At 44.5% G+C, this 72,089-nt stretch overlaps 1 pseudogene; it reads right to left on the reverse strand.

The window, feature by feature from the left end:
* Window positions 1–24,222: 24,222 nt before the first annotated feature.
* On the reverse strand, window positions 24,223–59,779 carry LOC141042877 (inactive LRR receptor-like serine/threonine-protein kinase BIR2; annotated as a pseudogene).
* Between the last annotated feature and the right edge of the window lie 12,310 nt (window positions 59,780–72,089).

The following is a 72,089-nucleotide window of genomic DNA, read 5'->3' on the forward strand; positions in this document are numbered from 1 at the left end:
TTTCATCTTATATTCGCAATATCCAGATTGCAATCTCAGTTTCTTGCTTGTTCTTCGTTTGCTCGCAGGAAACAGACCCTCGTGGTCAGGTTGATCGTGCTCCGGCGTGGTCGATAACCTCTCGGAGTTGGTTTAGCGATTGCTAAAGCGCGACGTCCTCGCACGTTCGTAGTCGGATCGTCAAAGTCGACTTCCACCAAAGCGATATCCATCATCTCATCGAAAGACGGGACACCTTTGCCTCTATCAAAGATTAGAGGTCATATCAAAATGATTAAACATTGGTTTTTTTGCATCAATAGTTAATTCAATGGGTGCTGATGCAGAGCATCCTATGGACATCACCATGTCAAGAGTCCGTTTGGCGAGTGACACGTGCGACATGTGAATCATCACCAAGATTAGAGGTCATATCAAAATGATTAAACATTGGTTTTTTTGCATCAATAGTTAATTCAATGGGTGCTGATGCAGAGCATCCTATGGACATCACCATGTCAAGAGTCCGTTTGGCGAGTGACACGTGCGACATCTACTTCACATACTCAAAGGTGAATCATCTCCTTTACACGTGCTCACTTGACCCGTTCGAGGATGGTATACTACTTGACACTTCTCCCGTGTGCATGCATAGGTATTGTCGGAGCTTCACAGATGTTGAGGAGGAGTGCAAGCGCCAAGGAACAATTACACCATCCGCGAGGGAAGCCTGGAAGCGACGACGAAAGAAGACGGAGCTGCTGACGCTACAGCGGCCAGACATCCGGGCAGAGGGCCGGACATCCGGTGCCTGTGCAGCCGCCCAGGAGTTGCACCAACAGAAGGCCAAGAGCTTCAACGGCCGGACATCCGGCGCCTGTGCAGCCGCCCAGGAGTTGCACCAACAGAAGGCCAAGAGCTTCAGCGGCCGGACATCCGGCGCCCCAGCAACGCCCCGACATCCGGCGACCAACCCCGGAAATTCGGTGACGACTATCGAGAGAAGACTGGAATGGCCTATTCCAGGCCGGACATCCGGCCTCCCGCGAACGGTCGGACATCCAGCCCCCAGCCCGGACATCCGGCGCCTGCCTGCGCGCAGAGTCGGGCCAGAGGCCCATGTATCCCTCTTTCCCACTTACCCCTTCGTGGCTTAGTGATACGGGGCTAACCCGGTGTAGGCCGATCTTTCACGATTGGAGTGGGTTCCCTCGAAGAACACGATGAACACGGGGAAGAACGGAGAGAAATCACAAGGGGAAACACTCAAGAACAAGCCCAATCACACATCCACTAGACAATCAAACACACAAGATCCACAAGGTACATGAACAACAAAGGGAAAGATACAAGGTAAAGTTCATCTCCATGAGGAGGTCTTGAATCCACGAGGGATCTTCCCGTGAGGGGTCTTAAATCCAAGGTGGATCTTCTCCGTAGAGGGGCCACGGTCTCTCTCGTGGAGTAGATCCGATATGGATGAGCAAAGCTCTATCTCTAATGAGCTAATCCTTTGCTAACCCTAACTAGGAGGAGGGGGAGTAGTATATATAGTCTAAGCCACGAAGGGGTAAGTGGGAAAGGGATACATGGGCCTCTGCCCCGACTCTGCGCGCAGGCAGGCGCCGGATGTCCGGGCTGGGGGCCGGATGTCCGGGCACTCGTGAGACGCCGGATGTCCGGGGCGGTTGGCCGGATGTCCGGCCCGAGCGGGGTGGCCTTCTGTTGTGTTCTGTCGCCGATGCCGGATTTCCGGGGGAGGCGCCGGATGTCCGGGCTTTGGCGAGGCGCCGGATGTCCGGGGCCTGTAGCACTTCGGGTGCTGGGCTTTGCTGTCATGGTCATATCCAGGGGCCGGATGTTTGGGTCCTGGGAGCTGTCTCCGTCTTCTTCCGTCGTCGCTTCCAGGCTTCCCTCGCAGATGGTGTAGTTGTTCCTTGGCGTTTGCACTCTCCTCAACATCCGTGAATCTCCGACAATACCTATGCATGCACACGGGAAAAGTGTCAAGTAGTATACCATCCTCGAAGGGGTCAAGTGAGCACGTGTAAAGGAGATGATTCACTGATGCGGAGCATCCTACGATCATCCCCATGGACCTACCATCGTCTCATCAAGAGCCAAGAGGACCCATGACACGAGCACGAGCTAGAGCTCTCGAGAACGAGGTGACTTCCTTCCTTAGTGATATCACATATGATCCACTCGAGACATGGCTACTACCTAAGTCCGATATGCTATGCATAATCAGGTGTCAAGAGGACCCTCACGAAGATGCACGTGAAGACGGACAAGCCGCCAAGTCCATGAATGAAGAGAACCAACGGAAACGGGCAAGTTCACCCTCCAGGCCCCGGACATCCGGCCCCTGAAGATGCCAACAGCAGCAGCAGCCCAGTCGTCGAAGTGCTACAGGGCCCGGACATCCGGCCCCATGCGCCGGACATCCGGCTCCTCCCGAAGCCCGGAAATCCGGCCCCTTCGCCGGACATCCGACCCCGCCTATCCAGAGACTACAGAAGTTTTGCACCGCTAGCCCGGACATCCGGCCCCTCCTGAAGCCCCGGACATCCGGCCCGACGCCCGGACATCCGGCTCCGCCTGTCTGCGCATAGTAAAGGGCCGAAGCCCATGAACCTCTTCGCCCCCCTAGACTATATATACTCCATCCCCTTCCTCTTTCTAGAGTTAGCAAAGGATTAGCTCCTTTAGAGATAGAGCTTTGCTCATCCATTACGGATCTACTCCACGAGAGAGACCGCGGCCCCTCTACGGAGAAGATCCCCTTGGATTCAAGACCTCCTCACGGAGAAGACCCCCATCAAGACCTCCTCATGGAGAAGAACCGGTTACCTCTTGTATCATCCTTTGTTGGATTTGGATCTTGTATCTTACCTTTGTGTTCATCGATCTAGCGCATGTGTGATCTATTCTTGTTGGTTGAGTGATTCTCTCGTGTTTTCCCTCGTGTTTCCCTCGTGTGTCCCCTCGTGTTCATCACGTTCTTCGTAGGGATCCGCTCCTTTCATGAAGGATCGACCATCTAGGGTTCCGCCCTACATCATCTTGGTATCATGAGCCACGTTGATCACGATTTTGGAGCCCCCTCTCTTTGTTTTCTAGCTTGATTTTGTTGTTTTTCGTCCTAATCCGAAATTGCCCCACGAAAATAGTCCCAATTTTTTTTGTGATTTGTTGGTGTGATGAAGTTTTGTTGAATTTGATCCACGGATTTCGTGTGTTGCAGGTAGATCTAGCTTTTCCCCCATCTTTTTCCCAAATTCCATCCACAAAATCTTCCGAATTTTGCCCCGGATTTGACCTCTACACGCGGTGTTCTTCGAGTTCGTCCATGGATCCCGAGCCCGGACATCCGGCCCGACAGCCCGGATATCCGGCCCGCCCCGGACATCCGGCCATCAGGCCGGACATCCGGCCCCTGACAGCAAAATTTCCATCCTCCACTTCGTTTACCGCCTAACCCTCGCCAAATTTTGTCCCGGTGCCCACATACACTTCCGCATACCACCACCACTTTCGCATACCACCACCATAGCCTTTCCCGCTACCAACTCAGACAATTTTGACCCGTTTTGCTTTGAGAATTTGAGTTGTGGTTTCCATGTCCTATTGTGTTTCGGCTATCTAGGTACGGTTCGGCATCAACATCACCACTGCTCATCTTCGCCAAGGACTACTACGAACGGCTACATCACTTTGGTATCACTTTCACTTGCTATCATCTTGGTATTGTGATGTCATCATACTCTCTTGCATTTGCATTGATAACCCCATGGCCTTACTTTTGCGTAGCTTACCCATCGAGACTAGCCTTTGAGTATTGCCGGCAACGTGACTTGTGCACATTAGTGATCATATTTCCCATAGCTTACATACCATCATCATGTTGCATATCTTGGTATCATCTCTTGTGTCACAAAGTTGTCTTCGCATACACAATTGCTATCTTGGTTCGTCAAGCATTGCATGAGAAAAGAGCTCAAACAACAAAGAGCCAAACAAGCTTTTAAGCAAAAGAAGGAAGATAAGCAAAGAGCTTATAAGCAAGAACCATAGCATCATACAACATTTAGATTGTCATACTCGATCATCTTGGATCAAAAGCATAGAAACATCATACATATAGCATACTTGGGATAGAAGTCGTTGCATTTTTGCTTAGTAGGTTGTGCACAAGTTCGTATCCGCCTATTGTGCAATCGTGCTAGCGTCTCTCTAGTGTTGTGCAACAAGAGCATCTTGGTGGATTCCACATTTTGGCTCATCCTTGGTTGCCCAACCCCACTTATCTATTTGCGTGTGTGTTTCCGTGTACCATATCTAGCTATTGGTCTACTTGTTGCATTTACAAGTCGCGAATCTTTTCCAACATTATTGAGTCTCACTTACAATTGCATCAAATTTTTGTGCCACCATCCTAACTGATGTAGGGTGGAACCCTAGATGGCCGATCTTTCACGAAAGGAGCGGATCCCAACTAAGAACACGAAGAACACGACGGGGAACACGAGGGGAAACACAAGAGGATCACTCAAACCAACAAGATTCGACTACACATGCGCTAGATCCAAGAACACAAAGGGAGATACACGATCCACGATCAACAAAGGACGATACAAAGGGTAACCGGTTCTTCTCCGTGAGGAGGTCTTGATGGGGGTCTTCTCCGTGAGGAGGTCTTGAATCCAAGGGGATCTTCTCCGTAGAGGGGCCGCGATCTCTCTCATGGAGTAGATCCGTAATGGATGAGCAATGCTCTATCTCACAAATGAGCTAAACCAATGCTAACCCTAACTAGGAGGAGGTGGGGGAGTATATATAGTCTAAGGGACGAAGGGGTACATGGGCCTCGGCCCAGACGCGCTGCACGCAGGCAGATGGGGCCGGATGTCCGGGCGACGGGCCAATTGTCCGGGCCTTCCCGAGACGCCGGATATCCGGGCGCTGGGGCCGGATGTCCGGGCTGGCAGGGTCCAGCTTCTGTGATGGGGCGCCGGATTTCCGGGAGCTGGGCCGGATGTCCGGCGGCTCGCGACGGGCCGGATGTCCGGGCTGACTTGGTTCAGCTTCGGGTGTCTTCTGTGATGGGCGCCGGATTTCCGGGGGTCAGGCCGGATGTCCGGGCTGGTCCGAATGTCCGGGCTGGGTCCGGATGTCCGGGCTGGGGCGGGATGTCCGGGGCCTGTAGCAGCTGTCTCTTCTTCCTTCTCCTTCCTTTGCTTCCGCGCACGCTTGGCCTTGGTCCTTGGGTTCTCCATGGTCTCCTTGGGTGTACTTGAGTATGAACAAGGTCCGCGCTTGAAGTAGCATCCATGTCTTGCATGCGGAAAGGGAAGATTCGGAAAGGAGCGAGTTCACCTTAGGTCCAATGGCGTAGGCTCGAGTGTACATGGGGATGATCGTCGGATGCTCCGCATCATCTCCCCTCCCTTGGGAAAGATCCGACCTCGGATCGAAATCCTCATCACCATGGAAACGGTTGTCGTGGACGGACTTGTAGTTGGACGAAGTGGAAGACATGGCGCAATCCAAGTACTCCAAGGTGTGTCCGGAGTGGTACACATGCAAAAGAGCAAACACAAACAACACTTGGAAATACAATGGTTAGCGCACACAAAGTGTCCATCATGTAAGAATGAGTCCTTGAGGCAAGATTGTTCGTGGCAAAGCGCATGAAGCTTATCAAGATGATATAGAATGATATGCAAAGCGTTCATGGGAGAAAAATCATACATTGTGCACACAAATGTGTTGTGAATATGATGAATGCAACCACGGTGCAAAATGATGTCATAGTGAGACGGTTTATCAATAGCATGAATATGGCAATGGATGCTCAATATGATTATGTTATCATACAATTGATGGTAGGCAATGTGATCATTATGTATGAATATGCAATCAAGAAAGATCACAACAAATTTGCTAAGGAAATGCACAAGCTCATATATCATGGATGACATGGGAATAGGTGCAACAAGACAAGCATAATGTGTGTCAATCCATGCATAAGATGCATATTTGTCATGGGTGGTGTTGTACCATAGCTCGATGTTGTGGTAGAAGTGTTGGTCCGGTGGTGCATCCACTAAGTCCGAGCACTCCTCAACTTGAAGGTCCATAGGGTCCATCTCCAATGTCGGTCCTCCGTTCACGAGATGTATCATGCAAAAAACAAGAAGGAAACAACAATGAAAGAATGACCCATCCAACATGCGTATTTGAGAATGGCTCAAAGGGAAGGAGTTCACCTTTAGTAGTTTCTCAAGGGTGATGGAGTTGCGCATCATGTATGCCTTCTCATAACCAAAATGTTTCGTGATCGTACCGCCTTGTGAATCCTTCAAAACAAAAGAACATGACAAACACTCGAAAAACAAATGAGGTTAGTGGAAATGCAAAACCTAGCATTCGTGTGGTAAGATACCCAACAAGTGTATGCATTATGCTCATCATAAGAAAGTACAACAGTGTAGTTCATGGTATGGAGGCGTATGATGCGGGAACAACCAAATACAATAGGCTCAATCAACCAAGCATGCATCACAAGTGAAGTATCCAAGTCTCCAAGATCATTAAGCATAGAAGCAACTATTGGAGGCAAGCGACAATAAACAAGATATATCATGTGAGAGGCATGAGCATATATGTCATCAACCCAAGAAAGCGAGTAATGGAACATGGGTGATGCAACCAAGCAAGTAATCATAGTGATCAAGTCAAGCAAGCTAGTAGTGCGAAGATGCAACGTACTAGAAGGAATAATGGCAAACATGTCATGTGTGCAAATAGTTGGCATATATAATGCACATGACATTTCACAAGCATAAAGACAAGATATGAGCAAAATAGCATCAATAGCATGGGGCACATGATAAACATGGCAATAGCAACAAGGTCTCCACCAAGCATGCAAATACACATAGGAGGATCATAATGGTGAATCATGGGTAAGTGCAAGCAAGGGTCACAATTGCATGGCAAAGTCATGAAAAGAGGTGTAACATGCAAAGTGAACACGGGAAAATGAGCATAAGGTGATAAGTGGTAAATAGCCCATAGCCGTGTGAGAGACAAGTAAAAGGAATGCCCGAAGTCGTTGCGCGAAGGGAATGGTGGGAAGGACAATCCACGGGATCCCAAGTCATCTTTGCTCTCAAGAGCTCGTTTCGTCAACTCATGGGATTGTGAGGTTGACGAGTGTTCATAAGCACCTACACAAAACAAAGACAAAGGGAAAATTGTGTGTGCGTTGTAGATGTACACATCATCCATCATGAGGCATACGTGCTTGTGTCGGTTAGCACAAAATATCCAATGCTCAAATAAATGAGATGCGTGATATAGAAACATGTCATCCATCATGAGAGGTTTGTTATTATGTATAGCATAATGGAGACTCAAATTTTGTAATGCATCACTAGTGATATCTAGAGCATTGTTATGAATGGAATGCATATGGTGCAAACAATTATGGGAATCATGCAAAGTATGGAATGCATCAAGATCTCGTAATATGTATGAGGAAACTATGGGGGTCTCCTCATGAGCATTTGTAGAAACATCACATGGAGAATATTGATAACATCCCAAACAATTCATATCCGAAGCTAGGTGGTCATGGCATGGCATATGAGATAAATGATGCAAAGGGAGCATGTCAATATCATCACAAGAAAAACAAATGCCAATAACCATGGGCTTGTCATCTATGCCATATGTGCAAATTGGGTTAATTTTAATGGCATATGCATAGTCACTACGAAGAGATTGCAAATATGACATATGATTGATCTCATGCATAGCATATGACAAGTCAAGCGGATTGTCAAACATGATGTGACCTAAAGAATTGTCACAAGAAATCCTATGTAACATGGCATCACAACTAATAGACTCCACATGGCAATCAGCATACTCACCATAAATGGGTAAATCATCCCATGGGGAAATCTCACTAGCATGAAGCAAGGTAATAGGTGGATCAACATCATGCAAGCAATCAATGTCAAGAATGTCCACTAGTGGGACTAGAGCATCACCGTCACCTATGTTACCTTTGTCATTCCAATCAAGTGGTGTAGGTGAGGTGGGAAAGACCAAATGGTGGTCATCTTCATCTTGATGGAACCATGTGGGGGTGCATCATATTCCACCATGGCCATCGTCATGTCCATAGGAAGGACGAAGTCGTCGTGAATCGGCGCGTCATCATAAATGAGACCTAGCACCAAATGAGAAGACACAATAGAGGTAGAGGTTAAGTCGTTAGAAATCGAAGTGGCCTCACTCTCTCTATGTGGCGATTCACTCACTCCCTCAAAGTAGGTGCACTCAATCGCACGTATGGTGGAGTCACTCATCTCACTCAAGTGGTGGGGGTTGTGGCTCTCCTCACATGGGAATTGGGGCAACACATCGGATATGGGGCTAGTGGTGAAGTCACTCTCACTCTCAATATGGTGGCACAAGTCACTCAAGTCATCATACGTTGCCGTGGTCGAAGTGAAATACTCAACCATCTCATCGTCGTCGCCGTGGATGAAGGACGAAGATGGCACATCATCACTCTCGCCTCCTAAGATGGAAGCATCATCCTTGCTCGTCACCCTGTCGCTTGCCTCAAAAGCTTGGTCCTTGAAGGTCTCCGTAGTCGTACTCGTCGCCGCACCATCTTGAAAAAGAGTTGTGGAGGACTCGGCATCATCAATGCCACAAAGAGGGACCGCGGTGAAGTCGAACTTGGGAGCATCGTCTTGGAGCTCGTCGGGCTTGGACATCTTGGTGGTACTAGCCTCATGCTTGTCGTCTTTGAGCTTGGTCTTCGAGAAGTGTGCTTGGGGTGGAGAAGCCTTGGCCTTCATGAGTTCTTGTTCCGCCTTGAGAGCACCAATGTAGTTGTCGTCGAGGGACTTGTAGTACTCGGGGAAGATAGTCTTGGAGATGGCATTGTTCAATCCCATCATGATGTGGAACTTCATTGACATGGGGTCGTCCACGCCGGCTCGTCGCAAGGCAATCTTCATCTCCTTGAAGTACGCGTCGATGGACTTGGATCCTTGGTTGGTGTTCTCCAATTGGCGTAGAAGTTGTTCCGTGTAGGTTGGAGGCACAAACTCTCGCCGCAAAGCTTTGTTCGTCTTGGGCCAACTCATGTCGTAGCTCTCCGAAGGTGTGTGAAACCACCATGTCGAGGCGTAGTCGTGGAAGTTTCTTGTGGCGCACTTCACTTGATCTTCGGGAGGAACTTGATGTAGCTTGAGGTAGTCGTCCATTAGGTGCTCCCACTCGAGATACTCCTCGGGTTCTTGAGTCCCATAGAAAGGAATCGCATGGTCGGTGTCGAGGTCGTAGTAGCTCGTGGAAGTCTTGGGGTGCTTGTTGGCGAAGATGCCGTATATCCGAAGGCGAAGATGCCTTGAAGTCGCTTGGTGAAGATGCCAAGGGAGATGGTGAAGTCGTTGAGCGGTTGTTGGTGTAGAGCTCTTGACCTTCACGTTTGTGGTGGTGATGGTGTCGATGCCGATGTGACCTTGCCGGAGATGGTAGCTCGGAGGCATGTGCTCTTGAGCGTCTTCTCGAAGATGAGGAAGATGGCTTGTAGGATTTGATGAGGGATTTGATCTCCTCCATTTGAGCTTGCATCTTGGCGTCGTTGGAGTTGTTTGTGGCATCGAACTTGTCGTTGTTGTTGTAGACCGAAGGTGAAATACCTTGCCTATCCATCACAAGACTCGAGGAAATATTAGTGGGAGAAAGAGAAGAACGATACCAAATGTACCTTGACCGATGTTGAAGATGGATCAATGATCACTCAATGTGTAACAAGGAAATAGCACAATTGGTACCAATTCATGTCGGTTTCTCACACCTACACAAGTAAGGCTTATAGTGGAGCTCGGTGAGGATAGTGGCACAAGAAAAATTTGATGCAAAATGTTAGCAAGAGTCAATAATGTTGAAAAAGATTCACAAATTCGCAAGTGAAACAAGTAGACCAATAGCAAAGAATGGCACACGGAAACACACACACGGATAGATAAATGGGGTCGTGCAACCAAGGAATGAGCACAAAATGTGGAGTCCACGGAAAACGCTCGTGTTGCACAACTCAAGAGAGACGCTAGCACGATTGCTCAATAGGCGGATATGACACTTGTGCACAACCTATGATATGCAAAATGGATACACTTCTATCCCAAGTATGCTATGTATGTATGTTTCCCGGTGTTTCTCACAAGTTGATCCAAGATGATCGGAGATGACAATCTTATATGCAATGTTGTATGATGCTATGGCACTTGCTTACAAGCTTGTTTGCTCTTCTCTTTTGCTTAAAAGCTTATTCTTTTTTTTGTACGGCCACTTTGCAAAATGCACAAACCAAGATAGCAATTGTGTATATGCGGGAACAAACTTGAGGCACACGGGATGATATGATACCAAGATGATATGGTATGTATGCAATGTATATTGTGTGGATCACTAATGTGCACAAGTAACGTTGCCGGCAATACTCAAATGGCTAGTCTCGATAGGCAAGTGACGCAAAATGGGCTAGGGGTTAACAATGCAATTGCAAGGGGAATATATAATGGTGTCGTCGAGGTTACCGTCCTTGGCGATGATGAGTGGCGGTGTTCTTGATGTAGATACCAAGATGAAGGAGACTCGTCCCTAAGTAGCCGAAACACCTTAGGAAACGAAAAAACCACAACTCAAAATCTCAAGGACAAAAGTCAAACGGTGGTAGTGTAAGCGATGGTGGTTTTGCGGAAGCTCAATGGGATTGTGGAAATGCAATGATGGGTTTTGAGACGCAATGCGGAAGTCGAGGGTAAGGTGGTGGTATACTATACACGGTGTCGGAGGTGGAAGCACGTCCCTAAGTAGCCGAAACACCTTAGGAGACACAACTCACAACACAAATAAAATTGGGTTATATGGAGTGGTGGAAGTGTATGGTGGGTAACCCTATACGAAAGTTATAGTGGTGGTGGTGGTTGATGAAGAAGCAACCGTCCCTAAGTAGCCAAACACCTTAGGAGACACAACTCACAACACAAACAACCACAAATGCAAAGGGGAACAAAATTGGTTAGGTTGCGGAAGTCGGTGGTGGTTATGCGGGAAAAGCTATGGTGGTGCTATGCGGAAATGGTGGTGTATGTGGGCTCCGGAACAAAATTGGACGAAAGTTAGGCGGTAAACGGAGTGGAGGATGGAGTTGATGCTGTCAGGGGCCGGATGTCCGGGCTGATGGCCGGATGTCTGAGCCGGGCCGGATGTCCGGGCTGGTCGGGCCGGATGTCCGGGCTCGGGATCCGTGGATGAACACCGCGTGGAGAGGTCAAATCCGGGGCAAAATTTGGAAGATTTTGTGGATGGAAATTGGGGAAAAGATGGGGAAAAGCTAGATCTACCTGCAACACACGAAATCCGCGGATCAAATCCAACAAAACTTCATCACACCAACAAATCACAAAAAAAAATTGGGGCTATTTTTGTGGGGATTTTCGAAATTGGGGAAGAAATCAACAAAACTAGGTTAGAAAACACAACGGGGAGGCTCCGAAATCGTGATCAACGTGGCTCATGATACCAAGATGATGTAGGGTGGAACCCTAGATGGCCGATCTTTCACGAAAGGAGCGGATCCCAACTAAGAACACGAAGAACACGAGGGGAAACACGAGGGGAAACACAAGAGAATCACTCAAACCAACAAGATTCGATTACACATGCGCTAGATCCAAGAACACAAAGGGAAATACACGATCCACGATCAACAAAGGACGATACAAAGGGTAACCGGTTCTTCTCCGTGAGGAGGTCTTGATGGGGGTCTTCTCCGTGAGGAGGTCTTGAATCCAAGGGGATCTTCTCCGTAGAGGGGCCGCGGTCTCTCTCGTGGAGTAGATCCGTAATGGATGAGCAATGCTCTATCTCACAAATGAGCTAAACCAATGCTAACCCTAACTAGGAGGAGGTGGGGGAGTATATATAGTCTAAGGGACGAAGGGGTACATGGGCCTCGGCCCAGATGCGCTGCACGCAGGCAAAGGGGGCCGGATGTCCGGGCGACGGGCCAGATGTCCGGGCCTTCCCGAGACGCCGGATGTCCGGGCGCTGGGGCCGGATGCCCGGGCTGGCAGGGTCCAGCTTCTGTGATGGGGCGCCGGATTTCCGGGAGCTGGGCCGGATGTCCGGCGGCTCGCGACGGGCCGGATGTCCGGGCCTGGGGGCCGGATGTCCGGGCTGACTTGGTTCAGCTTCGGGTGTCTTCTGTGATGGGCGCCGGATTTTCGGGGGTCGGGCCGGATGTCTGGGCTGGTCCGGATGTCCGGGGCCTGTAGCAGCTGTCTCTTCTTCCTTCTCCTTCCTTTGCTTCCGCGCACGCTTGGCCTTGGTCCTTGGGTTCTCCATGGTCTCCTCGGGTGTACCTGAGTATGAACAAGGTCCGCGCTTGAAGTAGCATCCATGTCTTGCATGCGGAAAGGGAAGATTCGGAAAGGAGCGAGTTCACCTTAGGTCCAATGGCGTAGGCTCGAGTGTACATGGGGATAATCGTCGGATGCTCCGCATCACTAACCAAGCCCCACCATAAGCTTTTACTTGTGTAGGTGTGAGAACCGACAAGAATTGGTACCAATTGTGCTATTTCTTTGCTACACATTGGAGTGATCTTGGATCCATTTTCAACATCGGTCAAGGTACATTTGGTATTGGTTCTTCTCTTTCTCCCACTCACATATCTTTGTTGGAATGATGGATAGGCCAAGTACTTCTACCAACCCACTCTTCTTGGAGCAAGACGACGACATGTCATCCTACGTCACCAAGACTCAACTATTTGGTGCACATCGGGCTTTGCATCAAGAACAACTTGCTTTGGGCGACCGCATCGACAATCTCGCCACCGACCTACGACAATCCGGGCAACGTACAAGAGACTACTTCGACACATCCATGAGTTCCCTCAAAGAAGATATCCGAACCATGATGGTCCGCTCTTCTATAACTTCGCCCCTTCAAGACGGAGCTGCTCAAGTCGACACTCCGACGACACCCTCTCCGGTTCAAGTACACCGACATCGAACACTCTTCGTCGTGCCGCGCGTCAAGACCGTCAAGCTAACAGCAATCCTCTACACGACACCGACTCTCAAGAACATCGACATCGTCAAAACCAAGCAGCTTTTGCACAAGCACAAGAACGGCAACGCCAACGACAACAAGAACAAGAGGAGCGAGCGCGACAACATCAAGATGCACAAGGCGCCGAGGCGCAACGTCAAGAACAACAACTACGTGAAGCTCAAGCACTTGAGGCGCAACGTGCCCTTCAAGATTCAAGTCGTGCCGTAGCCAATCGAGGCCGACAAGCTCGACTACATCAAGAAGCACTTCGCGACAAAGCTCAAGAAAGGATTTACCAAGCACGTATGCATCGACAAGCTCCTCGTCAAGATCGACAAGCTCCTCATCAAGATAGACAAGCTCCTACTCAATCGAGACAAGGACGTCAAGTCCATCGAGAGCAGCAAGACAATGGACCCCCTCCTCGCCAAGAGCAACATGAGGAAGACAACCCTCCTCGCCAAGAGCAACATGAGATTGTCAATCCTCACCGACATGGGCGTCATCATCCCCGACCCCAACACAATGAAGAGCAACGATATGGCAAGCTAAAGTTCACCATGCCCAAGTTTACCGGAAGCAATGACCCCGAAGAATACATATCATGGGCATTGAAGGTTGACAAAATATTCCGCTTGCACAACTACGAAGAAGAGAAGAAGATCGCAATGGCATCCCTCGAATTCCAAGACTACGTCCTCATTTGGTGGGAACAAGTCATTGAGCGCCAAGCAGCAAGAGGTGGACCACCCATCACCACTTGGGCACAAATGAAGGATGTCATGAGAGCATGATTCGTGCCAAACTACTACAATCGCGACCTCTTCAAGAAACTCCAACAACTCAAGCAAGGAACCAAGAGCGTTGAAGAATACTACAAGGAAATGGAGATTGCCATGATACGAGCCAATGCCAAAGAAGATGATGAGCCAATGTCCAAGTCCTATGGCCTCTCCAACAACCAAGTTTCGACGACTCCCACTACAAGCAACGGCGACAAGTCAAGTTACAAGAAAGCTTCGACAAGCTCAAGTCGTCCTCCTACTACAAGCAACTTCAAGCCGAAAGCTTCATCATCATCTACTCCAACCGATGAGACCATAAAGACAAGTTCCATCAAATGTTTCACATGCGGAGGCCGAGGCCACAAGTCCTTCGAGTGCACAAACAAGCGCACCATGATCCTCAACGACGACGGAACCTATGACTCCATGAGTGAAGGAGAAATGGAAGCCCTTGAGCAAGTGGCCATGCACCGACAAGTGAACAATGAAGAAGAAGATGATCACATCTTTTGTGACGAAGACTCAAGTCCCGCTCTTGTTGTCTCCAAGGTCTTGACTCTTCAACATCAACAAGATGAAGATCAAAGATGCCATATCTTCCACACAAAGGCCGGCATCAATGGACGGTCCGTCAAGGTCATCAGCGATGGAGGGAGTTGCCATAACTTAGCAAGTGAAGAACTATGCTCCAAACTCCAATTGGTCAAGATGAAGCACCCTCACCCCTACAAGGTTCAATGGCTAAGCGACACCGGCACCATCCAAGTCGAGCATAGAGTGCAAGTCTCTTTCAAGATCGGCGCCTATGAAGACACTTTGGAGTGTGATGTCCTTCCGATGACCGTGTGCCACCTCCTTCTTGGACGGCCATGGTGATAGAGGCAAAGGTGTCCCGTCTTTGGATGAGATGATGGATATCGCTTTGGTGGAAGTCGACTTTGACGATCCGACTACGAACGTGCGATGACGTCGCGCCTTAGCAATCGCTAAACCAACTCCGAGAGGTTATTGACCACGCCGGAGCACGATCAACCTGACCACGAGGGTCTGTTTCCTGCGAGCAAACGAAGAACAAGCAAGAAACTGAGATTGCAATCTGGATATTGCGAATATAAGATGAAAGCTTTATTGATCAAGGTGGGGTTCTGTGACGCCTTTGTCTGGTCGTTGAACACAAACGAAGTACGCGAAGTTGCAGCTATGGCAAACTTTTAATCTAAACAAAACCCAAAGTCTAAACGACACCCTAAGGGCTGTATATATGGAGGAAGAGGGGGGAATTTCGTGGCCCTTGGGGAAGGGGTCCGAAACCAACCCTATCTCTTGTTTCCCCACAAATACGGACTCTAAAAACAGCCTATACTCAAGTATTTCGAAATTACATGGGCCTGGCCCAATAATAAGGTGACGCAGCACCTAGAATAGCCTCTGGACGGAAGTTATGAAGTAGCATCTTGTATATTTCGTCCAAGGCTTCATGCACGCATTATGGTGGCTTCAACGTCCTGAAATCACCACTTGTAACTCCGTTCTTGTTCCCCATGCGCATGCCATCATCTCCATGCTTGTTCTTGCTCCAATGTTCATCCTTCTCAAAGCTAGGCCCTTCATTTGTAAGCAAAACAAATGTATCCAATTTAGGCAGCATCATATTCTCATGAACATTACAATCATTACCAAGAAACGAAAGTACCTGGTAATTTAATTGGCGTGCGCGAGCTCTAGTAATTGGTCCAGTATGTATAGCAGCAGGGGCTGTGGGTATAACAATGGTATTGATGTTTCAAAGATTCATGATCAGAATGTATAACAAATTCTTTGGGCCATAAATAATGTTGCCATGTTTCTAAAGTCCGAACAAGAGCATATAGTTCTTTATCATAAGTAGAATAATTCAGACTAGGCCCACTCAATTTTTCAGAAAAGTAGGCAACAGGTTTGCCATCTTGTAATAACACACCTCCTAATCCAATTCCACTGGCATCACATTCAAGCTCAAAAGTCTTATTAAAATCAGGAAGTTGGAGTAAAGGAGCATGTGTCAACTTATCTTTCAATACCGTGAAGGCTTCTTCCTGTGCGGTACCCCAAACAAAAGGCACATCCTTCTTTGTAAGCTCGTTGAGAGGTGCAGCAATGGTGCTAAAATCTCTCACAAAACGCCTATAGAAACCAGCGAGTCCAAGAAAACTCCGCACTTGTGTGACTGTTTTGGGCTGCGGCCAACTCTCAATAGCTTCAATCTTGGCTTTATCAACTTCAATTCCCTGTGGAGTAACAACATAGCCAAGAAAAGATACTCGGTCGGTGCAAAAGGTGCACTTCCCAAGGTTACCAAACAAACGTGCATCACGTAGAGCAATAAAAACAGCACGCAAATGTTCCAAATGTTCTTCCAAAGATTTGCTATAAATCAGTATATCATCAAAATAGACTACCACAAATCGTCCAATGAAAGCACGTAAAACTTCGTTCATTAGTCTCATGAAAGTACTAGGTGCATTAGTTAACCCAAAAGGCATGACTAACCACTCATATAAACCAAACTTAGTTTTAAATGCAGTTTTCCATTCATCTCCCAATTTCATACGAATTTGATGGTATCCACTACGTAAATCAACTTTGGAGAATATTGTAGAGCCACTCAATTCATCAAGCATATCATCTAGCCTAGGAATAGGATGACGATAATGAATAGTAATATTATTAATGCCTCTACAATCAACACACATACGCGACGTACCATCCATTTTAGGCACTAGTATAATAGGAACAGCACAAGGACTAAGAGATTCGCGTATATAACCTTTGTCGAGCAGCTCCTGTACTTGACGCATAATCTCCTTCGTCTCCTATGGATTGGTACGGTATGGTGCACGGTTGGGTAGCGATGCACCGGGAATTAAGTCAATTTGATGCTCAATCCCTCGAATAGGTGGTAATCCCGGTGGCACGTCTTGTGGAAAGACGTCAGCGAACTCCCGCAAAATGTTAGTGACAGCAGGGGGCAAAGAGGAAGGTACGTCCTCGAATGAAAATAATGCCTCTTTGCACACAAAAGCATAGCAAACAGATTTGCTGAAATCTAGCTCATCAATATCAGATTTTGTGGCAAGTAAACATGCACTTTTCAATTTAATTTCAGAAACAACACTAGATGGTTTATTATTAGGTTTCATTTGTTGCTCAAATTCCTTTGCCACAATCTGATTTTCACTCTAATTTTTCTCCTGTTTTGCTTTATTAGCTCTATTAATGTCATCTTTCAAAATGGAATCAGGAGTCATAGGAAGCAAAGTAATATTTTTATCCTTATGAACAAGAGTATACTGATTGTTTCTACCATGGTGTACAGAATTTTTATCAAATTGCCATGGTCTACCTAGTAATAAGGAACATGCTTGCATGGGTACCACATCACAATCAACATAATCAGCATATGTAGAGATACTAAAATGCACACGAACAGTACGTGTTACCTTAACCTTGCCGCTGTTGTTGAACCATTGGATGTAGTAAGGATGTGGATGTGGTCTTGTGGTGAGAGATAGCTTCTCCACCATCTCCATGCTAGCCAAGTTGTTACAGCTCCCTCCATCTATGATGACGCGAACAGAACGTTCCTTCACAACTCCCTTTGTATGGAACAAATTATGCCTCTGATTTTGCTCTGCTTGTGTGACCTGCACACTCAAAACACGTTGAGCAACTAAACATTCATACCTGTCAGCGTCTTCAGGAGCCATGTATTGCGTCTCATTTTCAGAATCATCTCCACCATGTTCTTCACGGGTAATAATGGCCAAAGTCTCCTCATCATAGTCACTAGCGGACTCATACCCACCATCCTCAGTAGCAATCATCACACGTTGAGATTTGCATTCTCTCGCAAAATGTCCTCTTCCCTTACAACGACGACAAATAATATCACTTGTGTGCCCTGTTGACGCCATGGAAGAAGAAGAGCTCTGCGCAGGCCCGGCAGGTGCGCTCTTGGCAGAGAGTGGTGGTTGTGCCTGCTTTCTTGTATCACGGCTGGAGGTGGCACCTGATGGAGGTGATGGTGAAGTGGAAGTAGAGGATGCACGTGGTGTCCATGATGAAGGTCGACCTGCAGAAAAGTTAGTTCGCGCCAATGCCTGTCGATCCTGCACTTCACGTTCAGCTTTACAAGCAAGATGGAATAAACGAGTGATATTATTATAATCCTTATACTCTAGAATGGTCTGAATCTCTTTATCTAATCCACCCATAAAACGTGCAAGCATAGCTTCATTCTCCTCAACAATACCACGTCTAATCATGCCAGTTTGTAATTCCTGATAATATTCTTCTACAGAATTTTTCCCTTGTCTTAAGAGCTGCAATTTTTGAAGTAATTCACGTTGATAATATGGTGGAACCCAACGAGTACGCATAGCAGTTTTCAAAGCAGCCCAAGTAGCTGGAACAGGATATAATCTACAATGTTCAGACCACCAAACACATGCAAAGCTAGTGAAAGCACAAACAGCAGCAGGAACACGTCTCTCCTCAGGATATTGTAAACATGTAAATCGTTGTTCAGTTTCTAACTCCCAAGTAAGATATATATCAGGAATGTATCTACCCTCAAATGGTGGAATATTCAATTTCAGTTTAGGGAGATGGTCATGATCTCGTACCTGAGGTGGTGGTGCTGGCCTACCGTTGCGAATATATACCTGAGGTCGACCTGCTGGTGGTGGTGCTGGTGGCTGCACGTAGTTCTGATTTTGATCAACCTCATCCTCATAATCGCCCGCATAATCGTCATCCTCCTCAGCCGCCGCAGGAGCAGGAGCCAAAGAAGCATCAACAGTAGGTGCAGCGGCACCCGAATTTTGACCAGTCTCAATTGGAATGCGCTGTGCTCGTCCTACTTGATTTGGAAGGCGGCGTTGGAGATGTGGTTGTTGTTGTTGTAGAGGTGCGACATATGCAGCCGGTGGTGGTTGGGGAAGACGCTTAAGTAATTCAGTAAACTTGTTATCCAGCTTTGTCTCGAACGACTTCTCCACGGCATCTATCTTCTCCATAGCCTCTTCAAATCTGTTTAGCACACTCCCACCTGGCCACTCATCATTTGCTGAAATTTATCATGCAACTCCTTGTTCGTCATGTTCTCCCAATCAGTCTTAGCGGCTTGTGGTCCTGGCATGGTTAGCAGCAATAGAAACACAAAAGAATATGATCCTACAGACTACTAGGAAGTGGTGGTGATGGTGGTGTGTCACAAATCCTTCAAGCGAATCTCAAATTCTTACCAGTTCTTACCCAGCAGCAGGTGGTGATCGGTAACCGTTGTAGTCAAAACTCTCAAAGCTTGGATAGAGCGATTACCAGGGAGAGTCAAACGCACGATGTAGATGTATGTGGAGCTGGGAAGGCTTATAATATGGTAGCAAAAATGGTCAACAATAATCAATTCAGAGATGCAAAGTTGAATAAACGCTTAACGACGGTACTGTGCTGGTCCTAGGCTAGACCGTGCTAGAGACGCGAGCCTAGAACACTAACAAAATCACGGCGCTGCACGTAAACAAGGGAAAAGCACACTCCGGAATTTTTTTTGCTCTTTTTTTTCGCGCTCTTTTTTTTGCGCTCCTCTTTTTTTTCGGAAAAACACTATAATGACGAGTGTCTCAAAACTCTTCCCAGGTCAAACTGACAGGATAGGCACAAAAAAAAAATTGACTATTTTTTTCGGAAATCAGGGCAGCGACGACGAAAAAGTGCGACAAAAAATCACTATGATGGCATGTGACTCAAAACACTCCCCGGGACCTAAAAATAGGATAGGGAAAAAATATTTTTGGTCGCCGAAATTTTGGCCTAAAAACTGCCCGGGGGTCTCTAGATTTTTTTTTCCGAGACCTACTCAGGCAAGGAAACACGAAACGGAAAATAGATGGATCTCTAAAACAAACCGAATATGAAAAGAACTCGGATTGGTGGTGGATATATGGTGGTAGGATATGGCAGCGGTGGTGGTATATGGTAGCGGTGGTGGTATATGGATACGGATCGGTGGTGGTATTTGGATACGGATTGGTGGTGGTATATGGATACGGATTCAGAGCGGTGGCGGATAAGCAATGGTGGTAGATGGCAAGGCGATGATGATGGGGCGGCGGCGGCGTGACAACTTATGACCAGAACTCGAAACTCTAAAAGACTAGACTCTAAGACCAGCAACTTGACACGACGATGCAACCGCAAATTCAACAAAGCAAAAACCCTAAAAAGATTATGCAAAGGCTCAGATTGGTTCGGATATGATGAACTAACCCTAATTTTTTTTTGTGGCTTTTTCGTGGACTGTAGGTATGAAGAACAGACTCGATCTAAACTACGAAAAATTGTAAAATCTCACCGAGCAACCTGGAAATCTGATACCACTTGATAGAGGCAAAGGTGTCCCGTCTTTCGATAAGATGATGGATATCGCTTTGGTGGAAGTCGACTTTAACGATCCGACTACGAACGTGCGATGATGTCGCGCCTTAGCAATCGCTAAACCAACTCCGAGAGGTTATTGACCACGCCGGAGCACGATCAACCTGACCACGAGGGTCTGTTTCCTGCGAGCAAACGAAGAACAAGCAAGAAACTGAGATTGCAATCTGGATATTGGGAATATAAGATGAAAGCTTTATTGATCAAGGTGGGGTTCTGTGACGCCTTTGTCTGGTCGTTGAACACAAACGAAGTACGCGAAGTTGCAGCTATGGCGAACTTTTAATCTAAACAAAACCCAAAGACTAAACGACGCCCTAAGGGCTGTATATATGGAGGAAGAGGGGGGAATTTCGTGGCCCTTGGGGAAGGGGTCCGAAACCAACCCTATCTCTTGTTTCCCCACACATACGGACTCTAAAAACAGCCTATACTCAAGTATTTCGAAATTACATGGGCTGGCCCAATAATAAGGTGACGCAGCACATAGAATAGCCTCTGGACGAAAGTTATGAAGTAGCATCTTGTATATTTCGTCCAAGGCTTCATGCACGCATTATGGTGGCTTCAACGTCCTGAAATCATCACTTGTAACTCTGTTCTTGTTCCCCATGCGCATGCCATCATCCCCGTGCTTGTTCTTGCTCCAATGTTCATCCTTCTCAAAGCTAGGCCCTTCATTTGTAAGCAAAACAAATGTATCCAATTTAGGCAGCATCATATTCTCATGAACATTAGAATCATTACCAAGAAACGAAAGTACCTGGTAATTTAATTGGCGTGCACGAGCTCTAGTAATTGGTCCAGTATGTATAGCAGCAGGGGCTGTGGGTGTAACAATGGTATTGATGTCCTCATCAAATATCCTGAGGAGAGACGTGTTCCTGCTGCTGTTTGTGCTTTCACTAGTTTTGCATGTGTTTGGTAGCCTGAACATTGTAGATTGTATCCTATTCCAGCTAGTTGGGCTGCTTTGAAAACTGCTATGCGTACTTGTTGGGTTCCACCATATTATCCATATTGTAGACAAGGAAAAAATTCTGTAGAAGAATATTATCAGGAATTGCAAACTGGCATGATTAGATGTGGTATTGTTGAGGAGAATGAAGCTATGCTTGCACGTTTTATGGGTGGATTAAATAGAGAGATTCAGACCATTCTAGAGTATAAGGAGTATAATAACATCACTCCTTTATTCCATCTTGCTTGTAAAGCTGAACGTGAAGTGCAGGATCGATAGGTATTGGCGCAGACTAACTTTTCTGCAGGTCGACCTTCATCATGGACACTGTGTGCATCCTCTACTTCCACACATTCTACTGCACTGACACCTCCATCAGCTGTTACCTCCAGCCGTGATACAAGGAAGCAGGCACAACCACCATTATCTGTCCAGGCAGGATCGACAGGCATTGGCGCGAACTAACTTTTCTGCAGGTCGACCTTCATCATGGACACCACGTGCATCATCTACTTCCACTGCACCATCACCTCCTTCAGGTGCCACCTCCAACCGTGATACAAGAAAGCAGGCACAACCACCACTATCTGCCAAGAGCACACCTGCCGGGCGTGCACCGAGCTCTTCTTCTTCCATGGCGTCAATAGGGCACACAAGTGATATTATTTGTCGTCGTTGTAAGGGAAGAGGACATTTTGCGAGAGAATGCAAATCTCAGCGTGTGATGATTGCTACTGAGTATGAGTCCGCTAGTGACTATGATGAGGAGACTTTGGCTCTTATTACACATGAAGAACACGGTGGAGATGATTCTGATCATGTGACGCAATACATGGCTGCTGAAGATGCTGACAGGTATGAATGGTTAGTTGCTCAACGTGTTTTGAGTGTGCAGGTTATACAAGCTGAGCAAAATCAGAGGCATAATTTGTTCCATACAAAGGGAGTTGTGAAGAAACGTTCTATTCGCGTCATCATAGATGGAGGGAGCTGCAACAACTTGGCTAGCATGGAGATGGTGGAGAAGCTATCTCTCACCACAAGACTACATCCACATCCTTACTACATCCAATGGTTCAACAACAGCGGCAAGGTTAAGGTAACACGTACTTTTCGTGTGCATTTCAGTATCTCTACATATGCTGATTATGTTGATTGTGATGTGGTACCCATGCAAGCATGTTCCTTATTACTTGGTAAACCATGGCAATTTAATAAAAATTCTGTACACCATGGTAGAAATAATAAGTACATCTTGTTCATAAGGATAGCCATATTACTTTGCTTCCTATATCTCCTGAATCCATTTTGAAAGATGATATTAATAGAGCTAATAAAGCAAAACAGGAGAAAAATAAGAGTGAATCAGATTGTGGCAAAAGAATTTGAGCAACAAATGAAACCTAATAATAAACCATCTAGTGTTGCTTCTGAAATTAAATTGAAAAGTGCATGTTTACTTGCCACAAAATCTGATATAGATGAGCTAGATTTCAGCAAATCTGTATGCTATGCTTTTTTGTGCAAAGAGGCATTAGTTTCATTCGAGGACGTGCCTTCCTCTTTGCCCCCTGCTGTCACTAACATTTTGCAGGAGTTCGCTGACGTCTTCCCACAAGACGTGCTACCGGGATTACCACCTATTCGAGGGATTGAGCATCAAATTGACTTAATTCCCGGTGCATTGCTACCCAACCGTGCACCATACCGTACCAATCCAGAGGAGACGAAAGAGATTATGCGTCAAGTACAGGAGCTGCTCGACAAAGGTTACATACGCGAATCTCTTAGTCCTTGTGCAGTTCCTATTATAGTAGTGCCTAAAAAGGATGGTACGTCACGTATGTGTGTTGATTGCAGAGGCATTAATAATATTACTATTCGTTATCGTCATCCTGTTCCTAGGCTAGATGATATGCTTGATGAATTGAGTGGCTCTACAATTTTCTCCAAAGTTGATTTGCGTAGTGGATACCATCAAATTCGTATGAAATTGGGAGATGAATGGAAAACGGCATTTAAAACTAAGTTTGCTTTATATGAGTGGTTAGTCATGCCTTTTGGGTTAACTAATGCACCTAGTACTTTCATGAGACTAATGAACAAAGTTTTACGTGCTTTCATTGGACGATTTGTGGTAGTCTATTTTGATGATATACTGATTTATAGCAGATCTTTGGAGGAACATTTGGAACATTTACATGCTGTTTTTATTGCTCTACGTGATGCATGTTTGTTTGGTCACCTTGGGAAGTGCACCTTCTGCATCGTCCGAGTATCTTTTCTTGGCTATGTTGTTACTCCACAGGGAATTGAAGTTGGTAAAGCCAAGATTGAAGCTATTGAGAGTTGGCCGCAGCCCAAAACGGTCACACAAGTGAGGAGTTTTCTTGGCCTCGCTGGATTCTATAGGCGTTTTGTGAGAGATTTCAGCACCATTGCTGCACCTCTCAATGAGGTTACAAAGAAGGATGTGCCTTTTGTTTGGGGTACCGCACAGGAAGAAGCCTTCACGGTATTGAAAGATAAGTTGACACATGCTCCTTTACTCCAACTTCCTGATTTTAATAAGACTTTTGAGCTTGAATGTGATGCTAGTGGAATTGGATAGGGAGGTGTGTTATTACAAGATGGCAAACCTGTTGCATACTTTTCTGAAAAATTGAGTGGGCCTAGTCTGAATTATTCTAGTTATGATAAAGAATTATATGCTCTTGTTCGGACTTACGAAACATGGCAACATTATTTATGGCCCAAAGAATTTGTTGAGTAAATTGCACAGAAGTACCACAATTGGGGCATTGGAAGCAGATTGGTACCAAGTTTGGTAATTTTTACATGTCAGTACCAAGTCTGGGGCTAGACGTTACAAAAAGGTCTAAATCGTGTATAAACGCGTATTGACAGTGTATCTGACCGGCAGGGCCCGCCTGTCAGCTGCTGACGTGGCATTTTTTTTGCAGAAACCCCCCGCACCTCCTTCGTCCTCACGCGCGGTGGCGCCCGATCTGGATAAGTCGCAGTGACCTCCGACTCGGTTCCTCCGCGGCCCTGGCGGCGGCGGCCAGCCTTGCCCTTCCCGGTGCATCGCCAGAAGAAGAAGGCGAGGAGCAGCGAAGCGGCGGCGCCGAAGACCCCGGCAGCAATAACGATGCCGAGGCGGATGCCCCCAAGGCCGCTGCCGCAGCGCGAGGACACGGGGTGGCCGCAGAGGCCCGAGTTCCCGGAGAAGGAGTCCTTGGAGAAGGCAGAACCGAGCTGGGACGGGATCTGGCCCTCGAGGCGGTTCCCGGAGAGGTCGAGCGCCTTGAGGCGGTCGAGGCGCGCGAGGGAGGCGGGGATCTGGCCGGAGAAGGCGTTGTCGCTGAGCTTGAGCGAGTTGAGGAAGCGGCAGTTGGCGAGCTCGGAGGGGAGCGGACCGGTGAGGCGGTTGCCGGAGAGGTCGAGGTTGACGACGAAGGGGATCTAGTCGCAGAGCGCGGGGGGTATCTGGCCCTCGAGCGCGTTGGAGGAGAGGTCGAGCGTGTTGGCGGAGCGGCAGTACTGGAGCGCGGGGGGGATTTTGCCCTGGAGGCCGAAGCCGGAGAGGGAGACGGCGAGGATGCGCGACTCCTGCGGGTTCTAGCAGGAGATGCCGGAGAAGTCGCAGACGGCGCCCGCCGAGGTGTTGCTGGTCCAGGAGGTGAGGCGGCCCTCGGGGTCCCTGAGGTCGGCCTTGACGCCCTTGAGGCACCGCGCGTCGTCCTCCTGCGGCTCCGCCGCCGACCCCGGCGCCGGCTGCGGCGCGGCGGGCGGGAGGGTGAGGGCTAGGGCCAGGGCTAGCAGAAGGAGGTGCGGGGGGTTTCTGCAAAAAAAAAATGCCACGTCAGCAGCTGACAGGCGTGCCCTGCCGGTCAGATACACTGTCAATACGCGTTTATACGCGATTTAGACCTTTTTGTAACGTCTAGGCCCAGACTTGGTACTGACATGTAAAAATTACCAAACTTGGTACCAATCTGCTTCCAATGCCCCAATTGTGGTACTTCTGTGCAATTTACTCGAATTTGTTATACATTCTGATCATGAATCTTTGAAACATATTAAAAGTCAAGCTAAACTGAATCGTAGACATGCTAAATCGGTTGAATTCATTGAGACTTTCTCTTATGTCATTAAACACAAGAAGGGTAAAGAAAATGTTATTGCTGATGCATTGTCTCGTCGCTATACTATGCTTTCACAACTTGACTTCAAAATATTTGGTTTGGAGACCATCAATGATCAATATGTGCATGATGCTGATTTTAAAGATGTAATGCAGAATTGTAAAGAAGGAAGAACGTGGAAGAAGTTCGTCATTAATGATGGATTTGTGTTTCGTGCTAACAAGCTATGCATTCCAGCTAGCTCTGTTCGTCTTTTGTTTTTGCAGGAGGCGCATGGAGGAGGATTAATGGGACACTTTGGCGTGAAGAAGACGGAGGATATACTTGCTACACATTTCTTTTGGCCAGAGATAAGACGTGATGTTGAGCGTTTTGTTGCTCGCTGTACTACATGTCAAAAAGCTAAGTCACGACTAAATCCTCATGGTTTATATATGCCTTTGCCTGTACCTAGTGTTCCTTGGGAGGATATATCTATGGACTTTGTTTTAGGTTTACCTCGAACAAAGAAGGGGAGGGATAGCATATTTGTTGTCGTGAAAAGGTTCTCGAAAATGTTCTAGGCTCGCGTCTCTAGCACGGTCTAGCCTAGGACCAGCACAGTACCGTCGTTGAACGTTTATTCAACTTTGCATCTCTGAATTGATTATTGCTGACCCTTTTTGCTACCATATTATAAGCCTTCCCAGCTCCACATACATCTACATTGTGCGTTTGACTCTCCCTGGTAATCGCTTTATCCAAGCTTTGAGAGTTTTGACTACAACGGTTGCCGATCACCACCTGCTGCTGGGTAAGAACTGGCAAGAATTTGAGATTCGCTTGAAGGTTTTGTGACACACCACCGTCACCACCACTTCCTAGTAGTCTGCAGGCTCATCTTCTTTTGTGTTTCTATTGCTGCTAACTATGGCAGGATCACAAGCCGATGAGACTGATTGGGAGAACATGACGAACAAGGAGTTGCATGATAAATTTCAGCAAATGATGAGTGGCCAGGTGGGAGATGTGCTAAACAGATTTGAAGAGGCTATGGAGAAGATAGATGCCGTGGAGAAGTCGTTTGAGACAAAGCTGGATAACAGGTTTAATGAATTGCTCAAGCGTCTTCCCCAACCACCACCGGCTGCACCTGTCGCACCTCTACAACAACAACAACCACATCTCCAACGCCGCCTTCCAAATCAAGTGGGACGAGCACAGCGCGTTCCAATTGAGACTGGTCAAAATTCGGGTGCCGCTGCACATACTGTTGATGCTTCTTTGGCTCCTGCTACTGCGGCGGCTGAGGAGGATAACGATTATGCGGGCGATTATGAGGATGAGTTTGATCAAAATCAGAACTACGTGCAGCCACCAGCACCACCACCAGCAGGTCGACCTCAGGTATATATTCGCAACGGTAGGCCGGCACCACCACCTCAGGTACGAGATCATGACCATCTCCCTAAACTGAAATTGAATATTCCACCATTTGAGGGTAGATATGTTCCTGATATATATCTTACTTGGGAGTTAGAAACTGAACAACGATTTACATGTTTACAATATCCTGAGGAGAGACGTGTTCCTGCTGCTGTTTGTGCTTTCACTAGCTTTGCATGTGTTTGGTGGTCTGAACATTGTAGATTATATCCTGTTCCAGCTACTTGGGCTGCTTTGAAAACTGCTATGCGTACTCGTTGGGTTCCACCATATTATCAACGTGAATTACTTCAAAAATTGCAGCGCTTAAGACAAGGGAAAAATTCTGTAGAGGAATATTATCAGGAATTACAAGCTGGCATGATTAGATGTGGTATTGTTGAGGAGAATGAAGATATGCTTGCACATTTTATGGGTGGATTAAATAAAGAGATTCAGACCATTCTAGAGTATAAGGATTATAATAATATCACTCCTTTATTCCATCTTGCTTGTTAAGCTGAACGTGAAGTGCAGGATCGACAGCCATTGGCGCGAACTAACTTTTCTGCAGGTCGACCTTCATCATGGACACCGCGTGCATCTTCTACTTCCACTGCACCAGCACCTCCATCAGGTTCCACCTCCAGCCGTGATGCAAGAAAGCAGGCACAACCACCACTATCTGCCAAGAGTGCACCTGCCGGGCCTGCACAGAGCTCTTCTTCTTCCATGGCATCGACAGGGCACACAAGTGATATTATTTATCGTCGTTGTAAGGGAAGAGGACATTATGCGAGAGAATGCAAATCCCAGCGTGTAATGATTGCTACTGAGGATCGTGGGTATGAGTCCGCTAGTGACTATGATGAGGAGACTTTGGCTCTTATTACACGTGAAGAACATGGTGGAGATGATTCTGAAAATGAGACGCAATACATGGCTCCTGAAGACGCTGACAGGTATGAATGTTTATTTGCTCAACGTGTTTTGAGTGTGCAGGTCAAACAAGCAGAGCAAAATCAGAGGCATAATTTGTTCAATACAAAGGGAGTTGTGAAGGAACATTCTGTTCGCGTCATCATAGATGGAGGGAGCTGTAACAACTTGGCTAGCATGGAGATGGTGGAGAAACTATCTCTCACCACAAGACCACATCCACATCCTTACTACATCCAATGGTTCAACAACAGCGGCAAGGTTAAGGTAAGACGTACTGTTCGTGTGCATTTTAGTATCTCTACATATGCTGATTATGTTGATTGTGATGTGGTACCCATGCAAGCATGTTCCTTATTACTTGGTAGACCATGGCAATTTGATAAAAACTCTATACACCATGGTAGAAACAATCAGTATACTCTTGTTCATAAGGATAAAAATATTACTTTGCTTCCTATGACTCCTGATTCCATTTTGAAAGATGACACTAATAGAGCTAATAAAGCAAAACAGGAGAAAAATAAGAGTGAAAATCATATTGTGGCAAAAGAATTTGAGCAACAAATGAAACCTAATAATAAACCATCTAGTGTTGTTGCTGAAATTAAATTGAAAAGTGCATGTTTACTTGCCACAAAATCTGATATTGATGAGCTAGATTTCAAAAAATCTGTTTGCTATGCTTTTGTGTGCAAAGAGGCATTATTTTCATTCGAGGACGTGCCTTCCTCTTTGCCCCCTGCTGTCACTAACATTTTGCAGGAGTTCGCTGACGTCTTTCCACAAGACGTGCCACCGAGATTACCACCTATTCGAGGGATTGAGCATCAAATTGACTTAATTCCCGGTGCATCGCTACCCAACCGTGCACCATACCGTACCAATCCAGAGGAGACGAAGGAGATTATGCGTCAAGTACAGGAGCTGCTCGACAAAGGTTATATACGCGAATCTCTTAGTCCTTGTGCTGTTCCTATTATACTTGTGCCTAAAAAGGATGGTACATCGCGTATGTGTGTTGATTGTAGAGGCATTAATAACATTACTATTCGTTATCGTCATCCTATTCCTAGGCTAGATGATATGCTTGATGAATTGAGTGGCTCTAAAATATTTTCCAAAGTTGATTTGCGTAGTGGATACCATCAAATTCGTATGAAACTGGGAGATGAATGGAAAACAACATTTAAAACTAAGTTTGGTTTATATGAGTGGTTAGTCATGCCTTTTGGGTTAACTAATGCACCTAGTACTTTCATGAGACTAATGAATGAAGTTTTACGTGCTTTTATTGGACGATTTGTGGTAGTCTATTTTGATGATATACTGATTTATAGCAAATCTTTGGAAGAACATTTGGAACATTTACGTGATGTTTTTATTGCTCTACGTGATGCATGTTTGTTTGGTAACCTTGGGAAGTGCACCTTTTGCACCGACCGAGTATCTTTTCTTGGCTATGTTGTTACTACACAGGGAATTGAAGTTGATATAGCCAAGATTGAAGCTATTGAGAGTTGGCCGCAGACCAAAACGGTCACACAAGTGAGGAGTTTCCTTGGACTCGCTGGTTTCTATAGGCATTTTGTGAGAGATTTCAGCACCATTGCTGCACCTCTCAACGAGCTTACAAAGAAGGATGTGCCTTTTGTTTGGGGTACCGCACAGGAAGAAGCCTTCACGGTATTGAAAGATAAGTTGACACATGCTCCTTTACTCCAACTTCCTGATTTTAATAAGACTTTTGAGCTTGAATGTGATGCTAGTGGAATTGGATTAGGAGGTGTGTTATTACAAGATGGTAAACCTGTTGCATACTTTTCTGAAAAATTGAGTTGGCCTAGTCTGAATTATTCTACTTATGATAAAGAACTATATGCTCTTGTTCGGACTTTAGAAACATGGCAACGTTATTTATGGCCCAAAGAATTTGTTATACATTCTGATCATGAATCTTTGAAACATATTAAAAGTCAAGCTAAACTGAATCGTAGACATGCTAAATGGGTTGAATTCATTGAAACTTTCCCTGATGTCATTAAACACAAGAAGGATAAAGAAAATGTTATTGCTGATGCATTGTCTCGTCGCTATACTATGCTGTCACAACTTGACTTCAAAATATTTGGTTTGGAGACCATCAAAGATCAATATGTGCATGATGCATATTTTAAAGATGTTTTGCAAAATTGTAAAGAAGGAAGAACCTAGAACAAGTTTCTCGTTAATGATGGATTTGTGTTCCGTGCTAACAAGCTATGCATTCCAGCTAGCTCTCTTCGTCTTTTGTTGTTGCAGGAGGCGCATGGAGGAGGATTAATGGGACACTTTGGCGTGAAGAAGACGGAGGACGTACTTGCTACACATTTCTTTTGGCCAAAGATGAGACGGGATGTTGAGCGTTTTGTTGCTCGCTGCACTACATGTCAAAAAGCTAAGTCACGACTCAATCCTCATGGTTTCTATATGCCTTTGCCTGTACCTAGTGTTCCTTGGGAGGATATATCTATGGACTTTGTTTTAGGTTTACCTCGAACAAAGAAGGGGAGGGCTAGCATATTTGTTGTCGTGAATAGATTCTCAAAAATGGCACACTTTATACCATGTCATAAAAGCGCTGATGCTGTTAATGTTGCTGATTTGTTCTTCCGTGAAATTATTCGTTTGCATGGTGTGCCAAATACTATTGTTTCAGATCGTGATACTAAATTTCTTAGCCACTTTTGGAGATGTTTATGGGCTAAGTTGGGGACTAAACTGCTTTTTAGTACTACTTGTCACCCCCAAACTGATGGACAAACTGAAGTAGTCAATAGAACATTGTCTACTATGCTTAGGGCTGTTTTGAAGAATAATAAGAAAATGTGGGAAGAATACTTGCCTCATATTGAGTTTGCTTATAATCGTTCATTGCATTCTACTACTAAGATGTGCCCTTTTGAAATTGTGTATGGTTTCCTACCTCGTGCACCTATTGATTTGTTGCCTCTTCCATCTTCGGAGAAGGTTAATTTTGATGCTAAACAACGTGCTGAATTGATCTTAAAAATTCATGAGTTAACTAAGGAAAACATTGAGCGTATGAATGCTAAATATAAACTTGCTGGAGATTAGGGTAGAAAACATGTTGTGTTTGCACCTGGAGTTCTTCTTTGGTTACATTTGCGTAAGGATAGATTTCCTGATTTGCGCAAATCAAAGCTAATGCCACGTGCTGATGGTCTTTTTAAGGTGTTAGAGAAAATAAATGATAATGCATATAAACTTGAGCTGCCTGCAGATTTTGGGGTTAGTCCCACTTTTAACATTGCAGATTTGAAGCCTTATTTGGGTGAGGGAGATGAGCTTCCGTCGAGGACGACTTCATTTCAAGAAGGGGAGGATGATGAGGACATCAATACCATTGTTACACCCACAGCCCCTGCTGCTATACATACTGGACCAATTACTAGAGCTCGTGCACGCCAATTAAATTACCAGGTACTTTCGTTTCTTGGTAACGATTCTAATGTTCATGAGAATATGATGCTGCCTAAATTGGATACATTTGTTTTGCTTACAAATGAAGGGCCTAGCTTTGAGAAGGATGAACATTGGAGCAAGAACAAGCATGGAGATGATGGCATGCGCATGGGGGACAAGAACGGAGTTACAAGTGATGATTTCAGGACGTTGAAGCCACCATAATGCGTGCATGAAGCCTTGGACGCAATATAGAAGATGCTACTTCATAACTTTCGTCCAGAGGCTATTTCAGGTGCTGCGTCACCTTATTATTGGGCCAGGCCCATGTAATTTCGAAATACTTGAGTATAGGCTATTTTTAGAGTCCGTATGTGTGGGGAAACAAGAGATAGGGCTGGTTTCGGACCCCTTCCCCAAGGGCCACGAAATTCCCCCCTCTTCCTCCATATATACAGCCCTTAGGGCGTCGTTTAGACTTTGGGTTTTGTTTAGATTAAAAGTTCGTCATAGCTGCAACTTCGCGTACTTCGTTTGTGTTCAACGACCAGACAAAGGCGTCACAGAACCCCACCTTGATCAATAAAGCTTTCATCTTATATTCGCAATATCCAGATTGCAATCTCAGTTTCTTGCTTGTTCTTCGTTTGCTCGCAGGAAACAGACCCTCGTGGTCAGGTTGATCGTGCTCCGGCGTGGTCAATAACCTCTCGGAGTTGGTTTAGCGATTGCTAAGGCGCGACGTCATCGCACGTTCGTAGTCGGATCGTCAAAGTCGACTTCCACCAAAGCGATATCCATCATCTCATCGAAAAACGGGACACCTTTGCCTCTATCAGAAAATGGCGCACTTTATACCATGTCATAAAAGCTATGATGCTGTTAATGTCGCTGATTTGTTCTTTCGTGAAATTATTCGCTTGCATGGTGTGCCAAATAATATTGTTTCAGATCGTGATACTAAATTTCTTAGCCACTTTTGGAGATGTTTATGGGCTAAGTTGGGGACTAAACTGCTTTCTAGTACTACTTGTCACCCCCAAACTGATGGTCAAACTGAAGAAGTCAATAGAACATTGTCTACTATGCTTAGGGCTGTTTTGAAGAATAATAAGAAAATGTGGGAAGAATGCTTGCCTCATATTGAATTTGCTTATAATCGTTCATTGCATTCTACTACTAAGATGTGCCCTTTTGATATTGTGTATGGTTTCCTACCTCGTGCACCTATTGATTTGTTGCCTCTTCCATCTTTGGAGAAGGTTAATTTTGATGCTAAAGAACGTGCTGAATTGATTTTAAAAATGCATGAGTTAACTAAGGAAAACATTGAGCGTATGAATGCTAAATATAAACTTGCTGGAGATTAGGGTAGAAAACATGTTGTGTTTGCACCTGGAGTTCTTCTTTGGTTACATTTGCGTAAGGATAGATTTCCTGATTTGCGCAAATCAAAGCTAATGCCACGTGCTGATGGTCTTTTTAAGGTGTTAGAGAAAATAAATGATAATGCATATAAACTTGAGCTGCCTGCAGATTTTGGGGTTAGTCCCACTTTTAACATTGCAGATTTGAAGCCTTATTTGGGTGAGGGAGATGAGCTTCCGTCGAGGACGACTTCATTTCAAGAAGGGGAGGATGATGAGGACATCAATACCATTGTTACACCCACAGCCCCTGCTGCTATACATACTGGACCAATTACTAGAGCTCGTGCACGCCAATTAAATTACCAGGTACTTTCGTTTCTTGGTAACGATTCTAATGTTCATGAGAATATGATGCTGCCTAAATTGGATACATTTGTTTTGCTTACAAATGAAGGGCCTAGCTTTGAGAAGGATGAACATTGGAGCAAGAACAAGCATGGAGATGATGGCATGCGCATGGGGGACAAGAACGGAGTTACAAGTGATGATTTCAGGACGTTGAAGCCACCATAATGCGTGCATGAAGCCTTGGACGCAATATAGAAGATGCTACTTCATAACTTTCGTCCAGAGGCTATTTCAGGTGCTGCGTCACCTTATTATTGGGCCAGGCCCATGTAATTTCGAAATACTTGAGTATAGGCTATTTTTAGAGTCCGTATGTGTGGGGAAACAAGAGATAGGGCTGGTTTCGGACCCCTTCCCCAAGGGCCACGAAATTCCCCCCTCTTCCTCCATATATACAGCCCTTAGGGCGTCGTTTAGACTTTGGGTTTTGTTTAGATTAAAAGTTCGCCATAGCTGCAACTTCGCGTACTTCGTTTGTGTTCAACGACCAGACAAAGGCGTCACAGAACCCCACCTTGATCAATAAAGCTTTCATCTTATATTCGCAATATCCAGATTGCAATCTCAGTTTCTTGCTTGTTCTTCGTTTGCTCGCAGGAAACAGACCCTCGTGGTCAGGTTGATCGTGCTCCGGCGTGGTCAATAACCTCTCGGAGTTGGTTTAGCGATTGCTAAGGCGCGACGTCATCGCACGTTCGTAGTCGGATCGTCAAAGTCGACTTCCGCCAAAGCGATATCCATCATCTCATCGAAAGACGGGACACCTTTGCCTCTATCAGAAAATGGCGCACTTTATACCATGTCATAAAAGCTATGATGCTGTTAATGTTGCTGATTTGTTCTTTCGTGAAATTATTCGCTTGCATGGTGTGCCAAATACTATTGTTTCAGATCGTGATACTAAATTTCTTAGCCACTTTTGGAGATGTTTATGGGCTAAGTTGGGGACTAAACTGCTTTTTAGTACTACTTGTCACCCCCAAACTGATGGTCAAACTGAAGAAGTCAATAGAACATTGTCTACTATGCTTAGGGCTGTTTTGAAGAATAATAAGAAAATGTGGGAAGAATGCTTGCCTCATATTGAATTTGCTTATAATCGTTCATTGCATTCTACTACTAAGATGTGCCCTTTTGATATTGTGTATGGTTTCCTACCTCGTGCACCTATTGATTTGTTGCCTCTTCCATCTTTGGAGAAGGTTAATTTTGATGCTAAAGAACGTGCTGAATTGATTTTAAAAATGCATGAGTTAACTAAGGAAAACATTGAGCGTATGAATGCTAAATATAAACTTGCTGGAGATAAGGGTAGAAAACATGTTGTGTTTGCACCTGGAGATCTTGTTTGGTTACATTTGCGTAAGGATAGATTTCCTAATTTGCGCAAATCAAAGCTAATGCCACGTGCTGATGGTCCTTTTAAGGTGTTAGATAAAATAAATGATAATGCATATAAACTTGAGCTGCCTGCAGATTTCGGGGTTAGTCCCACTTTTAACATTGCAGATTTGAAGCCTTATTTGGGTGAGGAAGATGAGCTTTCATTGAGGACGACTTCATTTCAAGAAGGGGAGGATGATGAGGACATCAATACCATTGTTACACCCACAGCCCCTGCTGCTATACATACTGGACCAATTACTAGAGCTCGCGCACGCCAATTGAATTATCAGGTACTTTCGTTTCTTGGTAACGATTCTAATGTTCATGAGAATATGATGCTGCCTAAATTGGATACATTTGTTTTGCTTACAAATGAAGGGCCTAGCTTGGACAAGAAAGATGAACCTTGGAGCAAGTTCAAGCATGGAGATGATGGCATGCGCAAGGGGAACAAGAACGGAGTTACAAGTGATGATTCCAGGACTTTGAAGCCACCATAATGAGTGCATGAAGCCTTGGACGAAGTATACAAGATGCCACTTCATAAATTTTGTCCAGTGGCTATTCTAGGTGCTGCATCACCTTATTTTCGGGCCAGGCCCATGTAATTTCGAAATACTTGATTATAGGCAGTTTTTAGAGTCCGTATGTGTGGGGAAACAAGAGTTAGGGTATGTTTCGGACCCCTACTCCAAGTGATAGAGGCAAAGGTGTCCCGTCTTTCGATGAGATGATGAATATCGCTTTGATGGAAGTCGACTTTGACGATCCGACTACGAACGTGCGAGGACGTCGCGCCTTAGCAATCGCTAAACTAACTCCGAGAGGTTATCGACCACGCCGGAGCACGATCAACCTGACCACGAGGGTCTGTTTCCTGCGAGCAAACGAAGAACAGGCAAGAAACTGAGATTGCAATCTGGATATTGCGAATATAAGATGAAAGCTTTATTGATCAAGGTGGGGTTCTGTGACGCCTTTGTCTGGTCGCTGAACACAAACGAAGTACGCGAAGTTGCAGCTATGGCGAACTTTTAATCTAAACAAAACCCAAAGTCTAAACGACGCCCTAAGGGCTGTATATATGGAGGAAGAGGGGGGGAATTTCGTGGCCCTTGAGGAAGGGGTCCGAAACCAACCCTATCTCTTGTTTCCCCACACATACGGACTCTAAAAACAGCCTATACTTATGTATTTCGAAATTACATGGGCCTGGCCCAATAATAAGGTGACGCAGCACCTAGAATAGCCTCTGGACGAAAGTTATGAAGTAGCATCTTGTATATTTCGTCCAAGGCTTCATGCACGCATTATGGTGGCTTCAACGTCCTGAAATCATCACTTGTAACTCCGTTCTTGTTCCCCATGCGCATGCCATCATCTCCATGCTTGTTCTTGCTCCAATGTTCATCCTTCTCAAAGCTAGGCCCTTCATTTGTAAGCAAAACAAATGTATCCAATTTAGGCAGCATCATATTCTCATGAACATTAGAATCATTAGCAAGAAACGAAAGTACCTGGTAATTTAATTGGCGTGCGCGAGCTCTAGTAATTGGTCCAGTATGTCTAGCAGCAGGGACTGTGGGTGTAATAATTGTATTGATGTCCTCATCATCCTCCCCTTCTTGAAATGAAGTCGTCCTCGACGGAAGCTCATCTTCCTCACCCAAATAAGGCTTCAAATCTGCAATATTAAAAGTGGGACTAACCCCAAAATCTGCAGGCAGCTCAAGTTTATATGCATTATCATTTATTTTCTCTAACACCTTAAAAGGACCATCAGCACGTGGCATTAGCTTTGATTTGCGCAAATCAGGAAATCTATCCTTACGCAAATGTAACCAAACAAGATCTCCAGGTGCAAACACAACATGTTTTCTACCCTTATCTCCAGCAAGTTTATATTTAGCATTCATACGCTCAATGTTTTCCTTAGTTAACTCATGCATTTTTAAGATCAATTCAGCACGTTGTTTAGCATCAAAATTAACCTTCTCCGAAGATGGAAGAGGCAACAAATCAATAGGTGCACGAGGTAGGAAACCATACACAATTTCAAAAGGGCACATCTTAGTAGTAGAATGCAATGAACGATTATAAGCAAACTCAATATGAGGCAAGCAGTCTTCCCACATTTTCTTATTATTCTTCAAAACAGCCCTAAGCATAGTAGACAATGTTCTATTGACTACTTCAGTTTGTCCATCAGTTTGGGGGTGACAAGTAGTACTAAAAAGCAGTTTAGTCCCCAACTTAGCCCATAAACATCTCCAAAAGTGGCTAAGAAATTTAGTATCACGATCTGAAACAATAGTATTTGGCACACCATGCAAGCGAATAATTTCACGAAAGAACAAATCAGCAACATTAACAGCATCATCGCTTTTATGACATGGTATAAAGTGCGCCATTTTCGAGAATCTATCCACGACAACAAATATGCTATCCCTCCCCTTCTTTGTTCGAGGTAAACCTAAAACAAAGTCCATAGATATATCCTCCCAAGGAACACTAGGTACAGGCAAAGGCATATATAAACCATGAGGATTGAGTCGTGACTTAGCTTTTTGACATGTAGTGCAGCGAGCAACAAAACGCTCAACATCCCGTCTCATCTTTGGCCAAAAGAAATGTGTAGCAAGTACGTCCTCCGTCTTCTTCACGCCAAAGTGTCCCATTAATCCTCCTCCATGCGCCTCCTGCAACAACAAAAGACGAAGAGAGCTAGCTGGAATGCATAGCTTGTTAGCACGGAACACAAATCCATCATTAACGACAAACTTGTTCCAGGTTCTTCCTTCTTTACAATTCTGCAATACATCTTTAAAATCAGCATCATGCACATATTGATCTTTGATGGTCTCCAAACCAAATATTTTGAAGTCAAGTTGTGAAAGCATAGTATAGCGACGAGACAATGCATCAGCAATAACATTTTCTTTACCCTTCTTGTGTTTAATGACATAAGGGAAAGTTTCAATGAATTCAACCCATTTAGCATGTCTACGATTCAGTTTAGCTTGACTTTTAATATGTTTCAAAGATTCATGATCAGAATGTATAACAAATTCTTTGGGCCATAAATAATGTTGCCATGTTTCTAAAGTCCGAACAAGAGCATATAGTTCTTTATCATAAGTAGAATAATTCAGACTAGGCCCACTCAATTTTTCAGAAAAGTATGCAACAGGTTTGCCATCTTGTAATAACACACCTCCTAATCCAATGCCACTAGCATCACATTCAAGCTCAAAAGTCTTATTAAAATCAGGAAGTTGGAGTAAAGGAGCATGTGTCAACTTATCTTTCAATACCGTGAAGGCTTCTTCCTGTGCGGTACCCCAAACAAAAGGCACATCCTTCTTTGTAAGCTCGTTGAGAGGTGCAGCAATGGTGCTAAAATCTCTCACAAAACGCCTATAGAAACCAGCGAGTCCAAGAAAACTCCGCACTTGTGTGACCGTTTTGGGCTGCGGCCAACTCTCAATAGCTTCAATCTTGGCTTTATCAACTTCAATTCCCTGTGGAGTAACAACATAGCCAAGAAAAGATACTCGGTCGGTGCAAAAGGTGCACTTCCCAAGGTTACCAAACAAACGTGCATCACGTAGAGCAATAAAAACAGCACGTAAATGTTCCAAATGTTCTTCCAAAGATTTGCTATAAATCAGTATATCATCAAAATAGACCACCACAAATCGTCCAATGAAAGCACGTAAAACTTCGTTCATTAGTCTCATGAAAGTACTAGGTGCATTAGTTAACCCAAAAGGCATGACTAACCACTCATATAAACCAAACTTAGTTTTAAATGCAGTTTTCCATTCATCTCCCAATTTCATACGAATTTGATGGTATCCACTACGCAAATCAACTTTGGAGAATATTGTAGAGCCACTCAATTCATCAAGCATATCATCGAGCCTAGGAATAGGATGACGATAACGAATAGTAATATTATTAATGCCTCTACAATCAACACACATACGCGACGTACCATCCTTTTTAGGCACGAGTATAATAGGAACAGCACAAGGACTAAGAGATTCGCGTATATAACCTTTGTCGAGCAGCTCCTGTACTTGACGCATAATCTCCTTCGTCTCCTCTGGATTGGTACGGTATGGTGCACGGTTGGGTAGCGATGCACCGGGAATTAAGTCAATTTGATGCTCAATCCCTCGAATAGGTGGTAATCCCGGTGGCACGTCTTGTGGGAAGACGTCAGCGAACTCCTGCAAAATGTGAGTGACAGCAGGGGGCAAAGAGGAAGGCACGTCCTCGAATGAAAATAATGCCTCTTTGCACACAAAAGCATAGCAAACAGATTTGCTGAAATCTAGTTCATCAATATCAGATTTTGTGGCAAGTAAACATGCACTTTTCAATTTAATTTCAGAAACAACACTAGATGGTTTATTATTAGGTTTCATGTGTTGCTCAAATTCCTTTGCCACAATCTGATTTTCACTCTTATTTTTCTCCTGTTTTGCTTTATTAGCTCTATTAATGTCATCTTTCAAAATGGAATCAGGAGTCATAGGAAGCAAAGTAATATTTTTATCCTTATGAACAAGAGTATACTGATTGTTTCTACCATGGTGTACAGAATTTTTATCAAATTGCCATGGTCTACCTAGTAATAAGGAACATGCTTGCATGGGTACCACATCACAATCAACATAATCAGCATATGTAGAGATACTAAAATGCACACGAACAGTACGTGTTACCTTAACCTTGCCGCTGTTGTTGAACCATTGGATGTAGTAAGGATGTGGATGTGGTCTTGTGGTGAGAGATAGCTTCTCCACCATCTCCATGCTAGCCAAGTTGTTACAGCTCCCTCCATCTATGATGACGCGAACAGAACGTTCCTTCACAACTCCCTTTGTATGGAACAAATTATGCCTCTGATTTTGCTCTGCTTGTGTGACCTGCACACTCAAAACACGTTGAGCAACTAAACATTCATACCTGTCAGCGTCTTCAGGAGCCATGTATTGCGTCTCATTTTCAGAATCATCTCCACCATGTTCTTCACGTGTAATAAGAGCCAAAGTCTCCTCATCATAGTCACTAGCGGACTCATACCCACCATCCTCAGTAGCAATCATGACACGCTGAGATTTGCATTCTCTCGCAAAATGTCCTCTTCCCTTACAACGACGACAAATAATATCACTTGTGTGCCCTGTCGATGCCATGGAAGAAGAAGAGCTCTGCACAGGCCCGGCAGGTGTGCTCTTGGCAGAGAGTGGTGGTTGTGCCTGCTTTCTTGTATCACGGCTGGAGGTGGCACCTGATGGAGGTGATGGTGAAGTGGAAGTAGAAGATGCACGCGGTGTCCATGATGAAGGTCGACCTGCAGAAAAGTTAGTTCGCGCCAATGGCTGTCGATCCTGCACTTCACGTTCAGCTTTACAAGCAAGATGGAATAAACGAGTGATATTATTATAATCCTTATACTCTAGAATGGTCTGAATCTCTTTATTTAATCCACCCATAAAACGTGCAAGCATAGCTTCATTCTCCTCAACAATACCACATCTAATCATGCCAGTTTGTAATTCCTGATAATATTCTTCTACAGAATTTTTTCCTTGTCTTAAACGCTGCAATTTTTGAAGTAATTCACGTTGATAATATGGTGGAACCCAACGAGTACGCATAGCAGTTTTCAAAGCAGCCCAAGTAGCTGGAACAGGATATAATCTACAATGTTCAGACCACCAAACACATGCAAAGCTAGTGAAAGCACAAACAGCAGCAGGAACACGTCTCTCCTCAGGATATTGTAAACATGTAAATCGTTGTTCAGTTTCTAACTCCCAAGTAAGATATATATCAGGAACATATCTACCCTCAAATGGTGGAATATTCAATTTCAGTTTAGGGAGATGGTCATGATCTCGTACCTGAGGTGGTGGTGCCGGCCTACCGTTGCGAATATATACCTGAGGTCGACCTGCTGGTGGTGGTGCTGGTGGCTGCACGTAGTTCTGATTTTGATCAACCTCATCCTCATAATCGCCCGCATAATCGTCATCCTCCTCAGCCGCCGCAGGAGCAGGAGCCAAAGAAGCATCAACAGTAGGGACAGCAGCACCCGAATTTTGACCAATCTCAATTGGAACGCGCTGTGCCCGTCCCACTTGATTTGGAAGGCGGCGTTGGAGATGTGGTTGTTGTTGTTGTAGAGGTGCGACATGTGCAGCCGGTGGTGGTTGGGGAAGACGCTTGAGTAATTCAGTAAACTTGTCATCCAGCTTTGTCTCAAACGACTTCTCCACGGCATCTATCTTCTCCATAGCCTCTTCAAATCTGTTTAGCACATCTCCCACCTGGCCACTCATCATTTGCTGAAATTTATCATGCAACTCCTTGTTCGTCATGTTCTCCCAATCAGTCTCATCGGCTTGTGAACCTGCCATGGTTAGCAGCAATAGAAACACAAAAGAATATGATCCTGCAGACTACTAGAAGTGGTGGGATGGTGGTGTGTCACAAAACCTTCAAGCGAATCTCAAATTCTTACCAGTTCTTACCCAGCAGCAGGTGGTGATCGGCAACCGTTGTAGTCAAAAACTCTCAAAGCTTGGATATAGCGATTACCAGGGAGAGTCAAACGCACGATGTAGACTTATGTGGAGCTGGGAAGGCTTATAATATGGTAGCAAAATGGTAAGCAATAATCAATTCAGAGATGCAAAGTTGAATAAACGCTCAACGACGGTACTGTGCTGGTCCTAGGCTAGACCGTGCTAGAGACGCGAGCCTAGAACACTAACAAAATCACGGCGCTGCACGTAAACAAGGGAAAAGCACACTCAGGGATTTTTTTTTTTCGCTCTTTTTTTTTTTTTGCGCTCTTTTTTTTTTGCGCTCCTCTTTTCTTTTTTTTTTTGCGAAAAAATCACTATAATGGCGAGTGTCTCAAAACTCTTCCCAGGTCAAACTGACAGGATGGGCACAAAATTTTTTGACTATTTTTTTTTCGGAAATCAGGGCAGCGACGACGAAAAAGTGCGACAAAAAATCACTATGATGGCGAGTGTCTCAAAACACTACCCGGGGCCTAAAAATAGGATAGGGAAAAAATATTTTGGGTTGCCGAAATTTTGGCCTAAAAACTGCCCGGGGGTCTCCAGACCTACTCAGGCAAGGAAACACGAAACGGAAAATATATGGATCTCTAAAACAAACCGACTATGAAAAGAACTCGGATTGGTGGTGGATATATGGCGGTAGTATATGGCAGCGGTGGTGGTATATGGATACGGATTCAAAGCGGTGGCGGATAAGCAATGGTGGTAGATGGCAAGGCGATGATGATGGTGCGGCGGCGGCGTGACAACTTATGACCAGAACTCGAAACTCTAAAAGACTAGACTCTAAGACCAGCAACTTGACACGACGATGCAACCGCAAATTCAACAAAGCAAAAACCCTAAAAAGATTATGCAAAGGCTCAGATTGGTTCGGATATGATGAACTAACCCTAATTTTTTTTTGTGGCTTTTTCGTGGACTGTAGGTATGAAGAACAGACTCGATCTAAACTACGAAAAACTGTAAAATCTCACCGAGCAACCTGGAAATCTGATACCACTTGATAGAGGCAAAGGTGTCCCGTCTTTCGATGAGATGATGAATATCGCTTTGATGGAAGTCGACTTTGACGATCCGACTACGAACGTGCGAGGACGTCGCGCCTTAGCAATCGCTAAACCAACTCCGAGAGGTTATCGACCACGCCGGAGCACGATCAACCTGACCACGAGGGTCTGTTTCCTGCGAGCAAACGAAGAACAGGCAAGAAACTGAGATTGCAATCTGGATATTGCGAATATAAGATGAAAGCTTTATTGATCAAGGTGGGGTTCTGTGACGCCTTTGTCTGGTCGCTGAACACAAACGAAGTACGCGAAGTTGCAGCTATGGCGAACTTTTAATCTAAACAAAACCCAAAGTCTAAACGACGCCCTAAGGGCTGTATATATGGAGGAAGAGGGGGGGAATTTCGTGGCCCTTGAGGAAGGGGTCCGAAACCAACCCTATCTCTTGTTTCCCCACACATACGGACTCTAAAAACAGCCTATACTTATGTATTTCGAAATTACATGGGCCTGGCCCAATAATAAGGTGACGCAGCACCTAGAATAGCCTCTGGACGAAAGTTATGAAGTAGCATCTTGTATATTTCGTCCAAGGCTTCATGCACGCATTATGGTGGCTTCAACGTCCTGAAATCATCACTTGTAACTCCGTTCTTGTTCCCCATGCGCATGCCATCATCTCCATGCTTGTTCTTGCTCCAATGTTCATCCTTCTCAAAGCTAGGCCCTTCATTTGTAAGCAAAACAAATGTATCCAATTTAGGCAGCATCATATTCTCATGAACATTAGAATCATTAGCAAGAAACGAAAGTACCTGGTAATTTAATTGGCGTGCGCGAGCTCTAGTAATTGGTCCAGTATGTCTAGCAGCAGGGACTGTGGGTGTAATAATTGTATTGATGTCCTCATCACCAAGGGCCATGAAATTCCCCCCTCTCTCCTCCATATATACAGCCCTTAGGGCATCGTTTAGACTTTGGGTTTTGTTTAGATTAAAAGTTCTCCATAGCTGCAACTTCGCGTACTTCGTTTGTGTTCAACGACCAGACAAAGGCATCACAGAACCCCATCTTCATTAATAAAGCTCTCCTCTTTTATTCGCAATATCCAGATTGCAATCTCAGTTTCTTGCTTGTTCTTCTTTTGCTCGCAGGAAATAGACCCTCGTGGTCAGGTTGATCATGCTCCGGCGTGGTCAATAACCCCTCGGAAGTTGGTTTAGCGATTGCTAAGGCGCGACGTCTTCGCACATTCGTAGTCGGATCGTCAAAGTCGACTCCCACAGAAAACGATTGCTATCTCATCGAAACATCGGGACACCTTCGCCTCTATCATAGTCATACGTGCTTATGGAAAAGAACTTGCATGACATCTTTTGTCCTACCCTTCCATGGCTGTGGGGACCTAATGGAAACTAAGGGATATTAAGGCCTCCTTTTAATAGAGAACTGGACCAAAGCATTAGCACTTAGTGAATACATGAACTCCTCATACTACGGTAATCACCGGAAAGAATCCCAATTATTGTCACCTTGGGTTATGCGGATCATAACTCGTAATAGGTGTCTGCAACTTGCAAGATAGGATCAAGAACACAAATATATTTATGAAAACATAATAGGTTCAGATCTGAAATCATGGCACTCGGGCCCTAGTGACAAGCATTAAGCATAGCAAACTCATAGCAACATCAATCTCAGGACATAATGGATACTAGGGATCAAACCCTAACAAAACTAACTCGATTACATGATAAATCTCATCCCACCCATCACCATCCAGCAAGCCTACGATGGAATTACTCACACACGGCGGTGAGTATCATGAAATTGGTGATGGAGGAAGGTTAGTGATGATGATGGCGACAGATCCCCCTCTCCAGTTCTGCCCTCCCGAGGAAGAACAGGAGGTGGCGGCGGCTCCATATCGTAAAACGCAATGAATCCTTCTCTCTGATTTTTTTCTCCCCGAAAGTGAATACATAGTTGGAGTTGAGGTCGGTGGAGGTCCAGGGGACCCACAAGCTAGGGGGCGCGCCCAGGGGGGTAGGGCGTGCCCTCCACCCTTGTGGACAGCAGGTGGGTCCCCTCTGGTTGATTCTTTCGCCAATATTTTTTATTAATTCCAAAAATATTCTCCGTGAACTTTTGTTTCTGCACAAAAATAACACCAAGGCAATTCTGTTGAAAACAGTGTCAGTCTGGGTTAGTTCCATTCAAATCATGCAAATTAGAGTCCAAAACAAGGGCAAAAGAGTTTGGAAAAGTAGATACAATGGAGACGTATCAATGAGCTACCTCACGGCCTTCCTCCACTATGAGGCATCGAGCACCGGATCGACCTCATCCCCGGCGCACCCCTACCAATCAAGGCTCCACAATGCGTCAACCCCGAAGAAACTAAGGAGATACAACGAAAAGTACAACAACTCATCGACAACGGACATTACGTGAAAGCTTAAGTCCTTGTGTCGTTCCGGTCACTCTTGTTCCTAAGAAAGATGGTGGTTTTCGCATGTGTTCTGATTTTCGCCCAGTAAACGCTATTACCATTCGCTACAGACATTCCATTCCACGCCTTGATGATATGCTCGATGAGCTTAGTGGTGCCACCATTTTCTCAAAAATTGATCTTAAAAGTGGCTATTACCAAATTCGCATTCAACAAGGTGTTGAGTGGAAAACCGCGTTTAAAACTGAATTTGGCTTGTACGAGTAGTTAGTCATGCCTATGGGTTTATCAGAAGCACTCGGTACTTTCATGCATGTCATGCATTATGTTCTTCGCCCATACATTGGTGTATTTGTCGTGGTCTACTTTGATGATATACTTGTGTTTAGCAATTCTCTGAAAGATCATGTCACTCATCTTAGGACCATTTTGCAAACTCTTAGAAACGAGTGTCTTTATGCTAATATGGAGAAACGCACATTTGGTGTTGACAAGCTTGTTTTCCTGGGTTTTGTTGTGTCTTCTAAGGGTGTTCACGTAGATGAAGCTAAAATTGATGACATTAAAATTTGGCCACAACCAACCAACTTGCAACAAGTGCTTAGCTTCCTTGGCTTAGCCGGATTCTATCGTTGTTTCGTTAAGGACTTTAGCACTATTGCATCACCTTTGCATACCTTGAGTAAGAAAAATGCACCTTTTGCTTGGGGACCATCCCAAGATACCGCATTTCACAAGCTTAAAAATTTGCTTACTCATGCTCCTTTGCTTGCCTTACCCAATTTTGATAAAACTTTCAAAGTCAATTGTGATGCTAGTGGTAATTGTATTGGTGGAGTTTTGATGCAAGAAAAGTGACCCATTGCATACTTTAGCGAAAAACTTTCCGGCGCTCAACTTAATTATCCCATCTATGATAAAGAATTATATGCCTTAGTGCGAGTATTGCATGTTTGGGAGCATTACCTTCGCCCACATGAATTTGTCATACATACCAATCATGAGACACTTAAATACCTTAAAGGTCAAACCAAGTTGAACAAACGACATGCTAAATGGAGTGAATTTATTGAATCTTTTCCTTATGTGATCAAGTACATTAAGGGTAAAGAGAATGTCGTGGCGGTGCTCTTTCCCGCAAGTGCATGTTAGTTACTCAACTTAAATTGTATGTCATTGGCTTTGAGCATGTTAAAGATCTATATGCACATGATCCTTCGTTTACTATTCCTTATGCCAAATGTCTTGCTAACACTTGTTGGTAGAACTATTACCTCAACAATGGCTACCTTATGCGCGCTGACAAACTTTGTATACCCGAGTCGTCTCCTCGTTTGTTACTTTTGCAAGATGCTCACGGCGGAGGACATATGGGACATTTCGCGCGCGACAAGACATTTGCCACACTCTTCTTCAAGTACTTTTGGCCCAAGATGTTTCACGACATCGCACGCTTCACCAGCCGATGCTCTACATGCCTCAAAGCTAAATCAAAAGCTCAATCTCATGGTTTACATATGCCACTTCTGATTCCATATCAACCACGGGAAGATATTAGCATGGATTTTCCATGGGAAGATATTAGCATGGATTTTGTGCTCGGATTACCTAGGGCTCAAAATGGAAAGGATTCTGTATTTGTTGTTGTGCACCGATTCTCTAAAATGGCACATTTCATCCCATGCAATAAGATAGACGATGTTTCACATGTTGCAAATCTTTTTTGTAGGGAAATCTTGAGGTTACATGCGTGCCAAGGACAATTGTTTCGGACCGAGACGTCAAGTTCCTAAGCTACTTTTGGAAGACACTATGTGCCAAGCTCGGCATCAATCTACTATTCTCGACGGCCTATCATCCCCACACCGATGGCCAAACGGAAGTCACTAACCGGACAATATCTACTCTCCTACCGTGTTCATCAAGAAGAACATTAAGGAGTGGGAGGAGTGCTTACCCATCGCCGAGTATGCCTACAACCGCGCAAGACACTACTACCAGCAAGTCCCCCTTCAAGGTCGTCTACGGTTTCAACCCTTTGTCGCCCTTGGACATCCTCCTTCTACCGCTTCAAGAATGAGCGAACATGGACGCAAGTGCAAGAGCAAGTGATGAGGACATGACTACCTTTGATACGACCAAAAATATTGCATACATGCATATTTTTCACGTGATTTCTAGTGTAAACTATTCAATAATCTATTTATGTTATCCAGAACAAAAATACTTCACACACTTTTGTGTTTTGTCTAATTGCAGGTGTATGGGACATTTGTACAATCCACATATGAAGATAAGGCAAAAGGAGAAGTTTAGGTTCTGTTCAAAAAGTCTTGTCACGTCACTTTTGGCCCAAGAGAAGATAGAGTCCAAGTCTCTCACGTTCTGGATTCAGATTCGGACTGCATAGACATACCTGACTTAAAACACCAATAACTTTTTCATACGGACTCCGAATTGGGTGATTCTTTTTTTGTTGGAAAGTAGATTTCGTCCTCTTTCCAACCCAATTGGATTCACCTTTAAATACATCCGGAGCATTGAGATATGGACGAAACAATCTGACGCTGCAGCAGAATCCGAGTCAAACAACAAGTCCAAAGGTGTTGCATCACCTCCACTTGGGCCCATGAGCCTTGTACGACCTAGGGTTTGTTTTAGGCTGCCTTGGGACGTCCTCCCACCTCCTTGGCCGCCACCCCTTGCTCCTATATAAGTAGATCCGTCTAGTAGCTTTTTCTTGGGATTTGTTTAGTTAAAAGTTAGCCATTGCAACTTTGTGTACTTCGTTTGTCTCCAACGACCAGACCAAGACCGCTTACGGATCCCCACCATTATCAATACTTCATATATATTCGCAATATTCAGATTGCTTTATCATATTCTTGCTCGTTCTTCGATTGCTTGCAGGAATAGACCTTCGTGGTCAGGCTGATCGTGCTTCCGGCATCGTCGGTAACCTCAGGAGATTGGTTTAGCGATTGCTAAGGCGCAATGTCGTGCACGTTTGTAGTCGGATCATCAAAGTCGACTCCACCAAATCGATAGTTATCATCTCATCGAAAGATCGGGACACCCTCTCCTCTATCAAGTGGTATCAGTTTTCAGGTTGCTCGGTAAGAATTTCCAGTTTCCCCTAGATTAGATTTATTTTCTTACCTATTGTCCAAGAAAAAGCCACAAAAAAGTTAGATCTATTCATCCTTTAGTCCAAGCCAGTCTGAGCCTTTGCAATTTTCTTTTCATTATTTGCATTATTGAATTATCGGTTGCATCGTCGTGTCGAGTTGCTGGTCTTAGGATCTAGTTCGTTTAGAGTTTCGAGTTCTGTTCACATTAGTCACGTCGCCGCTGCATCGTTATCCCTTCCGCTGTCCACCACACCATCTATCAATTTCCACCACGTGCTACCCATAGTTCATTGTCACAATCATAGTTGAGGTCGTTCACATCTTCGCTTGATCCAATCTGCATCTTATCTAGTTTGTCTTGGAAAGAGGGAGAGAAAGATAGACAGAGAAAAAAAAGAGAGAAAAAAAGAAAAAGAAGTCAGAGAAAAAAAGAGAGAAAGAAAAAGAAAAAAAGTGTGAGGAAAAAAAAGAGATAAGAAAAAAAATCTGATCTATCTAGACTCAATCTCGTAGTTGAATTCGGATTGGAATCTGTTTTGTGCACTGTTCAGTAAAACAGGCATAACTTCCTCATACGAAGTCCGTTTTGGCTCCGCGAGTACTCAAATGAAAGCTAGCGACGAGCCGCATCTAAATAGTTGCAGAGACTGGTTCAACATTTGACACCTCAAAATCGTCTTCTAAATAGGTCTTTTTGCCCTCCGAAGTTCGCGGACACAGCTTATTCCAGTTTTTCAAACCAGTTTCAGAATTCTTTGACTCCTCATATCAACTCGGAATTGAGTGATTCTTTTTGCATTGGAAAGCTTGAGTTAGTAGCATTCTTTGAAAAAAATTATCAGAAAATTGGCTCAAACTTTTCAAGAGGAAAGTTGGAGAGAGAGTTGTTGTATATCCTGCTTGGAAGTTGTTTTTCATTATTATCTTTACTGCAGTTGTGATCTTCACTTATATCTTGCTGTCTAGAGCTACTTAGTATCCTTCATTGATGCTAGTTGTGCTACGCCGTGACCTCATTAGTGTTCTAGGCTCGCGTCTCTAGTCCGGTCTAGCCTAGGACCAGCACAGTACCGTCGTTGAGCGTTTATTCAACATTGCATCTCTGAATTGATTATTGCTAATATTTTGCTACCATATATAGCCAACCCAGCTCCACATATTTCTGCACCGTGTATACGTACGTTCCCCTAGCAATCGCTTTACACAACCTTCAGAGTTATTTGACACTGCTGGTTGCCTGTCACTACCTGCTGCTTGGTAAGAACTTGTAAGATATTGATATTTGCTTTACTGCGAGCACTTTACAACCACATCCTAGTAGTTCATAGAAACATTATTCTCGAATTTTGTTTCTTGTTTCTACTAATCATGACATGTTCCGGAGATAGACGTTCTTGGACGACGGACACATCTTCACCATCACGAGAGTTGGGACAACACACACAAGCACATGGTCAGGTTATCTCTTTATCGTCATTTGAGGGTAGATTTAATCCTGCTATTTATCTAGCTTGGGAGCTTGAACTAGAACAAGTTTTTAGTCACCATGACTTTTCTGAACTTGAGCGAGTACGAGCTGCCACTAGAGCATTTACTCGTTTTGCTTCTGTTTGGTGGAGTGTGCATTGTAAGAAAAACATTGATAACCAACCCACAACTTGGAAAGATTTGAAAGATGTAATGAGACAACAATTTTTCCCTCCTTACTATCGTCGTGAATTGCTTCGCAAATTTGAACAATTTAAACAAGGCAACAACACTGTTCATGCTTACTACCAAGAGTTCAAATCTTATATGCATCATTGTGACATAGAAGAATCTGAGGATGATACAATGAATAGATTTTTTGGTGGTTTGAACCATGATATTCAGGCACGATTTCAGTATATTCCTCGTTGCATTACTGGTATGTATGTTCGTACTTGTACCTTTGAGAGACAGTCACAGGAGGATGCATTGGATGACTACAACAACTACTATGCTAGTTCATGCTCACCACCACCGCTTGGTTCCTCCACCGTTGCACCTACTAGAGCAGCCACACCTCAGATTGTGAGCGCGACATCATCTCAAGAGTATGGTACATTGCCATCATCCGTACCTACATCAGCTACATCTTTGCGACAAGGTAACTGTAAAGGTATTGATGATATAACTTCACATGAGAATGATGCATGCCTAGTTAACTTGAATACATCATGTGTTGAGTTACCTATTGATTTGAGCGCATCACCTACTTTAGAGAATCATGTTACTGTCATGAATGCGTCATGTGAACAATCATCTGAAATACCAACAATTTTGAGTGGACCCAACGAATTAACTGTTGATGCAAAAGAACCAATGTTTAATCATTTTGATATGACCTCTAATCTTGGTGATGATTCTGTGGCAAATGACTTATTGCATGTTTGCTTATTTAAGCATGTTGTAGCATGTAAATTTGATGCAAGTAAGGTTTATTCACCAATGTTGGGATGGTTTAATAATGAATATTGTCAATCTTTTCATATGAATAAGAGCTTCACTTATATGTGCAAATTGAGTTGCAATACTTTCATGCCTTCTACTTCTTGTGATAATATTTTGGCTTTATATTTTATTAACTATGAAAGTTACTCATGTATACATGTGTCATATGTGCAAAATCCACGGGAAGTAAAAATGGATGACATATACATATACAACATGTACACCTTGTCTCTTTTGTTAGCCACATTTCAGATTAAGCAACGCCGAGGACGGCTTTATTTTCAAGAAGGGGAGGATGACGAGGACATGACTACCTTTGATACGACCAAAAATATTGCATACATGCATATTTGTCATGTGATTTCTAGTGTAAACTATTCAATAATCTATTTATGTTATCCAGAACAAAAATACTTCACACACTTTTGTGTTTTGTCTAATTGCAGGTGTATGGGACATTTGTACAATCCACATATGAAGATAAGGCAAAAGGAGAAGTTTAGGTTCTGTTCAAAAAGTCATGTCACGTCACTTTTGGGCCAAGAGAAGATAGAATCCAAGTCTCTCACGTTCTGGATTCAGATTTGGACTGCATAGACATACCTGACTCAAAACGCCAATAACTTTTTCATACGGACTCCGAATTGGGTGATTCGTTTTTTGTTGGAAAGTAGATTTCGTCCTCTTTCCAACCCAATTGGATTCACCTTTAAATACGTCCGGAGCATTGAGATATGGACGAAACTATCTGACGCTGCAGCAGAATCCGTGTCAAACAACAAGTCCAAAGGTGTTGCATCACCTCCACTTGGGCCCATGAGCCTTGTACGACCTAGGGTTTGTTTTAGGCTGCCTTGGGACGTCCTCCCACCTCCTTGGCCGCCACCCCTTGCTCCTAAATAAGTAGATCCATCTAGTAGCTTTTTTCTTGGGATTTGTTTAGTTAAAAGTTAGCCATTGCAACTTCGTGTACTTCGTTTGTGTCCAACGACCAGACCAAGACCGCTTACGGATCCCCACCATTATCAATACTTCATATATATTCGCAATATTCAGATTGCTTTATCATATTCTTGCTCATTCTTCGATTGCTTGCAGGAATAGACTGATAGAGGCGAGGGTGTCCCGATCTTTCGATGAGATGATAACTATCGATTTGGTGGAGACGACTTTGACGATCCGACTACAAACGTGCACGACGTTGCGCCTTATCAATCGCTAAACCAATCTCCTGAGGTTACTGACGATGCTGGAAGCACGATCAGCCTGACCACGAAGGTCTATTCCTGCAAGCAATCGAAGAACGAGCAAGAATATGATAATGCAATCTGAATATTGCGAATATATATGAAGTATTGATAGTGGTGGGGATCCGTAAGCGGTCTTGGTCTGGTCGTTGGACACAAACGAAATACACGAAGTTGCAATGGCTAACTTTTAACTAAACAAATCCCAAGGAAAAAGCTACTAGATGGATCTACTTATATATGAGCAAGGGGTGGCGGCCAAGGAGGTGGGAGGACGTCTCAAGGCAGCCTAAAACCAACCCTAGGTCGTACAAGGCTCATGGGCCCAAGTGGAGGTGATGCAACACCTTTGGACTTGTAGTTTGACTCGGATTCTGGTGCAACGTCAGATTGTTTCGACCATAACTCAATGCTCCGGACGAATTTAAAGGTGAATCCAATTGGGTTGGAAAGAGCACGAAATCTAGTTTCCAATAAAAAAAGAATCACCCAATTCGGAGTCTGTATGAAAAAGTTGTTGGCGTTTTGATTCAGGTATGTCCGTGCAGTCCGAATCTGAATCCAGAACGTGAGAGACTTGGACTCTTTCTTCTCTTGGCCCAAAAGTGACGTGAGAGGACTTTTTGAACAGGACCTAAACTTCTCCTTTTCCCCTATCTTCATATGTGGATTGTACAAATGTCCCATACACCTGCAATTAGACAAAACACAAAAGTGTGTGAAGTATTTTTGTTCTGGATAACATAAATAGATTATTGAATAGTTTGCACTAGAAATCACCTGACAAATATGCATGTATGCAATATTTTTGGTCGTATCCAAGGTAATCATGTCCTCATCATCCTCCCCTTCTTGAAAACAAAGCCGTCCTCGGCGTTGCTTAATCTGAAATCTGGCTAACAAAAGAGACAAGGTGTACACGTTGTATATGTACATGTCATCCGTTTTTACTGATCTCATTTGGTGCACATGTGACTCAGTTATACAAGAGCACCCTTCAAAAGTCGTGAAATGTAAAGTCAATATATTATCACAAGAAGTCAAAGGCATGAAAATATTGCAACTCAGTTTGCACATATAAGTGAAGCTCTTATTCATATCAAAAGATTGACAATGCTTATCATTAAACCATCCCAACATTGATGAACCATCACCAAGATTAGAGGTCATATCAAAATGATTAAACATTGGCACAATTATTTTCAAACATATTTGATCCAAATCTGATTTATTCCCCGATTCACTTGATTCTTTTGCATCGATAGTTAATTCAATGGGCTCACTCAAAATTGTTTGATCACATGGCAAAGTCAAATCATCAACATAGTCCTCTAAGGTAGGTGGTGTGATCAAAGTAGTGGGTAGCTCACCGCATGGTGCACTTAAATTGACAAGACATTCATCATACTCATGTGGAAGTGGAAGATTAGTACCTTTGTCATTACCTCTTATGATCAACTCAGATGAGGTAGGCACTCTCGGTGATGATGTGTCACATGGTGGAGGTGATGTAGTCCTCACAACAACGGATGTGGTTGTCATAGTATGCTTAGTAGTTGAAGGGACAACCGTATCAACTCTTGGAATGTGCATCTCGCGCTTGTTCTCCTTGTGCGCAACACGTCGTTTTATTTCCTGTTCAGCTTTGCAAGCAAGATGAAACAAATGGTCCATAGGATAACACTCTTCATGTATTAGTATCTCCTGAATGTCACGATTTAATCCTCCCCAAAATCTATCCATAAAATCTTCTTCACTTTCTTCTAAAGAGGAATGCAGCAAGGTAGTTTGTAAAGTATCATAATATTTCGTTACGGTGTCACTACCTTGTTTTAAATGTTGCAACTTTGTAATCATGTCACGAGTATAATAAGCGGGAACGAATGTATGTCGCATGGCAAGTTTCAAATCATCCCAAGTAGTAGGTATATCATTAGGGTGTAACCGACAATATTCACTCCACCAAACTACAGCATAACCAATGAAAGAACCAACCGCAACCTTAACTTTTTTACGTACATCAAAATTATTGGAAGCAAATATATTATTTAGGTCAAACTCCCATTCAATATATAAAGCAGGTCTAAAACGGCCATTAAATGGTGGTATAGAAACATTAACCTGATCATGTGCATTTGGATGTTTGTGCACCTCTCGTGACGGTTGTGGTATTTGCATAGGTGATGGCACATCTCCCACGATCGACAAACCCCATGAATTGACTCTAGATCCTGTCATGATTAGTAGAAACAAGAAACAAAATTCAAGAATAATGTTCCTATGAACTACTAGGATGTGGTGGTAAAGCGCTCACAGTAAAGCAAATATCAATATCTTACAAGTTCTTACCAAGCAGCAGGTGGTGACAGGCAACCAGCGGTGTCAAATAACTCCAAAGATTGAGTAAAGCGATTGCCAGGGGAACGTACGTATACACGGTGTAGAAATATGTGGAGCTGGGTTGGCTATATATGGTAGCAAAATATTAGCAATAATCAATTCAGAGATGCAATGTTGAATAAACGCTCAACGACGGTACTGTGCTGGTCCTAGGCTAGACCGGACTAGAGACGCGAGCCTAGAACACTAATGAGGTCACGGCGTAGCACAACTAGCATCAATGAAGGATACTAAGTAGCTCTGGACAGCAAGATATAAGTGAAGATCACAACGGCAGTAAAGATAATGATGAAAAACAACTGCCAAGCAGGATATACAACAACTCTCTCCAACTTTCCTCTTGAAAAGTTTGTGCCAATTTTCTGATAATTTTTTTCAAAGAATGCTACTAACTCAAGCTTTCCAATGCAAAAAGAATCACTCAATTCCGAGTTGATATGAGGAGTCAAAGAATTCTGAAACTGGCTTGAAAAACTGGAATAAGCTGTGTCCGCGTACTTCGGAGGGCAAAAAGACCTATTTAGAAGATGATTTTGAGGTGTCAAATATTGAACTAGTCTCTGCAACTATTTAGATGCGGCTCGTCGCTAGCTTTCATTTGAGTACTCGCGGAGTCAAAACGGACTTCGGATGAGGAAGGTATGCCTGTTTTACTAAACAGTGCACAAAACAGATTCCAATCCGAATTCAACTACGAGATTGAGTCTAGATAGATCCGAATTTTGTTTTTTTTCTTCTCTCTTTTTTTTTCCTCACACTTTTTTTTCTTTCTCTTTTTTTTTTGACTTCTTTTTCTTTTTTTCTCTCTTTTTTTTCTCTGTCTATCTTTCTCTCCCTCTTTCCAAGACAAACTAGATAAGATGCAGATTGGATCAAGCGAAGATGTGAACGACCTCAACTATGATTGTGACAATGAACTATGGGTAGCACATGGTGGAATTTGATGGATGGTGTGGTGGACAGCAGAAGGGATAACGATGCAGCGGCGACGTGACTAATGTGAACAGAACTCGAAACTCTAAACGAACTAGACCCTAAGACCAGCAACTCGACACGACGATGCAACCGATAATTCAATAATGCAAACAATGAATAGAAAATTGCAAAGGCTCAGACTGGCTTGGACAAAAGGATGAATAGATCTAACTTTTTTGTGGCTTTTTCTTGGACAATAGGTAAGAAAATAAATCTAATCTAGGGGAAACTGGAAATTCTCACCGAGCAACCTGAAAACTGATACCACTTGATAGAGGTGAGGGTGTCCCGATCTTTCGATGAGATGATAACTATCGATTTGGTGGAGACGACTTTGACGATCCGACTACAAACGTGCACGACGTTGCGCCTTATCAATCGCTAAACCAATCTCCTGAGGTTACTGACGATGCCGGAAGCACGATCAGCCTGACCACGAAGGTCTATTCCTGCAAGCAATCGAAGAACGAGCAAGAATATGATAATGCAATCTGAATATTGCGAATATATATGAAGTATTGATAGTGGTGGGGATCCGTAAGCGGTCTTGGTCTGGTCGTTGGACACAAACGAAGTACACGAAGTTGCAATGGCTAACTTTTAACTAAACAAATCCCAAGGAAAAAAGCTACTAGATGGATCTACTTATATATGAGCAAGGGGTGGCGGCCAAGGAGGTGGGAGGACGTCCCAAGGCAGCCTAAAACCAACCCTAGGTCGTACAAGGCTCATGGGCCCAAGTGGAGGTGATGCAACACCTTTGGACTTGTTGTTTGACTCGGATTCTGGTGCAACGTCAGATTTTTTCGACCATAACTCAATGCTCCGGACGAATTTAAAGGTGAATCCAATTGGGTTGGAAAGAGCACGAAATCTAGTTTCCAACAAAAAAAGAATCACCCAATTCGGAGTCTGTATGAAAAAGTTGTTGGCGTTTTGAGTCGGGTATGTCTGTGCAGTCCGAATCTGAATCCAGAACGTGAGAGACTTGGACTCTTTCTTCTCTTGGCCCAAAAGTGACGTGAGAGGACTTTTTGAACAGAACCTAAACTTCTCCTTTTCCCCTATCTTCATATGTGGATTGTACAAATGTCCCATACACCTGCAATTAGACAAAACACAAAAGTGTGTGAAGTATTTTTGTTCTGGATAACATAAATAGATTATTGAATAGTTTGCACTAGAAATCACCTGACAAATATGCATGTATGCAATATTTTTGGTCGTATCCAAGGTAATCATGTCCTCATCATAGACCTTCGTGGTCAGGCTGATCGTGCTTCCAGCATCGTCGGTAACCTCTGGAGATTGGTTTAGCGATTGCTAAGGCGCAACATCGTGCACGTTTGTAGTCGGATCGTCAAAGTCGACTCCACCAAATCGATAGTTATCATCTCATCGAAAGATCGGGACATCCTCGCCTCTATCAGCAAGTTATCTCAAGAAGGTGCATGAAGATACAAGGGCCACGATCGAGCGTCAAGTACACCGCCTCACCACCAAGCTCAACATCAACAAGACCCCCATGGTGTTCCAATCGAGCGATCTAGTATGGCTACATCTTCGCAAGGACTGCTTCCCCAACGAGCGCAAATCCAAGCTACTACCATGAGCGGATGGACCCTTCAAGGTGCTATCACGCTAAAATAATGACGCCTACAAGATCGACATCCCACGCGACAAGTATAACATAAGCGGCATCTTCAACGTCAAGGACTTGGCCCCATACCATGGTGATGAAGATCACGATCCGAGGACGGATCTCTCCCAAGGGGGGGAGATGATGTGGAGCATCCTTCCATCATCCCCATGGACCCTACACCACCACATCAAGCACCACGTGGACCCATGACAAGAGCTCGAGCATGCGCCATAGAAACCGAGGTGAACCAACTCTTACTTGAGATAGACATGGACATGAATGGAACTTGGTTGCTACCTCACCAAAATATGCTATGTGTCATTAGGTACGAAGACCAACGCAACCAAGCAACTAAGGGACACCCCAAAGGAGGAGGTGAAGCACCCCTAAGGCCTCGAGGAAGGAGAAGAAGCTGAAGAAGATGAAAACATCACCTCCTAGGAGACCTCGTGCGCACGGGCCCCCAGACCCCGTGCCCACAGGCTATCCAGAGAGCTTTTGTAGTTGAGACACACGACCATGTGCGCATGGCCTCTAGACCCCGTGCACACGGGCGTCTACCATGCACATGGGACCCCCGTGCGCACGGGCCCAACTTACCCCGCGCGCATGGGCCTCCCAAGCTTCGACCGTGGATGCCCTTTCTTGCCTCCCAAGTCATCCCCTTCTTCCCACTAGCTATATATTTCGGGTCTAAGACATTTGTTAGGGTTAGCAAAGTATATGTGAGACATTGTTAGAGCTTTGCTCCTTCTACCACTCCTCTTGGAGATCAAGACCTCTTAGGAGAGGATCCCAAGTGGATTTCAAGACCTCCTCTTTGGAGAAGATTATCAACAAGACCTCACCTCCTTAGGAGTGGGAAGAACCTTACCTTTGTGCTTGTTTCCTTGGATTGTTCTTGTATACTTGTGGATATCATGTGTTTGCTATTCTAGTGGATGTGTTATTGGGTCTTTGTTTGAGTGAATTTCCTCTTTGTGTTCTTGTGTTCATCCTCTTCTCTCCTCCAAGTGTGAAAAGATCTCCATCTAGGGTTCCACCCTACAACAGCTAGGGGGCGATTAGGAGAGGGAAGAGGTGAGTGGTGAGGTCGGACGGGGTCGGGGATGGCTTAAATAGCCAGGGTCGTTGGTCACCATCTGCAGGACGTCCTCGACGCATGGCCGGAGATCTGGCGAACCGCGGACGCGTGGGCGGTCGGGCAAGCTTGGGCGATGATGGGTGAAGGGTCGGGGAGGTCCACCGGAGCAGAAGATGGAGCCAAGGGCTCGGAGGAAAGACAGGCGTGCATAGGGGATGTCAGCGCACTGTGCACCCACGTGCATGCGGCGGCTCGCGCCGACGAGGGAGCTACAGGAGGGGGAGGGGTCCAGGGGGCGAGGTGGAAGAAGGAGGAGGGTGGGCGACAACAGGGGACGCGCGAACGCCGCTGTGAAGACTCGATCCAACGCATAAAGTGCACGCACAGGCATGCTAACAATGCGGTCACCACGTGGCATGGCGAGGTGAGGGCACGAGAACCAGGGAAGAGATGTCTCAGGTGTTGTCCTTGCATCCTTGGACCCTCCTGAGATGATAGCTCAACAAAAGGAGCTCTGGATGGATGGGAGGTATCAAGGAAAGTTTGCTGAAGCAAACTTGGGCATACCTCTGTGGTAAAAGGAGAGCGGTAACAAGGTAGAGCAGATGTCAAAGAGGGTTAGGGTAGGAAGGACTACAGTCCTGTGAAGTTTGAGATGATTTGGACCACAATTCAACATAGTTGCTTCATAACTGACAAATAGGGTCCAGAAACTTGATTTAGATGAGGCACTCACATGGAGTGTTGAATTGGGCTGAAATTTGGTAGATCAAGATGATATGGACATAAGAAGATGCTGTAAAAATTGCATACCATTTGGACTTGCCAAAATGGTACTTCATTCACAGTGGTCTTCTCTATCCAGAAACTTGAGAAAATTATGGAGGGATATGGCCTTGCTGGAATGAGCCCAAATTTGGTGGAGAGAGATTATATAGGTAGGATAATGCTCTGGTAAATTTTTAGCAATATAAAATATAGTTGCTTCACAAACTGGAAATATCACCACAAACAAAGATTGGATGGTGTGCACACATAGACAATTGGATGTGGCTGAAATTTGGTGGAGATGGATTGTTTGAGCATGTGAAGGAGCTTGCAAAATTTCAACTCATTTGGATAATCCTAGTTAGTACTTCCTTATCAAAGCTTCTCTCTGGACAGAAACTTTGAAAATTTGGTGAGGAAGATTCACTCGCCAAATGGAGCTGAATTTTGTCATGTGGTAATTATTTGGATAGGAAAGAGTGCCCAAAAAGTTTGGGAGCAATCAAGAAAAGATAAATGGCACTTCCTTGACAAAAGTGACATTCTGGACAGAATGAAAAATGAATATTCCTGAATTATTTTTGAAATGGGCAAGGAAGGGTTTCGACATATTTGTGGAACATATTGTCCAAAGACTTTATGAGAATTATTTGGGAATAAATGGCAAGGCAGAAATATAGGTTGCTTCACAACCTAGAGCAAACAGGGTTATTCCTTTAATAGAAAAAGGAATATTCCCAAGAAAAAGAATTTTGGGTTGGGCTAGATTAGAAATGGCATGATCTTGGGATAGATTTGGGAATGGTGAACCTCTTGGGAGAAGAAAGAAATAAAGATCTCCCAGGTTTCAAGTCCATAGAACTGCTCCAAAAGAAAAATTAGTTCAAAAACCAAATAAATCAAAAAGAAAAAGAAAGGGTCGAAAATTGGGGTGTTACAAATTTCATCTTGCTAGTCTTGTTTGATCCAACACCAATCTGCCCTTCACTCGTTCCATTTGGTGTGCAGTTTTCCCTCAAGATAGTGCTCCTTCATCCGCGTTCTTTGAATCCAAGTGACACTCCCGGAGAGAGCGTCGTTCTCGATTCAGGGGATGAAGAAGTGCCGGAACAGATTAAGATTGGGTGCCATCCCCAGGAAGTTCTCCTAGAGGTGTGCGTAAATGGACATGTAGCTGATAGCATTGGGAGCGAAATCTAGCAAGTGAAATCCGTAGGACTGCATGACCTGTACGAAAAAATTCTGAGAAGGGCGGGCAGAGCCCGCCATAGAAATACCCGGCAAAGAAGTGGAACTAGTTGTCCGCTGGACCAGCCAACCCCGGAAGGACTTCTGTAGCCGGATGATTGTCGGTCTTGCTCGACCAGACGTACGAATATCCATTGGTCAGATCGTCGGCCGGCAGCACCGGTGGAAAGACGGTGTTCTCCCGCCGCTGCCTCTCCCTCTCAAGCTTCTTCTTCTCCGCCTCTAGGTCCAGCGCCTTCTTCGATCTCTTTGGGACCATGGCGAATGCAGAGACGGAGGATTGAGGAATGGCGCGGTGGAGCGACGGTGAAAAGGAGCAGAGTGCTTTGTTCTTGCGCGAGCAAGAAGATGAAGGAGGCGACCGCTAGATTGGAAGCGAAGGGGGGGTAATTGAGCAGTGCCTCTCGTGGTTTCCTCTTTATGGGGAAGGCGCGGAGGTTGGCTCTTTTTCGTCCTACGTGGCTGCACTTTTCAGGCGCACTACCCCTAGCAACTGTTTCGTTCCACCTCTCCCACGTTCTGCGTTTAATGCGCGTTGTGGGGGCGTGGTAACAGAGAAGATTACAACAGTTATTCTCTGCCACGCGTGCATGTGCAATATTTGGGCCTAGCCCAATGACACCTCGCATGCGTGTATGGCCCAGGCCCGCGGGCTCCTGTCGATGTACTAAAATAGGGGTCCTTTAGTACCCTAGACTTGTGCACAAGCAGTTGCAGCCTTCAGGATGACAAGGGCTTGCCAGAGGATAGCTCAACCCAAGTCTCAATACTTGGGCACCAAGACCGTGAAGAAGACCTCCAGGCGGGTGATCGAAAAGTACAATGTTAGTACTGAAGATCAAGACTCCAATTGCCGGCAAGCTTCGTCTCGACAAGCCCAGACCCAGCAAGCTCCTTGCCGGAAAGTTCTCCCTCTCACCCTTCAGCCGCTCCACCTCATCGACCAGATGATGGCTTGTCAATATTAGGTGTCGAGCGGCAAGGCGTCCTAAGGGGAGGCAACAGGACGAGTGTCAGCATGTCAGATGCAGATCAACTTTATTGACACCCGTCTGGTAGACGTGTCAAGAAGATAGGCTCATCCACGTCGACGACATAGAAGGAGATACGCTTTTGCCAAAGGATGGCCACTAGCTCATAGTGCATTAAATGCCCCTGTCCTAGTCCGGCAAGATGAGGTTGGATAGCGTCGAGGCTACTATTCACATACATGTAATGACTATGTTGCCACTGTGGTGACCCCTTTTTGTCTATTAAAGGAGGCCCATGGCTACCTTGGCACGAGTCAACACACTGCTCACACTTACACAGTAGTTGCACCTTGCTCACGTATTTCCGGCAAGCTGTGCTTGTAACTTGAGCCCCAAGCCAAACAACCTAAACAACCCAAGCACAGGAGTAGGGTCTTACGCCTCCACGGCTGCCCGAACCTGAGAAATCCTCACGCGTGTGCTGTTGGATTCGCTCTTTGCGCTCGTCGATAACCCCAACCAAAGTGCAAAGGGATCCTCGTTGGTCGTACTCCGACAGGCTATGAGCATGCGGATGAGGAAATGGATGATGTGCCAGAGCAGGAACGTCCTAGGGTTGATTGCAGGAAGTCTCTCTTCATGCAAGACTCGTAGGACATGCCTCCAGATGTCGCCTCAACCCAGGGTCAACTACCCGAGGGTCGTGCGGTGCTTAGCCCGACAACAGTGGTGGGCGAGGGTCTAGAAGGCTCACTACCTCAACCCAAGAAAAAGCAAAGGAAGAGGCCGCCGAGGAGAGGCTCTGCTGCCGCCAAAGCTTCTAGCAGCCAGTCGGTTCCACCGACCAATTTTGCAGACCGTGTACCGATCAAAGGTGCGGCGTTTATCCATGTTGCAGGCGAGCTGATCCTACCGCCAAAACCGCTAGAGGGCATATCAAGGGATCTCAGGAGACTGGATGACCATGTGTTGTCGACAGAGAAAAGCCTTCTCGCCTCAAAGGCTCCTGGATACCCGCTTTATGCGGTTCGTGTGCTTCAGGCCAAGTGGTACATCGATAGACTCCCCGTAGAGGTGTTCTTCCTGCGGTTTGATCACATCTTTGAGATGTTTCTCACAAGGCAGCTTGATTTTATAATCGCTTGCCTTTTTGTGCTACATACAAACTTCATCATCAGGAGAGACCAAATCTCGCAGATCTTGGTGGCGAATCCATACTACATGCATGAGTCCTTCTTGAGTCTCGGTGACTTTGAACGTCAAGCCGCTAGGGAGTACATCGAAGAGTTCATGATCAGAAATAAGGACAAGGAAACGGTTCTCCTACCTTATCATCCAATGTAAGTCATTGTCTGATAGCCCTTTTGTACATTTCAATCATTCCTTCACTCATATGGAGGCTAATTTGAGGTGTATTTTTTTGCGCGACGAGGGGCGCGCTATCCTTATCGTTCTTTCCCCATGAGTCTCCCACGCTGTGTATTTCGACTCATGCAGAAACTTCAAGAAGAAGGACTACACCCACATAATGAATATTCTTGATGGTGCTCTCCACGGCTTCAACATGAGGGGTAGCCACATCGAAGGAAACAAAGGAAGGGCGCGTCGGATTTTGGGCATAAAACTAACTTCTGTTGCGTCCATCAACCGATAGCAAGTAAGAAAGATGGATTCTACGTCCACCATCTCATGATGCAGTTCAGAAGGGGTTGCCAACATCTTCACATGACAACCAGAAACGATGAGCATATCCGCAAATGGGCAGAATCCTTAGGAGCCGAACTGGATTATAAACTCGGAGATGACTTCTTTCGCATCCAGAAGGACATTGCAATGATCATCATGAAAGAAGTCGTCGAAGAGAATGGGATATTCCACCATGGCCCTATATCGCGAGCTGACATCCAAACTTGCATAGGCCTACAACGTATGGACCTGACGTCTTTCATGAAGCTTGGGTGCATCCTCTTGGATCTGGATGGATGGAACTTCCAGTGATTGATGATGTGGATGATGATGTGTCGGTTGAATTTGTACTTTCTGTAGCGATGAAACTTTGTGATGTAAACGGTCCTGTTGAACTTGCGTAACGCTAGTTAATTAGTTTGCGTACGATGAACCTGCGTAGATTATGTTTACTACATGTTTCATCTATTTGCTAACTCTTTCTCTTCGTGTTGCTCAAGTATATTATGTTGCATCTCTCACAGGTACATAGGTCCTTGATGGCGAAGAAGTGCTATGCCGTGTACATTAGGAGGGTTCCCGGAGTGTACGATGAGTGGCGAGAGTGTCAGGCCCAAGTGTCAGGGTTCTCGGGCGGCAGCCAGAAAGGGTTCGATAGAAAACAAGAAGCGTAAACTAGTTACTCGAGGTTCACACTAGCACGAGAGAGGAATCAGAACCGGCGCCTCATGTACTGCATAATTCCTCTCTTGCTCATAGTGGTAGTTGTTGTAGGGTGGAACCCTAGATGGAGATCGTTCACGAATTGGAGGGGAAGTCCCCAAGAACAAGAACACAAAGGGGGAAAACAAGAGGAACACTCAAATTGACTTGATCCAATCACACATGTGCTAGATCCAATTACACAAAGTGGGATACAAAGGTCCAAATCCAACACAAGAAGATACAAGAGGTAACTAGTTCATCCCAATCCTATGAGGAAAGAGGTCTTGATGTTGATCCTATGATGGGGATCCTTCTCCAAGAGGAGGCCTTAATATCCAAAAGAGGATCTTCTCCCTTAGGAGGTCATGATCTCCAAGAGGAGGAAGATGAGCAAAGCTCTCTCAATATCTCACATATACTTTGCTATCCTCTCTAATGAGCTAGGGGATGAGTTTATATAGGCTAGGGATGAAATAAGAGGAAAACGGGGGTACAGGGTCATTTGACCCTAAGTGCACTGATACGTCCATTTTGCATCATGTTTTCTTGCTTTTTGGAGTAATTCTAATGCCTTTTCTCTCATAATTTGCAAGGTACACACAAAGAGGGAGAATTCCGGCAGCTGGAAATCTGGACCTGGAAAAGTTACGTCAGGCTACCTATTCTGCACAACTCCAAACAAGCTGAAACTTCACGGAGATTTTTTATGGAATATTTAAGAATTATTAGAGCAAATAACTACCAGAGGGGGCCCACCAGGTGGGCACAACCCACCTGGGTGCGCCAGGGAGCCCAGGCGCGCCCTGGTGGGTTGTGCTCACCCAGGCCCACCTCCGGTGCCCATTTTCTGGTATATAGGTCATTTTGACCTAGAAAAAATTAGGAGAGGACTTTCAGGACGGAGCGCCGCCGTCTCGAGGCGGAACTTGCGCAGGAGCACTTTTGCGCTCCGATGGAGCGATTCCGCCGGGGGAACTTCCCTCCCAGAGGGGAAAATCATCGTCGTCATCATCACCAACAACTCTCCCATCTTGGGGAGGGCAATCTCCATCAACATCTTCAACAGCACCATCTCGTCTAAAACCCTAGTTCATCTCTTGTGTTCAATCTTGTTACCAGAACTATAGATTGGTGCTTGTGGGTGACTAGTAGTGTTGATCTTGTAGTTGATTACTATATGGTTTATTTGGTGGAAGATTATATGTTCAGATCCATTATGCTATTTAATACCCCTCTGATCTTGAGCATGTTTATCATTTATGAGTAGTTACTTTTGTTCTTGAGGTCGCGGGAGAAATCATGTTGCAAGTAATCATGTAAATTTGATATTTGTTCGATATTTTGATAGTATGTATGTTGTTATTCCCTTGGTGGTGTCATGTGAACATCGACTACATGACACTTCACCATATTTGGCCCTAAGGGAATGCATTGTGGAGTAGCAATTAGATGATGGGTTGCGAGAGTGACAGAAGCTTAAACCCCAGTTTATGCGATATTCTGTAAGGGACCGATTGGATCCACAAGTTTAATGCTATGGTTAGAATTTATTCTAAATACTTTTATCGTAGTTGCGGATGCTTGCGGGAGGGTTAATCATAAGTAGGAGGTTTATTCAAGTAAGAACAGCACCTAAGCACCGGTCCACCCACATATCAAATTATCAAAGTAGCGAACACGAATTAAACCAACATGATGAAAGTGAGTAGATGAAATTCCCATGTACCCTCAAGAACGCTTTGCTTATCATAAGAGACCGTTTTGGCATGTCCTTTGCCTCAGAAGGATTGGGCTACCTTGCTGCACTTTTCTTACTAATATCGTTACTTGCTCATTACAAATTATCTTGCTATCGAACTACTCTGCTACTTACAATTTTAGCACTTGCAGACATTACCTTACTGAAAACTACTTGTCATTTCATTCTGCTCCTCGTTGGGTTCGACACTCTTACTTATCGAAAAGAGCTACAATTGATCCCCTATACTTGTGGGTCATCAAGGCTATTTTCTGGCGCCGTTGCCGGGGAGTAAAGCGCCTTTGGTAAGTGGAATTTGGTATCGAAACATTTATATAGTGTGCTGAAATTTATTGTCACTTGTTACTATGGAAAACAATTCTTTGAGGGGTTTGTTCCGGGGTATCTTCACCTTGTCCGGAACCACAATTAGCTACCCCTCAACCTACTGCACCTACTGAAAATATTGAATATGAAATTCCTTCGAGTATGATAGAACAACTGCTAGCTAATCCTTATGCAGGAGATGGAACCGAACATCCTGATATGCACTTGATATATGTAGAACAAATTTGTGGATTGTTTAAGCTTGCAGGTTTACCCGGCGATGAAGTTATGAAAAAGGTTTTCCCTTATCTTTGAAGGGAAAAGCATTGGCATGGTATAGGCTATGCGATGATATTGGATCATGGAATTGGAATCATTTGAAATTGGAGTTCCATCAAAAAAATTATCCTATGCATCTAGTTAATCGTGATCGGAATTATATATATATAATTTTTGGCCTCGTGAAGGAGAAAGTATCGCTCTAGCTTGGGGGAGGCTTAAGTCAATGTTATATTCATGCCCCAATCATGAGCTCTCAAGAGAAATTATTATCCAGAATTTTTATGCTCGGCTTTCTCGTAATGATGAAACCATGCTTGATACTTCTTGTGCTGGTTCTTTTATGAAGAATACTATTGAGTTCCGGTGGGATAATTTGGAAAGAATTAAACACAACTCTGAAGATTGGGAGCTCGACGAAGGTAAAGATTCAGGTATTAAACATAAGTATGATTGTGTTAAATCTTTTATGAATACCGATGCTTTTCAAAAGTTTAGCACTAAATATGGACTTGACTCTGAGATAGTAGCCTCCTTTTGTGAATCATTTGCTACTCATGTTGAACTCCCTAAAGATATCACCCACCTAGTAAAGAAGAAATTAAAGAACCGGTACCAGCGAAAGAAGAAACTATACTTTATAATGTTGATCCAGTTGTCCCTTCTGGTTATATTGAGAAACCACCTTTTCCAGTTAGGATAAAGGAACATGCTAAAGTTTCAACTGTGGTTAACAAAATGATGAGGACATGACTACCTTGGATACGACCAAAAATATTGCATACATGCATATTTGTCCGGTGATTTCTAGTGCAAACTATTCAATAATCTATTTATGTTATCCAGAAAAAAAATACTTCACACACTTTTGTGTTTTGTCTAATTGCAGGTGTATGGGACATTTGTACAATCCACATATGAAGATAAGGGAAAATGAGAAGTTTAGGTTCTGTTCAAAAAGTCCTCTCATGTCACTTTTGGGCCAACAGAAGATAGAGTCCAAGTCTCTCACGGTCTGGATTCAGATTCGGACTACACAGACATACCTGACTCAAAACGCCAACAACTTTTTCATACGGACTCCGAATTGGGTGATTCTTTTTTTGTTGAAAAGTAGATTTCGTGCTCCTTCCAATCCAGTTGGATTCACCTTCAAATTCATCCGGAGCATTGAGATATCAAAGAAACAATCTGACGCTGCAGCAGAATCTGAGTCAAACAACAAGTCCAAAGGTGTTGCATCATCTCCACTTGGGCCCATGAGCCTTGTACGACCTAGGGTTAGTTTTAGGCTACCTTGGGACGTCCTTCCACCTCCTTGGCCGCCACCCCTTGCTCCTATATAAGTAGATCCATCTAGTAGCTTTTTCCTTGGGATTTATTTAGTTAAAAGTTAGCCATTGCAACTTGGTGTACTTCGTTTGTGTCCAACGACCAGACCAAGACCGCTTTCGGATCCCCACCTTTATCAATACTTCATCTATATTCGCAATATTCTGATTGCATTATCATATTCTTGCTTGTTCTTCGATTGTGTGCAGGAATAGACCTTCGTGGTCAGGTTGATCATGCTCCGGCGTGGTCAATAACCTCTCGGAGTTGGTTTAGCGATTGCTAAGGCGCAACGTCTTGCACATTTGTAGTCGGATCGTCAAAGTCGACTCCACCAAATCGATAGTTATCATCTCATCGAAAGTTCGGGACCCTCACCTCTATCAAGTGGTATCAGTTTTCAGGTTGCTCGGTGAGAATTTCCAGTTTTTACTAGATTAGATTTATTTTCTTACCTATTGTCCAAGAAAATGCCACATAAAAAAGTTAGATCTATTCATCCTTTGTCCAAGCCAGTCTGAGCCTTTGCAATTTTCTTTTCATTGCTTGCATAGTTGAATTATCGGTTGCATCGTTGTGTCGAGTTGCTGGTCTTAGTGTCTAGTTCGTTTAGAGTTTCGAGTTCTGTTCACATTAGTCACGCCGCCGCTGCATCATTATCCCTTCCGCTGTCCACCACCCATCCATCAATTTCCTGTACGTGCTACCCATCGTTCATTGTCATAATCATAGTTGAGATCGTTCACATCTTCGCTTGATCCAATCTGCATCTTATCTTGTTTGTTTTGGAAAGAGGGAGAGAGAAAAAAAAGACAGAGAAAAAGAAAGAGAAAAAATAAAAAAAGTCAGAGAAAAAGAGAGAGAAAGAAAAAAAGAAAAAATGCGTGAGGAAAAAAAAGAGAGAAGAAAAAAAAACAAAATTCCGGATCTATCTAGACTCAATCTCGTAGTTGAATTCGGATTGGAATCTGTTTTGTGCACTGTTCAGTAAAACAGGCATAACTTCCTCATACGAAGTCCGTTTTGGCTCCGCGAGTTACTCAAATGGAAGCTAGTGACGAGCCGCATCTAAATAGTTGCGTAGGCTAGTTCAATATTTGGCACCTCAAAATCGGCTTCTCCATAGGTCGTTTTGCCCTCCGAAGTTCATGAATACAGCCTATTCTAGTTTTTCAAGCCAGTTTTAGAATTTTTTTGACTCCTCATATCAACTCGGAATTGAGTGATTCTTTTTGAGTTTGAAAGCTTGAGTCAATGCCATTCTTGAGAAAATTTACTAGAAAATTAGCACAAAATTTTCCAGAGAAAAGTTGGAGAGAAAGTTGTTGATATATCTTGCTTGGGTGTGGTTTCACATCATTATCTTTACTGCTATTGTGATCTTCACTTATATCTTGCTGTCCATAGCTACTTCATATCCTTTATTGATGCTAGTTGTGCTATGTCGTGACCTCATTAGTGTTCTAGGCTCGCGTCTCTAGTTCCGGTCTAGCCTAGGACCAGCACAGTACCGTGGTTGAACGTTTATTCAACATTGCATCTCTGAATTGATTATTGCTAATCTTTTTCTACCATATATTCAAGCCTTCCAAGCTCCACATATTTCTACACCGTGTATACGTACGTTCCCCTGCAATCGCTTTACTCAATCTTCGGAGTTATTTGACACCGCTGGTTGCCTGTTACGACCTGCTGCTTGGTAAGAACTTGTAAGATATTGATATTTGCTTTACTGTGAGCGCTTTACCACCACATCCTAGTAGTTCATAGGAACATTATCCTTGAATTTTGTTTCTTTTTTCTACTAATCATGACAGGTTCCGGAGATAGAAGTTCTTGGATGACGGATACATCTTTACCATCACAAGAGGTGGGACAACACACACAAGCACATGGTCAGGTTATCTCTTTACCGTCATTTGAGGGTAGATTTAATCCTGCTATTTATCTAGCTTGGGAGCTTGAAGTAGAACAAGTTTTTAGTCACCATGACTTTTCTGAACTTGAGCGAGTACGAGTTGCCACTAGAGCATTTACTGGTTTTGCTTCTGTTTGGTGGAGTGTGCATTGTAAGAAAAACATTGATAACCAACCCACAACTTGGAAAGATTTGAAAGATGTAATGAGACAACAATTTTTCCCTCCTTACTATCGTCATGAATTGCTTCGCAAATTTGAACAATTTAAACAAGGCAACAACACTGTACATGCTTACTACCAAGAGTTCAAATCTTATATGCATCATTGTGACATAGAAGAACCTGAGGATGATAACCATGATATTCGTGCAAGATTTCGGTATATTCCTCGTTGCATTACTGTTATGTATGTTCACGCTTGTACCTTTGAGAGACAGATAGAGGAGGATGCATTGGGTGACTACAACAACTACTATTCCAATTCATGCTCATCACCATCGGTTGGTTCCTACACCATTGCACCTACTAGAGCAGCCACACCTTAGATTGTGAGTGCGACATCATCTCAAGTGTTTGGTACATTGTCATTGTCCATACCTACATCAGCTACATCTTTGCGACAAGGTAACAATAAAGGTATTGATGATATAACTTCACATGAGAATGATGCATGCCTAATTAACTTAAATACATCATGTGCTGAGTTACCTGTTGATTTGAGCATGCCACCTATTTTAGAGAATCATCTTACTGTCATGAATGCATCATGTGATCAAACAACTAAAATACCAACAATTTTGAGTGCGCCCATTGAATTAACTATTGATGTCAAAGAACCATGTGAATCAGGAAATAAATCAGATTTGGATCAAATACATTTTAAAATAATTGTGCAATGTTTAATCATTTTGATATGACCTCTAATCTTGGTGATCATTCTGTGTCAAATAACTTATTGCATGTTTTCTTATTTAAGCACGTTATAGCATGTAAATTTGATGCACGTGAGGTTTATTCACCAATGTTGGGATGGTTTAATGGTGAATATTGTCAATCGTTTGATATGAATAAGAGTTTCACTTATATGTCCAAACTGAGTTGCAATATTTTCATGCCTTCTACTTATGATAATATTTTGGCTTTATATTTTATGATCTATGAAAGTTACTTATGTATACATGTGTCATATGTGCAAAAATCAAGGGAAGTAAAAATGGATGACATATACATATACAACATGTACACTTTGTCTTTTTTGTTAGCCACATTTCAGATTAAGCAACGCCGAGGACGGCTTTGTTTTCAAGAAGGGGAGGATGATGAGGACATGACTACCTTGGATACGACCAAAAATATTGCATACATGCATATTTGTCAAGTGATTTCTAGTGCAAACTATTCAATAATCTATTTATGTTATCCAGAACAAAAATACTTCACACACTTTTCTGTTTTGTCTAATTGCAGGTGTATGGGACATTTGTACAATCCACATATGAAGATAAGGGAAAAGGAGAAGTTTAGGTTCTGTTCAAAAAGTCCTCTCACGTCACTTCTGGGCCAACAGAAGATAGTGTCCAAGTCTCTCACGTTCTGGATTCAGATTCGGACTGCATAGACATACCTGACTCAAAACGCCAACAACTTTTTTATACGGACTCTGAATTGGGTGATTCTTTTTTTGTCGAAAAGTAGATTTCGTGCTCTTTCGAATCCAATTGGATTCACCTTCAAATTCATCCGGAGCATTGAGATATCGACGAAACAATCTGACGCCGTAGGAGAATCCGAGTCAAACAACAAGTCCAAAGGTGTTGCATCACCTCCACTTGGGCCCATGAGCCTTGTACGACCTAGGGTTAGTTTTAGGCTGCCTTGGGACGTCCTTCCACCTCCTTGGCCACCACCCCTTGCTCCTATATAAGTAGATCCGTCTAGTAGCTTTTTCCTTGGGATTTATTTAGTTAAAAGTTAGCCATTGCAAGTTGGTGTACTTCGTTTGTGTCCAACGACCAGACCAAGACCGCTTTCGGATCCCCACCTTTATCAATACTTCATCTATATTCGCAATATTCAGATTGCATTATCATATTCTTGCTTGTTCTTCGACTGCGTGCAGGAATAGACCTTCGTGGTCAGGTTGATCGTGCTCCGGCGTGCTCAATAACCTCTCGGAGTTGGTTTAGCGATTGCTAAGGCGCAACGTCGTGCACGTTTATAGTCGGATCGTCAAAGTCGACTCCACCAAATCGATAGTTATCATCTCATCGAAAGATCGGGACACCCGTTGCCTCTATCACAAAAGCTATATTAGAACACCTAAGCCTGATGAACAAATCAAAGTAGAACCTAGCGTTGCTATTGTTAAAGATCTCTTGGAAGAAGATATGGATGGGCATGTTATTTATTTTTGTGAAGAAGCTGCTAGAATTGCTAATCCTGATAAAAGGGATAAACATAGACCTGTTGTGGGCATTGTCATGGTTCTAAGTCTGACAGTAGAATAGGGGGTATGTAGGAGGAGGCAAGATCCTAGCTACGATGTGGTTGTGCACGCAAGATTTACGAGTTCAGGCCCTTCCCGGAGGAAGTAACAACCCTACGTCTCGGTGCCCGGAGGCGGTCGACTGGATCATGCGTGAAGTTATAGGGGGTGCGAACCCTTGTGCCAGTGGAGGGGGGTGGCTTATATAGAGTGCGCCAGGACCCCAGCTGATGTAGGGTGGAACCCTAGATGGCCGATGTTTCATGAAAGGAGCGGATCCCTACGAAGAACGTGATGAACACGAGGGGAAACACGAGAGGAACACGAGAGAAATCACTCAACCAACAAGAATAGATCACACATGCGCTAGATCGATGAACACAAAGGTAAGATACAAGATCCAAAGCCAACAACGGACGATACAAATGGTAACCGGTTCTTCTCCGTGAGGAGGTCTTGAATCCACGAGGGGATCTTCCCGTGAGGGGTCTTGAATCCAAGGAGGATCTTCTCCGTAGAGGGGCCGCAGTCTCTCTCGTGGAGTAGATCCGATATGGATGAGCAAAGCTCTATCTCTAAATGAGCTAATCCTTTGCTAACCCTAGAAAGATGGAGGAGAAAGAGTATATATAGTCTAGGGGGTCGAAGGGGTACACGGGCCTCGGCCCTTACTGTGCGCAGACAGGGGTGGCCGGATGTCCGGGCGACGAGCCAGATGTCCGGGGCTTCAGGAGGGGCCGGATGTACGGGCTGGGGGCCGGATGTCCGGGCTGGAGGGTAAAACTTCTGGATGTCTTCTGTCGTTGATGCCGGATTTCCGGGGGAAGGGTCGGATGTCCGGGCTTTGGCGAGGCGCCGGATGTCCGGGGCTGGCGCCGATGTCCGGCCGCTGATGCTGTTGGCCGTCTGTTGGTGCAGCTCCTTGGCGGCTGCACAGGCGCCGGATGTCCGCCCTTTGGCCCGGATGTCCGGCCGCTGTAGCTTCAGCAGCTCCGTCTTCTTCCGTCGTCGCTTCCAGGCCTCCCTCGCGGATGGTGTAGTTGTACCTTGGCACTTGCACTCCTCCTCGTCGTCCGTAGTGTTCCGACAATACCTATGCATGCACACGAGTGGAGTGTCAAGTAGTA

Source organism: Aegilops tauschii, chromosome 3, assembly GCF_002575655.3.
Source record: "Aegilops tauschii subsp. strangulata cultivar AL8/78 chromosome 3, Aet v6.0, whole genome shotgun sequence".
Taxonomy (NCBI): Eukaryota; Viridiplantae; Streptophyta; class Magnoliopsida; order Poales; family Poaceae; genus Aegilops; species Aegilops tauschii.